The sequence below is a fragment of the Ascaphus truei genome, chromosome 15, assembly GCF_040206685.1.
Source record: "Ascaphus truei isolate aAscTru1 chromosome 15, aAscTru1.hap1, whole genome shotgun sequence".
NCBI classification, from domain to species: Eukaryota; Metazoa; Chordata; class Amphibia; order Anura; family Ascaphidae; genus Ascaphus; species Ascaphus truei.
In genome coordinates, this window is record NC_134497.1 from 50,614,812 (window position 1) to 50,681,140 (window position 66,329).

At 42.7% G+C, this 66,329-nt stretch overlaps 1 long non-coding RNA gene across 1 annotated transcript; it reads right to left on the minus strand.

Annotated features, from left to right (window-relative positions):
• Positions 1-48,796: 48,796 nt before the first annotated feature.
• Positions 48,797-53,738, minus strand: LOC142466999 (uncharacterized). The gene is made up of 3 exons (XR_012788302.1): positions 53,517-53,738; positions 51,562-51,662; positions 48,797-49,231 (listed from the first exon to the last, which is right to left on the minus strand). It is a non-coding gene; the product is annotated as an uncharacterized LOC142466999 (long non-coding RNA).
• Positions 53,739-66,329: the final 12,591 nt, after the last annotated feature.

Below are 66,329 nucleotides of genomic sequence, written 5' to 3' on the forward strand. Positions count from 1 at the left end.
AGGTGCATTGCCCTAAAACCAACTGGATCATGCGCAATGGGATGCGCAGGGACTCTCAGCGTCATAGACAAAACAAACAAATGAAAAAATAAATAAATAAATAAATAAATAAAAGATACAGTAAATACATATTATACAAACATATATATAAAAGTGATGTATATACACTGTCTAGAGCCTTAAATGCCAATAATGATGAATAACAAATATTCCTCAATTCAAAGGACCTCATTATTGATGATAGGCAACAAATGTGGGAAGTATGTTGAGCAAAATGCAAAAGTATGCATAGCAGTTGTGATGGAAATATGTGACTGAGTGATGTAAAGTGAATAGGGATATCCAGTGAGGGAGTGGTGAGGTGATGTGCAAGAGAATATTACATATGTGATTATGTGCTAATGTATGTAAAAATTATTTTAGAGAAAGTGTAACTACCATTTACATGAATCCTATAAAATTATGTTAATGTGTAAAGTGCATGGTGATGTGTAATATAAATATGTGTGACTAGATAACGTGTATTGCGATGTAAAAAATACATCATAGTGTCACAAAGATGACGTGAACCAATAATAAGGAAAAGGATATACATATGTATATGGGATCAAGATTTCAATATCGTGCAGTTAGTACACTGTTGCTCGCTGGTTATCGATGGTCTGGAATTTAAATAGTCTACTTGTGGATGGTTCATCTATCCAGAAGGAATGGTTTCAGGTCGAATTCAATGTTAAGCCCTAAAGGGGTGAGTGTTTTTAATTCGTAAATCCAAAAGGATTCTCTCTTACCTAATGCCCCTCCTGTGCTCCCACCGCGCCAATTGGTCGTGACAGCCTCTATCGCTACACATTTTAAACCTCTAGGGTTTTTGTCGTGCACTTGGAGGAAATGGCTCGACACGCCATGCGAGTCCAGACCTCTTTTAATGTTGTAAATATGTTCGTAAAGCCGACGCTTAATCGGTCTTGTGGTCATACCCACATACTGCAGACCACAAGGACATTCAAGGAGGTAAATAATATTAGTGCTATTACATGTGATGTGTTGTTGGATGGTGTATTGTTTGGAAGTTTGAGTGGATGTGAACGTTAACTGTTTGGAACTGAATTTACATGCTGTGCATGTGTTGCATGTGTAGTACCCTTTATTAACATTTTTATTTGTATTTGTTTGGGATCGATATTTGGATCTAAGTGGACAACTGGGGGTTAACTTTTGACCTATGTTTGGTGCTTTAGTGAATATTATTTTAGGTTTTGATGGGAGAATTTTAGATAAATCAGGATCCTTTCTCAGGATGGGCCAGTACTTATGGATGGTTTTTCTTATCCCTGGTGCCATCTGGTTGAATTGTGTAATGAATGGTACCTGAGTATGTGTATCGGATGTTTTGGGTTTGTACTCAAGAAGGGTGGACCTGTCTATTGCTTTGACCTCAGAGATGACTCTGTCGAGATGATTAGATGGATAATTTCTATTGATAAATCTATCCCTAAGGTCCTGTGCTTGTGTTTGAAATGCTTCTATTGTGGAACTGTTTCTTTTGAGTCTGATGAATTGACCCTTGGGAATGTTATCGATCCACGCAGGGTTGTGATGGCTGTTGGCATGTAGATAATTGTTCGCCTGAACCTTTTTAAAATGAGTTTTTGTATGTATGGTGTTGTTGCTGATATATATAACTAAATCTAAAAATTCCAAAGAAATATTACTCGAGACAAATGAAAATTTTAAATTAAATGGATTATTATTCATATAAATTTGGAATCTGTCCAGTTCTTCTAATGAGCCAGACCAGATAAAGAAAATGTCGTCGATGTAGCGCCGCCATAGTACCAGGTCTGCTCCAAAAGGGCAGCCTGACCAGATGTATTTATTTTCCCAGCTGCCCATAAATAAGTTAGCATAACTAGGAGCAAACCTGGGACCCATGGCGGTGCCACATATCTGCAAATAATATAAATCATTGAAGTTGAAGTAATTATGAGAAAGTATAAATTGAATGCCTGTAGTAAGAAATGATTTAACGGATGTTGTGATGGAGGGATCATTATCTAAAAATTGGCCAACAGCCTCACAACCCTGAACGTGGTCGATAACTGTATAAAGTGATGTGACGTCGGCAGTAACTAAATAAAAATGTGATTGCCATTGAATGTCCTTGATTGTCTGCAGCATGTGGGTAGTGTCCCTAAGATATGAAGGCAGTTTGATAACATGTGGTTGTAGATGATGATCGATGAATTGTGACAGATTGGATGTGAGGGACCGGATGCCTGATACAATGGGGCGTCCCGGCGGTTGTTCAAGATTTTTATGGATTTTAGGTATGATGTAAAAATTGGAATCATAGGGAATTGATTAAACAAAAATTCAAATTCATGTTTAGTGATGGCATTTGTATCCAAACCTGTATTAAGAAATATTAGTAATTGTTGTAAATAAGTATCAGTGGGATTAGAGGGGAGGGGTTGGTAAGTAGAGACATCTCCAAGAATACGCATTGATTCCTGAAGATAATATGTTTTATCCATAATTACCAACCCCCCTCCTTTGTCAGCTGGCTTCATAACGATCGAGCCATTCTCTCCAAGTGCACGTAGCAGTAATTTTTCCTCCATACTGAGGTTGTGTGTTTTAACTTTATAATCTCGACTCTGCCTCTCCAGGTCATCAGTGACCATCTGTGCAAAAGTTTTGACAAACGGTCCACCCGCAAACCTGGGAAAGAAGGTGGAGGGTTTTTTGAATACAGATTGAATAGTAGGTGTAGGGTTAATAGGGAGGTTAAGATTGCTGTCCTGGCGTGATACTGCATCTTGGACAAAGTATTTTTTTAGGCATAGCTTTCTAACATATTTCTGTACGTCCACGTACAGTTGAAAGCTGTTTGGGCCTATAACAGGGGCAAAGGATAATCCTTTAGAAAGAACCTCTTTCTCTTTATTGGATATTGGTTGTTGACTGATATTAAATATATTGGTGTAGGTGGAGGTTACCGTCTGAGTTGTTTGCCTAGTCTTTCTGCCTCCTCTCTTTCCTCTATAGTGTTTTTCCTTTTTCTGTCTCTTGATGTCCCTTCTTTCCCTAGCAGATCTTTTATGGCTTCTCTGGCATTCTGCTGCTCTCGTGTCCTTCTCCAATCTAAAAAAGAAAAGGTGGGTTTATCCTCTTTGGTTTTATTGGAGATATTGATTTCTTGTTCGAAATCTACCAGTGGTTGGTATTTGTTACTATGCTGGTACTGCTCAAAGATGCTGTCCATTTCTCTTTCTAGATGTACAATTGGTGTTTCAGGGTTATTTGTCTGATTGGGTTTAGCACGTCTATCGCCTCTCTTAGGTTTGGGGGACAGAAATTGTACAGGTTTAGGTGTAATCTCCTTGCTGCTGATAATCACTTTTTTGTAATTGTTTGGTATCTTATGGGAATAATCCTTAGGAGTATTAGCTTTAGGGTGTCTATATTTAACATTTTATTTTGCTGTTTTCCTCCAACTTCTATAACACCCCGTCTTATAGTCTATTCTGTCCCTTTGAAATTTGGACTGTTTACGACCTATAATTTCCTTCTGGAAAGTTTCCATCTTTAATTTAATTTTATTTTCCAGAGCTGGCAATTCACTATGATCTTTAAAAACCTCGAACTGCTCCTTTAAATGATTGATCTCACTATCCAACGTCTGTAACAGATTTTTACGTTTGGATATGAGTAATCGAATAAGTTCAAAGGAACAGTTATCGAGGATTCTATTCCACTCTAGGAGGAATTCCTCATTTTGAAAATCTGTAGTGGATGGTTTAAATATTCTTAATCCACGTGGTATTCTTTTTTGCTCAACATACTTCTCAAGAGTGATTACATCCCACATTTGCTTGATTTCACTCATGAGTGATTTTTCAAGTTTTTCAACAAGATCATACATGTTGTCTGGGACCTCCTCCATAGTAACTGGGGGGTCATCATCTGAGAAAATTTTATCTATATCAATATGACGATTGGCTCGTAGAGCAAATAACTGAAACATGTGGATATATAAGGATTAAGCTGCTGACCTAGGGGAGAAATACAGTATGGAAAGACGAATGGGTAGCGCTATATCCTAATAAGCAGGCAGCCTGTGATATAACCCTGAATCCCAATCAGGTGATGAACAGATCAAAAAATATATATCAATGGCGCTCTGCTTAGTGTGTGTGGTGTATATAAAAAAATAAATAATAATACAACCAGTAGCGTAGATAGTCTCCTTGGGGTAGGTGCTCCACATGTGATAGGTGACCATGTAAGAAAAAAAATCAAAACATAGTGTAATACTGTTAAACATACATACAGACATATAACATGAGACAGACGCTGAGAACAACAGGTGACCAATTACAAACACATTTAATAAAATATATCATTAAAAATACATGAATACATATAAAAACAAGAAATAGAATCTGGTAGGACACTCCAACTCAAGTGGGGGTACCTGCTTACCAAATGCAAGAAGGTATCAAGCTTGATACCTTCTTGCATTTGGTAAGCAGGTACCCCACTTGAGTTGGAGTGTCCTACCAGATTCTATTTCTTGTTTTTATATGTATTCATGTATTTTTAATGATATATTTTATTAAATGTGTTTGTAATTGGTCACCTGTTGTTCTCAGCGTCTGTCTCATGTTATATGTCTGTATGTATGTTTAACAGTATTACACTATGTTTTGATTTTTTTTCTTACATGGTCACCTATCACATGTGGAGCACCTACCCCAAGGAGACTATCTACGCTACTGGTTGTATTATTATTTATTTTTTTATATACACCACACACACTAAGCAGAGCGCCATTGATATATATTTTTTGATCTGTTCATCACCTGATTGGGATTCAGGGTTATATCACAGGCTGCCTGCTTATTAGGATATAGCGCTACCCATTCGTCTTTCCATACTGTATTTCTCCCCTAGGTCAGCAGCTTAATCCTTATATATCCACATGTCTCAGTTATTTGCTCTACGAGCCAATCGTCATATTGATATAGATAACATTTTCTCAGATGATGACCCCCCAGTTACTATGGAGGAGGTCCCAGAAAACATGTATGATCTTGTTGAAAAACTTGAAAAATCACTCATGAGTGAAATCAAGCAAATGTGGGATGTAATCACTCTTGAGAAGTATGTTGAGCAAAAAAGAATACCACGTGGATTAAGAATATTTAAACCATCCACTACAGATTTTCAAAATGAGGAATTCCTCCTAGAGTGGAATAGAATCCTCGATAACTGTTCCTTTGAACTTATTCGATTACTCATATCCAAACGTAAAAATCTGTTACAGACGTTGGATAGTGAGATCAATCATTTAAAGGAGCAGTTCGAGGTTTTTAAAGATCATAGTGAATTGCCAGCTCTGGAAAATAAAATTAAATTAAAGATGGAAATTTTCCAGAAGGAAATTATAGGTCGTAAACAGTCCAAATTTCAAAGGGACAGAATAGACTATAAGACGGGGTGTTATAGAAGTTGGAGGAAAACAGCAAAATAAAATGTTAAATATAGACACCCTAAAGCTAATACTCCTAAGGATTATTCCCATAAGATACCAAACAATTACAAAAAAGTGATTATCAGCAGCAAGGAGATTACACCTAAACCTGTACAATTTCTGTCCCCCAAACCTAAGAGAGGCGATAGACGTGCTAAACCCAATCAGACAAATAACCCTGAAACACCAATTGTACATCTAGAAAGAGAAATGGACAGCATCTTTGAGCAGTACCAGCATAGTAACAAATACCAACCACTGGTAGATTTCGAACAAGAAATCAATATCTCCAATAAAACCAAAGAGGATAAACCCACCTTTTCTTTTTTAGATTGGAGAAGGACACGAGAGCAGCAGAATGCCAGAGAAGCCATAAAAGATCTGCTAGGGAAAGAAGGGACATCAAGAGACAGAAAAAGGAAAAACACTATAGAGGAAAGAGAGGAGGCAGAAAGACTAGGCAAACAACTCAGACGGTAACCTCCACCTACACCAATATATTTAATATCAGTCAACAACCAATATCCAATAAAGAGAAAGAGGTTCTTTCTAAAGGATTATCCTTTGCCCCTGTTATAGGCCCAAACAGCTTTCAACTGTACGTGGACGTACAGAAATATGTTAGAAAGCTATGCCTAAAAAAATACTTTGTCCAAGATGCAGTATCACGCCAGGACAGCAATCTTAACCTCCCTATTAACCCTACACCTACTATTCAATCTGTATTCAAAAAACCCTCCACCTTCTTTCCCAGGTTTGCGGGTGGACCGTTTGTCAAAACTTTTGCACAGATGGTCACTGATGACCTGGAGAGGCAGAGTCGAGATTATAAAGTTAAAACACACAACCTCAGTATGGAGGAAAAATTACTGCTACGTGCACTTGGAGAGAATGGCTCGATCGTTATGAAGCCAGCTGACAAAGGAGGGGGGTTGGTAATTATGGATAAAACATATTATCTTCAGGAATCAATGCGTATTCTTGGAGATGTCTCTACTTACCAACCCCTCCCCTCTAATCCCACTGATACTTATTTACAACAATTACTAATATTTCTTAATACAGGTTTGGATACAAATGCCATCACTAAACATGAATTTGAATTTTTGTTTAATCAATTCCCTATGATTCCAATTTTTACATCATACCTAAAATCCATAAAAATCTTGAACAACCGCCGGGACGCCCCATTGTATCAGGCATCCGGTCCCTCACATCCAATCTGTCACAATTCATCGATCTAGAGACATACAAGCAATGGGGGAGCGTGGGATTAAAAAAACATTTGACAATAAAAAACAATAAAATACAATAAAATTAATGTGGTTACAACAATATTGCTGGGGGTTGGTGAAAATATTAAATACACTTACACGGCCATGTGCAAGCGGACACGGTAATGTGGTTTCTTTAAGCAATTCCAGTCACTCCCAACAACAGGTAATGGTGGTTTAGAGGGTTTTGAAATAAATATATAAATATATCTGTACTCACACGGCCATGTGTGAGTCCTTGCAGGAAATTGGTAACTTTGGGGTTAAATTAACCCATCTGCATCTCCCCCCAGTGTAGACTCTTCTTTGTTTGCAACCAACGTGGGATTCTAACTCCAGTCTTGGGCATCAGATGGGGACTCTCCCCAGTGGTGGTAGTAGGGGGGGGAGTAGGTAGAGAAAGTGAGGCACGTTGTCAGTGGGGTTTAAAACACATTTATTAGTTTTAAAAGCAATTGGTACAACAAGACTCACATACATACATAGTGGTTGGACCCCTGGCCTCCTCGTGCAGTCCAGGATACAGTTTAAGCAGCCGTTATTGCCAATCACGCGTCCGTGATGCAGGAGGAAAAAAAACAAAACTTTTTCTCCTTATCTGCAATGGCTGCCTGGTTGATCCGGCTACGGGAGCCACGTTGGGCCAAATTCAGCAGGAACTTTAGAGCTACGCGTTTCGTCGAATCATCGACTTCCTCAGGCTCATAATAAATGTGTTTTAAACCCCACTGACAACGTGCCTCACTTTCTCTACCTACTCCCCCCCCTACTACCACCACTGGGGAGAGTCCCCATCTGATGCCCAAGACTGGAGTTAGAATCCCACGTTGGTTGCAAACAAAGAAGAGTCTACACTGGGGGGAGATGCAGATGGGTTAATTTAACCCCAAAGTTACCAATTTCCTGCAAGGACTCACACATGGCCGTGTGAGTACAGATATATTTATATATTTATTTCAAAACCCTCTAAACCACCATTACCTGTTGTTGGGAGTGACTGGAATTGCTTAAAGAAACCACATTACCGTGTCCGCTTGCACATGGCCGTGTAAGTGTATTTAATATTTTCACCAACCCCCAGCAATATTGTTGTAACCACATTAATTTTATTGTATTTTATTGTTTTTTATTGTCAAATGTTTTTTTAATCCCACGCTCCCCCATTGCTTGTATGTCTCTATATCTTTAAAAGGGTTCCGGATTAACCCTTCCCTGGGGTTGCAGCAGAGGGGAACTCCATGCTGGCTCAAAGCATCTGTCATAGAGCCGTGGTCTAACTTACTGCCACATTGTAAGCACACCTCATATATTAAGCTTAAGGTAAGCGCCAGGTTTTTTCCTATTGACAATTCATCGATCATCATCTACAACCACATGTTATCAAACTGCCTTCATATCTTAGGGACACTACCCACATGCTGCAGACAATCAAGGACATTCAATGGCAATCACATTTTTATTTAGTTACTGCCGACGTCACATCACTTTATACAGTTATCGACCACGTTCAGGGTTGTGAGGCTGTTGGCCAATTTTTAGATAATGATCCCTCCATCACAACATCCGTTAAATCATTTCTTACTACAGGCATTCAATTTATACTTTCTCATAATTACTTCAACTTCAATGATTTATATTATTTGCAGATATGTGGCACCGCCATGGGTCCCAGGTTTGCTCCTAGTTATGCTAACTTATTTATGGGCAGCTGGGAAAATAAATACATCTGGTCAGGCTGCCCTTTTGGAGCAGACCTGGTACTATGGCGGCGCTACATCGACGACATTTTCTTTATCTGGTCTGGCTCATTAGAAGAACTGGACAGATTCCAAATTTATATGAATAATAATCCATTTAATTTAAAATTTTCATTTGTCTCGAGTAATATTTCTTTGGAATTTTTAGATTTAGTTATATATATCAGCAACAACACCATACATACAAAAACTCATTTTAAAAAGGTTCAGGCGAACAATTATCTACATGCCAACAGCCATCACAACCCTGCGTGGATCGATAACATTCCCAAGGGTCAATTCATCAGACTCAAAAGAAACAGTTCCACAATAGAAGCATTTCAAACACAAGCACAGGACCTTAGGGATAGATTTATCAATAGAAATTATCCATCTAATCATCTCGACAGAGTCATCTCTGAGGTCAAAGCAATAGACAGGTCCACCCTTCTTGAGTACAAACCCAAAACATCCGATACACATACTCAGGTACCATTCATTACACAATTCAACCAGATGGCACCAGGGATAAGAAAAACCATCCATAAGTACTGGCCCATCCTGAGAAAGGATCCTGATTTATCTAAAATTCTCCCATCAAAACCTAAAATAATATTCACTAAAGCACCAAACATAGGTCAAAAGTTAGCCCCCAGTTGTCCACTTAGATCCAAATATCGATCCCAAACAAATACAAATAAAAATGTTAATAAAGGGTACTCAACATGCAACACATGCACAGCATGTAAATTCAGTTCCAAACAGTTAACGTTCACATCCACTCAAACTTCCAAACAATACACCATCCAACAACACATCACATGTAATAGCACTAATATTATTTACCTCCTTGAATGTCCTTGTGGTCTGCAGTATGTGGGTATGACCACAAGACCGATTAAGCGTCGGCTTTACGAACATATTTACAACATTAAAAGAGGTCTGGACTCGCATGGCGTGTCGAGCCATTTCCTCCAAGTGCACGACAAAAACCCTAGAGGTTTAAAATGTGTAGCGATAGAGGCTGTCACGACCAATTGGCACGGTGGGAGCACAGGAGGGGCATTAGGTAAGAGAGAATCCTTTTGGATTTACGAATTAAAAACACTCACCCCTTTAGGGCTTAACATTGAATTCGACCTGAAACCATTCCTTCTGGATAGATGAACCATCCACAAGTAGACTATTTAAATTCCAGACCATCGATAACCAGCGAGCAACAGTGTACTAACTGCACGATATTGAAATCTTGATCCCATATACATATGTATATCCTTTTCCTTATTATTGGTTCACGTCATCTTTGTGACACTATGATGTATTTTTTACATCGCAATACACGTTATCTAGTCACACATATTTATATTACACATCACCATGCACTTTACACATTAACATAATAATTTATAGGATTCATTTAAATGGTAGATTCACTTTCTCTAAAATAATTTTTACATACATTAGCACATAATCACATATGTAATATTCTCTTGCACATCACCTCACCACTCCCTCACTGGATATCCCTATTCACTTTACATCACTCAGTCACATATTTCCATCACAACTGCTATGCATACTTTTGCATTTTGCTCAACATACTTCCCACATTTGTTGCCTATCATCAATAATGAGGTCCTTTGAATTGAGGAATATTTGTTATTCATCATTATTGGCATTTAAGGCTCTAGACAGTGTATATACATCACTTTTATATATATGTTTGTATAATATGTATTTACTGTAACTTTTATTTATTTTTTTTTTCATTTGTTTGTTTTGTCTATGACGCTGAGAGTCCCTGCGCATCCCATTGCGCATGATCCAGTTGGTTTTAGGGCAATGCACCTTTAAAACGGGACTATATATATCGGGACTTACAGGGACTACTTTTTTACAAAACGTCTACCCCTGAGGAAGAAAGCTTGTCTTTCGAAACGCGTAGGGTGTTTCTGACAGGACCTCCAGACTCGGTGCCGAATCCTATCCCCCTTGGACTTTGAAAACTGCTGCCTGTGGGTTGGTGATCCCGGCCGTGTATCCATCCGCGCATACACCGCATTTGAACCTGCCTGGTTTGGCGCGCTGTGAGCGGTCGTGCAGGAAGGGACTGCAGCCATCTGCACACACGCTTGCACCGCGTGTCTACCGCAAACGGAGGCAGATTCCACGAGCAGAGTGAGTGATTACCAGCCACGTAGGAAGCCACACGTGTGAGCCCAGGACATCATTGCAGCAGCAGCAGCCATCCATAGAGGGGATACTCTTACAATATCCACCGCTTGATACCTTCTTGCATTTGGTAAGCAGGTACCCCCACTTGAGTTGGAGTGTCCTACCAGATTCTATTTCTTGTTTTTATATGTATTCATGTATTTTTAATGATATATTTTATTAAATGTGTTTGTAATTGGTCACCTGTTGTTCTCAGCGTCTGTCTCATGTTATATGTCTGTATGTATGTTTAACAGTATTACACTATGTTTTGATTTTTTTTCTTACATGGTCACCTATCACATGTGGAGCACCTACCCCAAGGAGACTATCTACGCTACTGGTTGTATTATTATTTATTTTTTTATATACACCACACACACTAAGCAGAGCGCCATTGATATATATTTTTTGATCTATATATACTGTATAACAACAACCCCTATAAGCCCTAACATACAGTACTGTACACATGCAGTACAGTACTGTATATGCACATACATAAATGATACTACTGTATGGGCGGCGGGGGCGAGATGTGTTTGCAGCAGAGAGAGATCCGCTGCTCTCTCTCTGCGCAAACATCGGCACAATAAAAATTATTTTAAATACATTTTTATTGATACTGTACATGTGCAGGGGGTCTCTGGAGCTGAATCGCGTTGGTTTCAGGTCTGGGGCCCCCCGGCCCCCCCCGAGATACAGGCCCCTTTATGAGGTGCCGGTATCCCTCTGCTTGGTTTAAAGGGCCCGATCACGTGATCGCGGCCTGTAAACCAAGCAGAGCAGAGGGATACGGCATCCCCTAAAGAGGCCTGTATCTCGGGGGGCAGAGGGTCCCCAGACCTGAAACCTGTGCGCTTCTGCTCTGGAGACCCTCTGCACATGTACAGTATCAATAAAACACATACAATATACAGTATAAATAAACACTCGTTCTTTACCTTAGCGGCTATGCGCTATGGTAAAGAAGCATCATTTCTGTATTTTAATAATATTGTACAGTGAGCAGGGGGTTCCCTGAGCCAGAAATTAATGCTCAGGGACCCCCCCTGCTCCTACTCAATATTATTAAAAATACAGAAATGCTGCGTCATTACCATAGCGGATAGCCGCTAAGGCAATGAAGGGGTTAACCCACCGTGCCCGCTTTATTGTGTGTAGTGGGGATGGGTGAGGGGGGGTATTGGCCCTTGGTGTGAGTTTTGGACTTGCGGGGGGGTTGCGGGTGCACTTAACCCCTTCACGACCGTAGCAGTTAATACCGCTACGGTCATGAAGGGGTTAAGCCCTCCCGCTACCCCCCGCAAGCCCTAAACAAGCACCGTTGGGGCTAATACCCCATTCACCCACCCCCGCTACCCACAATAAAAAAAATACACACACACAGCAGCCGCCAAAAAATAAATAAATCTAAATAAATAAATAAATAAATGACAATAAATACATTTGAAATGAATTTTTATTGATAGTGTAGATGTGCAGGGGCTCTCCGGAGCTGAATCGCGTTGGTTTCAGGTCTGGGGACCCCCTGCCCCCCGAGATACAGGCCCCTTTAGGGGGTGCCGTTATCCCTCTGCTTGGTTTAAAGGGCCCGATCACGTGATCGCGGCCTGTAAACCAAGCAGAGCAGAGGGATACCGGCACCCCCTAAAGGGGCCTGTATCTCGGGAGGCAGGGGGTCCCCAGACCTGAAACCTGTGCGCTTCTGCTCTGGAGACCATCTGCACATGTACAGTATCAATAAAACACATACAATATACAGTATAAATAAACACTCGTTCTTTACCTTAGCGGCTATGCGCTATGGTAAAGAAGCATCATTTCTGTATTTTAATAATATTGTACAGTGAGCAGGGGGTTCCCTGAGCCAGAAATTAATGCTCAGGGACCCCCCCTGCTCCTGCTCAATATTATTAAAAATACAGAAATTCTGCGTCATTACCATAGCGGATAGCCGCTAAGGCAATGAAGGGGTTAACCCACCGTGCCCGCTTTATTGTGTGTAGTGGGGATGGGTGAGGGGGGTATTTGGCCCTTGGTGTGAGTTTAGGACTTGCGGGGGGGTTGCGGGTGCACTTAACCCCTTCACGACCGTAGCAGTTAATACCGCTACGGTCATGAAGGGGTTAAGCCCTCCCGCTACCCCCCGCAAGCCCTAAACAAGCACCGTTGGGGCTAATACCCCATTCACCCACCCCCGCTACCCACAATAAAAAAAATACACACACACAGCAGCCGCCAAAAAATAAATAAATAAATCTAAATAAATAAATAAATAAATGACAATAAATACATTTGAAATGAATTTTTATTGATAGTGTAGATGTGCAGGGGGTCTCCGGAGCTGAATTGCGTTGGTTTCAGGTCTGAGGACCCCCTGCCCCCCGAGATACAGGCCCCTTTAGGGGGTGCCGGTATCCCTCTGCTTGGTTTAAAGGGCCCGATCACGTGATCGCGGCCTGTAAACCAAGCAGAGCAGAGGGATACCGGCACCCCCTAAAGGGGCCTGTATCTCGGGGGCAGGGGGTGCCCAGACCTGAATCCTGTGTGCTTCTGCTCTGGAGATCCTCTGCACATGTACAGTATCAATAAAACACATACAATATACAGTATAAATAAACACTCGTTCTTTACCTTAGCGGCTATGCGCTATGGTAAAGAAGCATCATTTCTGTATTTTAATAATATTGTACAGTGAGCAGGGGGTTCCCTGAGCCAGAAATTAATGCTCAGGGACCCCCCCTGCTCCTGCTCAATATTATTAAAAATACAGAAATGCTGCATCATTACCATAGCGGATAGCCGCTAAGGCAATGAAGGGGTTAACCCACCGTGCCCGCTTTATTGTGTGTAGTGGGGATGGGTGAGGGGGGGTATTTGGCTCTTGGTGTGAGTTTAGGACTTGCGGGGGGGGTTGCGGGTGCACTTAACCCCTTCACGGCCGTAGCAGTTAATACCGCTACGGTCATGAAGGGGTTAAGCCCTCCCGCTACCCCCCCGCAAGCCCTAAACAAGCACCATTGGGGCTAATACCCCATTCACCCACCCCCGCTACCCACAATAAAAAAAAATACACACACACAGCAGCCCCACAATTAATAAATAAATCTAAATAAATAAATAAATACATGAAGAGAAATAAATATATACTGTATATATATACTGGATATATATACAGTATATATATATAATAACAATCCCTATACATATACAGTATATACTTTGTATATATATACACTGTATACATATATATATATATATAGATAGATATTTACAGTATACAGTATATATACACACAGATGATGAACCAATATACAAATACATGTAGAATGGTTATCAAAATCATACTGTCCTACAAATAACGCTTCTCTATACAGACAATAATAATAATCCATTTAATAATCCTAACTGATTTTACAATATAAAACATAACATTCCAATCCACACAGTACATTGCATTTACATTGTATAAATGATGCATAAAATCTATGCACCATATACATTCTGCAAATGAATGTTAACAATATAATTGCAAGCTACTCTACCAGTAAATACAAACACTTCCAAACAATTCAACTATTTTAACCAATCAAGTATACAAAAATCAATATATACTGTAAGTACCAACCAGAAAACACAATTTAAAACCAAAGCTAACTCTTACAATACCAAGGATTACATCTATCTAATTGTAAAAAACCTTATACATTATACACAGCATTGTTTAAAGCCCCCTCCCCCTAATGTTTCTGTTAAACAGATTACACTGAAGGGAGAGAGATATAAAGGCCTAAAGCCCCTTCCGCCCTAATGTTTCTGTTAAACAGATTACACTGAAGGGAGAGAGATGTAAAGGCCTAAAGCCCCCTCCCCCCTAATGTTTCTGTTAAACAGATTACACTGAAGGGAGAGAGATGTAAAGGCCTAAAGCCCCCTCCCCCCTAATGTTTCTGTTAAACAGATTACACTGAAGGGAGAGAGATTTTACAGAAACACACATTAGGGGGGAGGGGGCTTTAAACAGATTACACTGAAGGGAGAGAGATGTTTCTGTAACCAGTAAATCTCCCTCCCTGCATTGCTAACCACCCTCACCCCCTACCCACATACCGTTACCCCCCCCCATTCTAGCCATGGCCTCTCCGCTTCTGCAAAACAGACACAAAAATTAAAACATACAAAGTAATGTCCCCTAACCCCTTAATCACCATAGCGGTTATTAACCGCTACAGTCATGAAGGGGTTAACCCACCCTCACCCACCACTCGGGATGCCTACATACCCTCCCACACTAACCCCCCCCACCCGTGAGGCCTAACCACCCAGTCAGTACCCACAAGGGAGGCCTACCCACATACTGTTGGGGAAACACCCCACCCCCACCCCAGTACCCACAATAAAAACAGTACAATGACCCACAATAAACAGCATTATATTTATTAAATACATTACCCACCCCCTGTGCCCCCCCATAAATACAAGATTTATTCTTTTACATTCAGGGTCCATAACTCAGCCCCACGCTAGTCCCCGGTGGGCTGGCAGGGCACCTGGACAGACCTACAGTTTACCAGCAGCATTCCACAGGTTCTGGAGGCCTGCTGGTGGATCCTGCCAGCACCATAGCCCTCAGGTGGTCTCCTTGGGTCACCGTGGGCCACAATTGGGTCCCCACGGTAGGCCCAAGGATGTCTGGGAGCCCCGGGTCAAACCCACAGGTGTCTGCGGGGCCTCGGGTGGTTCCCATGGGGTCTGGGGAACTCACGGATGCTCACTATGGGTCCGCGGTGCCCCCACAGAAGTGGGACCACACATCATCATCCCCGCACCTACGGGTTGGCGGTGCCCCAACAGAAGTGGGACCACACATCGTCATGCCCGCAGACTACGGGTCGGAGGTGCCCCCACAGAAGTGGGACCACACATCGTCATCCCCGCATGTGTCACCCGTGGAACCACCAGCCTGCTACCCTTTAGGATACCCGAGGATACCCACAGGTGGTCTCTAGAGGCCTCACGCAAAACCACGGAATCAAACCCTGAATGTAAAAAAAATAAACCTGGCCTATACATTCAATACATACACCCTCCCCCCCAACACCTACAGTACAATAATGTGCAAAATAACTATTATCCAGATATGGATAATAGATTAATTGCCCATTATTAAAAACATTAACTAGCATATACAAATAAATAAAGTACTACTGACCTCATCAATACGAAGTGTCCGACGCCAGCACCTTCCTTCTCTTGCCCACACAATACATAGCCAAAACCAAGGCAATACATTTCAAGTACATTCAGATATCAATTAACCCCTTAAACACCTTATCGGATAATAACCGCAAAGGTAATTAAGGGGTTAAGCCACACAGGCACGACACCCACCCTTCACCCATGAATTTGTACTGTGGCTTCATCATGCAACTATATATATATACTGTATATATATATACAGAGAGACAGAGAGAAAGAGAGAGAGAGAGAGATATATATACAGTTTATATATATATATATATATACACACACGTTATATACACACCCATGATAAACCAATATACAGTACAAATAAATGTAGAAGGGTTATCAAAAGTACTGTCCTACAACCAAACACTTCTCCATACATACACACTAAATTAAAATCAATTTCCTTTAATATTCATAACTGATCTCTCAATCTACTGTAAATCATCACTAAACCTCTGAAAAGCCATTTAAACAACTTACATTCCAATATAAATGATGCCTAAATATCTATGCACCATATACATTCTGCAAATTAATCAACCAAGTAAACAAAACTCAATTAGCAATCATTATTTACATCCCTAAACAATTCACACTAGATCCCGAACAATAAAACCATTAACAAATTCACGCCTAGAGCAGAACAATTAAGCCTTTGAAAAAATATAAGTACCGACAAAAATACAACCTTTACAAACCAAGCCTATCCCTGACCTTCCTCAAACACACAATACAATAACAAGGAATACATCTATCTAATTTTAAAATACTTTAAACTCACAATAAAGCATACAGTAGCAGCATACACAAAATAATTTAAAACACATCTAATCCAGCTTTTAAAACAACATCATTTCTTACCCTGTACTGTACTGTATGTATATATCTCTCTAGACATATATACATACATACATACAGTGGCAAGAAATGATATACCACAAAAAAAAATACACATGTTAAAAAACCTTTTGAAAAAATTAACAAGTTAAATAAAATACATTTCTTTACTGTAGTTCACTTACCATTACTTGCCCCCACCGACTCCCGTTGCGCAGCTTACTCACGAACCAATCCACGATCAGGAACCCATAAAATAAAAAACCATAAAATAATAAACATTAAACTAAAAATCCAAACCAATCCACGGGTCTTCTAGTTGTAATCCATCTTTATCTTCATCTGTATTCTTCTTTCTTCTATCTCCTTCCAGCGGGGCGGGGCGGGGTCTTCTCCCCGTCTGCGGCCACGCCCTGGTCTTCTTTCTTCTCCGGAGGTCCTTCCTCCGCGGCGTCTGGCTTCAAAATGAGACGACATAGGCTTTTAAAGGCCTATGACTTCACATTTTGCGTCATGGTTCCCACGGTCCTGATTGGACCGTGAAAACCATGTGTTTTGGCCGACAAAAAAAAAATGATGACGTCACTTAAAGGGAATGAAAGCACAGCCAATCAGAATGGCTTTGCTTCAATTGCCTTTAAGATGATGTCATGAAAAGGCACATGGCCGTGCACACATGGTATGGTAGCCAATCAGAGCGTGGGAACTCCATCCCTACTCTGATTGGCTCCCGTACCACGTGACAGGTTTTCATTGACGTCACATCCTTTCTCCCCCAAGCCCCTGACACATGGTATACCAGAGTAGGGATAAAGGACCTCCGGAGAAGAAAGAAGACCAGGGCGTGGCCGCAGACGGGGAGAAGACCCCGCCCCGCCCCGCTGGAAGGAGATAGAAGAAAGAAGAATACAGATGAAGATAAAGTTGGATTACAACTAGAAGACCCGTGGATTGGTTTGGATTTTTAGTTTAATGTTTATTATTTTATGGTTTTTTATTTTATGGGTTCCTGATCGTGGATTGGTTCGTGAGTAAGCTGCGCAACGGGAGTCGGTGGGGGCAAGTAATGGTAAGTGAACTACAGTAAAGAAATGTATTTTATTTAACTTGTTAATTTTTTCAAAAGGTTTTTTAACATGTGTATTTTTTTTTTTGTGGTATATCATTTCTTTCCACTGTATGTATGTATGTATATATGTCTAGAGAGATATATACATACAGTACAGTACAGGGTAAGAAATGATGTTGTTTTAAAAGCTGGATTAGATGTGTTTTAAATTATTTTGTGTATGCTGCTACTGTATGCTTTATTGTGAGTTTAAAGTATTTTAAAATTAGATAGATGTATTCCTTGGTATTGTATTGTGTGTTTGAGGAAGGTCAGGGATAGGCTTGGTTTGTAAAGGTTGTATTTTTGTCGGTACTTATATTTTTTCAAAGGCTTAATTGTTCTGCTCTAGGCGTGAATTTGTTAATGGTTTTATTGTTCGGGATCTAGTGTGAATTGTTTAGGGATGTAAATAATGATTGCTAATTGAGTTTTGTTTACTTGGTTGATTAATTTGCAGAATGTATATGGTGCATAGATATTTAGGCATCATTTATATTGGAATGTAAGTTGTTTAAATGGCTTTTCAGAGGTTTAGTGATGATTTACAGTAGATTGAGAGATCAGTTATGAATATTAAAGGAAATTGATTTTAATTTAGTGTGTATGTATGGAGAAGTGTTTGGTTGTAGGACAGTGCTTTTGATAACCATTCTACATTTATTTGTACTGTATATTGGGTTATCATGGGTGTGTATATAACGTGTATATATATATATATATATATATATATATATATATATATATATATATATATATATATATATATACTGTATATATATATCTCTCTCTCTCTTTCTCTCTGTCTCTCTGTATATATATATACAGTATATATATATAGTTGCATGATGAAGCCACAGTACAAATTCATGGGTGAAGGGTGGGTATCGTGCCTGTGTGGCTTAACCCCTTAATTACCTTTGCGGTTATTATCCGATAAGGTGTTTAAGGGGTTAATTGATATCTGAATGTACTTGAAATGTATTGCCTTGGTTTTGGCTATGTATTGTGTGGGCAAGAGAAGGAAGGCGCTGGCGTCGGACACTTCGTATTGATGAGGTCAGTAGTACTTTATTTATTTGTATATGCTAGTTAATGTTTTTAATAATGGGCAATTAATCTATTATCCATATCTGGATAATAGTTATTTTGCACATTATTGTACTGTAGGTGTTGGGGGGGAGGGTGTATGTATTGAATGTATAGGCCAGGCTTATTTTTTTTACATTCAGGGTTTGATTCCGTGGTTTTGCGTGGGGCCTATGGAGACCACCTGTGGGTATCCTCGGGTATCCTAAAGGGTAGCAGGCTGGTGGTTCCACGGGTGACACATGCGGGGATGACGATGTGTGGTCCCACTTCTGTGGGGGCACCTCCGACCCGTAGTCTGTGGGCATGACGATGTGTGGTCCCACTTCTGTGGGGGCACCTCCGACCCATAGGTGCGGGGATGATGATGTGTGGTCCCACTTCTGTGGGGGCACCGCGGACCCGTAGTGAGCACCCGTGAGTTCCCCAGACCCCCATGGGAACCACCCGAGGCCCCGCAGACACCTGTGAGTTTGACCCGGGGCTCCCAGACATCCTTGGGCCTACCGTGGGGACCCAATTGTGGCCCACGGTGACCCAAGGAGACCACCTGAGGGCTATGGTGCTGGCAGGATCCACCAGCAGGCCTCCAGAACCTGTGGAATGCTGCTGGTAAACTGTAGGTCTGTCCAGGTGCCCTGCCAGCCCACCGGGGACTAGCGTGGGGCTGCGTTATGGACCCTGAATGTAAAAGAATAAATCTTGTATTTATGGGAGGGCACAGGGGGTGGGTAATGTATTTAATAAATATAATGCTGTTTATTGTGGGTCATTGTACTGTTTTTATTGTGGGTACTGGGGTGGGGGTGGGGTGTTTCCCCAACAGTATGTGGGTAGGCCTCCCTTGTGGGTACTGACTGGGTGGTTAGGCCTCACGGGTGGGGGGGGTTAGTGTGGGAGGGTATGTAGGCATCCCGAGTGGTGGGTGAGGGTGGGTTAACCCCTTCATGACTGTAGCGGTTAATAACCTCTATGGTGATTAAGGGGTTAGGGGACATTACTTTGTATGTTTTAATTTTTGTGTCTGTTTTGCAGAAGCGGAGGGGCCATGGCTAGAATGGGGGGGGGGTAACGGTATGTGGGTAGGGTGTGAGGGTGGTTAGCAATGCAGGGAGGGAGATTTACTGGTAACAGAAACATCTCTCTCCCTTCAGTGTAATCTGTTTAAAGCCCCCTCCCCCCTAATGTGTGTTTCTGTAAAATCTCTCTCCCTTCAGTGTAATCTGTTTAACAGAAACATTAGGGGGGAGGGGGCTTTAGGCCTTTACATCTCTCACCCTTCAGTGTAATCTGTTTAACAGAAACATTAGGGGGGAGGGGACTTTAGGCCTTTACATCTCTCTCCCTTCAGTGTAATCTGTTTAACAGAAACATTAGGGCGGAAGGGGCTTTAGGCCTTTATATCTCTCTCCCTTCAGTGTAATCTGTTTAACAGAAACATTAGGGGGGAGGGGGCTTTAAACAATGCTGTGTATAATGTATAAGGTTTTTTACAATTAGATAGATGTAATACTTGGTATTGTAAGGGTTAGCTTTGGTTTTAAATTGTGTTTTCTGGTTGGTACTTACAGTATATATTGATTTTTGTATACTTGATTGGTTAAAATAGTTGAATTGTTTGGAAGTGTTTGTATTTACTGGTAGAGTAGCTTGCAATTATATTGTTAACATTCACTTGCAGATTGTATATGGTGCATATATTTTATGCATCATTTATACAATGTAAATGCAATGTACTGTGTGGATTGGAATGTTATGTTTTATATTGTAAAATCAGTTAGGATTATTAAATGGATTATTATTATTGTCTGTATAGAGAAGCGTTATTTGTAGGACAGTATGATTTTGATAACCATTCTACATGTATTTGTATATTGGTTCATCATCTGTGTGTATATATACTGTATACTGTATATATCTATATATATATATATATATATATATATATATATATATATATATATATATATATCTAAATATATATATATATATATATATATATATATATATATATATATATATATATATATATATATATATATATACAGTATATGTATACAGTGTATATATATACAAAGTATATACTGTATATATATAGGGATTGTTATTATATATATACTGTATATATATCCAGTATATATATACAGTATATATTTATTTCTCTTCATGTATTTATTTATTTATTTAGATTTATTTATTAATTGTGGGGCTGCTGTGTGTGTGTATTTTTTTTATTGTGGGTAGCGGGGGTGGGTGAATGGGGTATTAGCCCCAACGGTGCTTGTTTAGGGCTTGCGGGGGGGTAGCGGGAGGGCTTAACCCCTTCATGACCGTAGCGGTATTAACTGCTACGGTCGTGAAGGGGTTAAGTGCACCCGCAACCCCCCCGCAAGTCCTAAACTCCCACCAAGGGCCAAATACCCCCCCTCACCCATCCCCACCCACTACACACAATAAAGCGGGCACGGTGGGTTAACCCCTTCATTGCCTTAGCGGCTATCCGCTATGGTAATGACGCAGCATTTCTGTATTTTTAATAATATTGAGCAGGAGCAGGGGGGGTCCCTGAGCATTAATTTCTGGCTCAGGGAACCCCCTGCTCACTGTACAATATTATTAAAATACAGAAATGATGCTTCTTTACCATAGCACATAGCCGCTAAGGTAAAGAACGAGTGTTTATTTATACTGTATATTGTATGTGTTTTATTGATACTGTACATGTGCAGAGGGTCTCCAGAGCAGAAGCGCACAGGTTTCAGGTCTGGGGACCCCCTGCCCCCCGAGATACAGGCCCCTTTAGGGGGTGCCGGTATCCCTCTGCTCTGCTTGGTTTACAGGCCGCGATCACGTGATCGGGCCCTTTAAACCAAGCAGAGGGATACCGGCACCCCCTAAAGGGGCCTGTATCTCGGGGGGCAGGGGGTCCCCAGACCTGAAACCAACGCGATTCAGCTCCAGAGACCCCCTGCACATCTACACTATCAATAAAAATTCATTTCAAATGTATTTATTGTCATTTATTTATTTATTTATTTAGATTTTTTTTTTTTTTTTTTGGCGGCTGCTGTGTGTGTGTATTTTTTTTATTGTGGGTAGCGGGGGTGGGTGAATGGGGTATTAGCCCCAACGGTGCTTGTTTAGGGCTTGCGGGGGGTAGCGGGAGGGCTTAACCCCTTCATGACCGTAGCGGTATTAACTGCTACGGTTGTGAAGGGGTTAAGTGCACCCGCAACCCCCCCGCAAGTCCTAAACTCACACCAAGGGCCAAATACCCCCCCTCACCCATCCCCACTACACACAATAAAGCGGGCACGGTGGGTTAACCCCTTCATTGCCTTAGCGGCTATCCGCTATGGTAATGACGCAGCATTTCTGTATTTTTAATAATATTGAGTAGGAGCAGGGGGGGTCCCTGAGCATTAATTTCTGGCTCAGGGAACCCCCTGCTCACTGTACAATATTATTAAAATACAAAAATGATGCTTCTTTACCATAGCGCATAGCCGCTAAGGTAAAGAACGAGTGTTTATTTATACTGTATATTGTATGTGTTTTATTGATACTGTACATGTGCAGAGGGTCTCCAGAGCAGAAGCGCACAGGTTTCAGGTCTGGGGACCCCCTGCCCCCCGAGATACAGGCCCCTTTCGGGGGTGCCGGTATCCCTCTGCTCTGCTTGGTTTACAGGCCGCGATCACGTGATCGGGCCCTTTAAACCAAGCAGAGGGATACCGGCACCCCCTAAAGGGGCCTGTATCTCGGGGGGGGGCGGGGGTCCCCAGACCTGAAACCAACGAGATTCAGCTCCGGAGACCCCCTGCACATCTACACTATCAATAAAAATGTATTTCAAATGTATTTATTGTCATTTATTTATTTAGATTTATTTATTTATTTTTTGGCGGCTGCTGTGCTGTGTGTGTGTATTTTTTTATTGTGGGTAGCGGGAGGGTGGGTGAATGGGGTATTAGCCCCAACGGTGGTTGTTTAGGGCTTGCGGGGGGGGGGGTAGCGGGAGGGCTTAACCCCTTCATGACCATAGCGGTATTAACTGCTACGGTCGTGAAGGGGTTAAGTGCACCCACAAACCCCCCCCCGCAAGTCCTAAACTCACACCAAGGGCCAAATACCCCCCCTCACCCATCCCCACTACACACAATAAAGCGGGCAACTGCAACTGCAAGCCCACACATTACTGATTCGGCGCTTTGCAAGTCATGAGTTTATGCTATCTGGTGGACACGCGAAGCATTGCAGCCTAGTAAATCCTTCTCATTATCATTTAACAGATCAGGCCCCCGTCAGCCAGGCATGAACCGTGGCTGGGAAGGCAAACGCAACGAAGCATGCAAGAGGTGAGCAGCGGCGGTTTCCAGGTATCTGCCAGGTACAAACTGGGCATTTGCTCGAATAAAGTGTGTCGGTGCAGTATGGTGGAATAATAAAAGAGAGGAGTACTTGATAGATGATCCAATTGGTTGGTGCTGACTCATAGGAGGCAGCCATCTTTGATAGTATTCCAAATTGTTCTGGTTTGATTTCCTGCCTCATCCTGATTTAGGACCATATTGAATTCATAGGGCACTTTCTGCCACCAAAAACAAATCCATTTTATACAGATGCAGCAGCCGTTATTCGAACATTTACCTGGGTAAATGTTGCGTTATGCTGCGTGTAGGTTGAGATATATTCACTAGTTTTGCCGTGGCAGACATAATGGCCATCGGATTAAAACACCAGGGGTCCCTGATGTGTGAGTCCTACTGGGGTCTGCCTGTCTGTAATAGACGAATAGTGAAAGATAGGCAGAATCAGTCAGTCTACCTATGCGCCTCTCACAGGCGATTGCGGGGGTTTTATTTAATTAAAAAAATTACAGTAATGTAGCAGGGGGTCTCCGGAGCTGAACCGCATTGATTTCAGATCCGGGGACACCCTACTTCCCGAGATAGAGGCCTGTATCTCGGGAAGCAGGGGGTCCTCGAACCTTAAATCAACAAGGTTCATCTCCGGAGATCCCCTGCTACAACACACTAGTAATACAATTTTAATTAAAATATGTAATAACCACCAAACCACAACCCACCCCCTGTACCCCTACATAAAACCATATTTTATTTTTTTACACACAGGATTAAAACCACTGGTCGGTGGCGGTCCCCGGGTGGTCCCAACGGGTGCCTGCAGACCCCACAGTGCACCCCGGGGGGTACCCATGGGTGTTTGGGGGCCCTCGGATGGTCCCTGCTTGGCTCCGTGTGCCTCCAGGTGGTCTGATCTGGGGGCCACGGGTCATCCCCATGGGTGTCTGGGGGCCCATGGGTGGTTCCCACGGGTGTCTGGGGACCCTCGGATGGTTCCCACAGGGTCATGGGGCCCTCGAGTGGTCCCTGTGGGGCCCCATATGGGTCCTCGGTTCCTCCACGCAGTTGTCCATGTGTCCTCAGGTGGTCCCCGTGGGCATCCGAGGGTCCTCGGGTGGTCCCTGTTGGTGTCCGGGGTCCTCGGGTGGTGTCCGGGGGTCACTGTGGCCAGCGGTACCATTCCTGTATTTAAAAAAAACTAAAACATGGCCTACATTTCAATAAACACAACCCACCCCCTGTGCCCCCCCATAAAACCATATTTAATTTTTTTACACACAGGATTAATACCACAGGCCGGAGGTGGTCCCCGCAGGGGGTCCGGGGGCCCTCGGATGGTTATGAAAAATAAACACAGAAGCGCACCAAGGGTCAAGAAATATGTAATAAACAAGTAAAATAATAACAAGTAAAAACTTACATATAAAATTATATAAGTCCAGTAGAGGCCAGTGCACAGGTAATCAGTCCAAACGAATTGGTAGGCGCAGGAGGTATAAGCTGAGACTCATAGATCAGTCCCGCGTGCTGGGGCTGACTTGCTCGGCAAAACTCAATTGTTACTTCCGGGTTGCAGCTTCTCGCAGGACCCGTGTTGAGTAGTCCACCACAATCGCCGGTATTCTGTACCTCCAACACACATCCCACTCGAGCAAACGGATGGAAATGGCTCAAACCTCTGTGGGAGGGCTGGAACTGGTACAGCCAAGAGTCTGGAAACAAGTATGCGCTGTGTGAACTCCAAAACACGTTTCACACAATTCAGTGCTTCAACAGGCGGTGTTTAGGACACCTACAGGAGGGCCTTTTATGCAGTCAATCCAATGTGATTAAATAAATAATTAATTAAATAAATAAATATGTATAGTATGCACTATAAGTGCAATGTAACTATTAAACTGTGAGAGTATGTGAACACTCACCTATGGATATTAAAATGTATTATACAGATATGTGTCTAAATTCATAAATACATAATGGGATATAGACATAAATATAAATTGGATAATAAATATATATTTGCAAATAGAGTGTTGAATTAATACACTGCTGAAAGCCACCCATGTAGGTGATATAAACATACTTGGTCATGCAAGAATGAATTAATTTTACCATACCATAATTAATCTCAATAAAATAAATATAAACACTACATAAGAGAGTAGATAAAATAGAAAAAGAGAAAATATAAAGGAGAAAAAAAGGGGAGAAGAAAAGAGGAGGGAGGAGAAAAAAGATGTATTAATAAAACAACTTTCTCTTTCTTATTTTTCATTTACTAATTTATTTTCCATCTATCTTTTTCTTTCTTCTTTTATCTCCTTTTTTCTTTTTTCTTCTTTTTCCCTTTTATTTTTCGTTTCTTTTCTTATTCTTGTTTTATTAATAAATCTTTTTTCTCCTCCCTCCTCTTTTCTTCTCCCCTTTTTTCTCCTTTATATTTTCTCTTTTTCTATTTTATCTACTCTCTTATGTAGTGTTTGTATTTATTATTATTGAGATTAATTGTGGTCTTGTAAAATTAATTAATTCTTGCATGACCAAGTATGTTTATATCACCTACATGGGTGGCTTTCAGCAGTGTATTAATTCAACACTCTATTTGCAAATTTATATTTATTATCCAATTTATATTTATGTCTATATCCCATTATGTATTTATGAATTTATACACATATCTGTATAATACATTTTAATATCCATAGGTGAGTGTTCACTTACTCTCACAGTTTAATAGTTACATTGCACTTATAGTGCATACTATACATATTTATTTAATTAATTATTTATTTATTTATTTAATCACATTGGAGTGACTGCATAAAAGGCCCCCTATAGGTGTCCTAAACACCGTCCGATGAAGCACTGAATTGTGTGAAACGCGTTGCGGAGTTCACACAGTGCATACTGGTATCCAGACTGTTGGCTGTACCAGTTCCAGCCCTCCACAGAGGTTTGAGCCCTTTCCATTCGCTCGCTCGAGTGGGATGTGTGTTGGAGGTACAGAATACCGGCGATTGTGGTGGACTACTCAACACGGGTCCTGCGAGAAGCCGCAACCCGGAAGTAACAACTGAGTTTTGCCGAGCAAGTCAGCCCCAGCACGCGGGACTGATCTATGAGTCTCAGCTTATACCTCCTGCGCCTACCAATTTGCTTGGACTGATTACCTGTGCACTGGCCTCTACTGGACTTATATAATTTTATATGTAAGTTTTTACTTGTTATTATTTTACTTGTTTATTACATATTTCTTGACCCTTGGTGCACTTCTGTGTTTATTTTTCATTACTATCTGGCGTCGGAGTCTTCCTACGACGGTTATTGGTGGAGGAGGGGTGCCTTCACGTCACAGCAGCAGCAAGAGGGGAGATCTACTTCAAGATCCACTTTAGGAAGCATGAGCGCGGTTTGACTCTTTCATCTATGGTTCCCACGGGAGTCTGGGGTCCTCAAGTGTTCCACACTTTTATCAATTGTATTTGTTGGCAAGTGTTTTTATTTCTTAAATTGGGGTATTTAGGTGTTTATGTATGTTTTATTATTGTGTATTTTGGACATTCAGGCTTTTGTATTAGGGTGAGCATTGACTTCTATAGGAGAAACAGTAGGAAAAAGCAGGCACCAATAACACAGGAAAAAATGAATAAAGGATATCCAAGGGAGCGTGTGCCCATTAAAAGGTGTATTTAATGGAATCTACAAAAAAAACAGCAGCATTACGGGGTACAGGGCCCCCCACCAACGCGTTTCGAGCACAAGCTCTTTTTCAAGGTGACTAAATAGTACTCACCTAGCCGTTTTATAACCCCTAGAAGCTCACCATTAGCCACCAGCCGTCCACTTCCTGAAACTCTCAGAAGCGACATCGGCGTGATGACATCAGCGCGCGACATGGGGAATACAAAAAATACAAACTTTATTGACAAAAATAACAAAAATGACAAAACAACAAATCTAATGCTAAAGAATCAGATAGGAGTACCTGGTATGTCCTCTAAGAACGAAAAAACGTTAAAATGAAGAACAGAATACAATTTAAAAAGAAATATCATAAAGGAAACCATGAATATGCCTACTAAAAGAAAGAGAGAACATACCAAACAAACGGATAGACTTGATGATAATAATGATATAAGTGCATACTGTATTCATACACAAGGTACAAATTAGAGCTGTTAAGTAAATGCCCATAAAAAAAGTCCTAATCCATTTGAAAACTGAAAAAGTAGTATAATGTGCTGTAATATAGTAGGAAGTGACTAAACTATGGTCAACATTTAAACAATTGAACATTAAATCCTAAACAATTATAATGTTTAACCCATTTAGGTAATACTAAAATTATAATATGATATACTATCAAAATAATAGACCATAATGAGGGATAACCACCTATGCTAAAGCTATAATAATGCTAATGGCCTTAATAAATCCATAAAACAAGATAGCTGTAACATCATTGTTTTGAATGAAAATGCAGGCAATGTGCAAGAAATGAGAAAGCTTCCTATAGATTTTAAGGAAATACCTTAATAATCAATATACAATATACAACATTCTCAATTAATGATCATCAAACATCAATCAATGTAGAAAAGGTGCCAAGTCCCAATCAGAGTTTAGGCCAGAGGGGATTCTTGTTTTCAACGTAAATATCCAATAAAGCTCACGCTTATCTAAGAGTTCAGCCCTATTACCACCTCTGACTGGACTTGGCACCTGCTCTATCCCCATATACAGTAGGTAAATGCATAAATATTGCCCATTCTACAATTGGCAAAATGTTGTGACACCGGGTGGATGAGATCTCCTTTTCAAATGAGTCTCATATGTTCCCTGATACGTACTTTCAGGGCACGGGTAGTACGGCCCACTGTTTACCACATCCGCAATTCAAGACATAAATTACGAATGTGGTATCGCAGTTGATGAAAGATGTAACAGGGAACTCACATCAGTGACAAAAGATTTAAATGATGAATTGGGAAGCATATATCTACATGAGATGCATTTGAGACATTTGAAGCTTCCTTTGGGTAACCGTCCAGCATTATTTTGTTTACTAGAAAAAAGACTGAGGGAGACTGAGTTAGCAATAGTTCTGGCCTTCTTAAAAACATAACTGGGGACCTTTCACATGTACATGTTTCAAAAGAGAATCTCCTGAAAGTATGTCCCAGTGTTTTTTAATAATATGCTTGATCTGGCCTGTTTGAGTATTGTATTGTGTAATAAATAAGGGTTGATTATTAGCCCTCATATCATGGATTGGAGGCTTATTCCTTTGTTTTAGTAATAGCTCTTCCCTGGTAATTTTATTTACTTCTTCTAAAGATTTTATTAAATCTGTGGGTGAGTAACCTCTATCCTGAAACCTTAAAAGGAGTTCATTTGATTGTTTAATAAAATCTTCATTGTTGGAACTGATTCTCTTTAACCTTATTAGTTGTCCCTTTGGTATATTTTTCAAAAGGGATTTGGGATGGCAGCTGTCAGCTCTAAGAAAAGTATTGCGTGAATTTGGTTTTCTATAAACATCTGAACTAATAAACATATTAATAACAATAAATAATAATACGTCCAGATAATGTATATGATGAAAATTATATCTATAAGTGAAGTGTAAATTAAATTTGTTATTGTTAAGGTAATCTATAAATGATAAAAGTGAATCTACATCCCTGTGCCAAATAAAAATAAGGTCATCTATGTAACGTTTATAAAAAGTGATAAATTGTCGAAAGGGGTTTCTATCGCCAAACACGTGGTCCGACTCCCACAAACCTAAAAATAGGTTTGCGTAAGAGGGTGCAAAATTTGTGCCATAGCGGTACCACGTGTTTGGAGATAGAAAACCCCATCAAACATAAAATAATTATGTGTGAGAAGAAAGTGAATACAATCCAAAATAAAAGTGCTCTGAACAAGTGATAAAGTGGAGTACTCAAGAAAATGTCTGACAGCTGCCATCCCCTGTTGATGGTCTATAACCGTATAAAGCAGGCCTGCACAACATACGGCCCGCGGGCCGCATGCGGCCCGTCTGGCCTCTCTGTGCGGCCCGCGATGACTCTGGCCAAGCGCCAGTTAATTAAATAAATTTAAAAAAAAAAGTTTTAAAAAAATGGCGGCGATTCATCCCTCAACCCTCCTCCCTCCCTCTCCCTCCCTCTCCCTCCCAGCCCCCTCCCTCTCCCTCCCAGCCCCCTCCCTCTCCCTCCCAGCCCCCTCCCTCTCCCTCCCAGCCCCCAGGTTTTGCGGTACGCGGGGGAAGCAGCAGCATGAGGAGGATGCGGCAGCCGTGTGTTTTTTTTTCTTCAATAGCAGGATGCTGGGGAGGTCAGAGCATGACGGGGGCGGGGCTTAGTACCGGGGACAGAGGATGTGCTGAGCTGATCTAAGAGGTGTGTGTGTGTGTGTGTGTGTGTGTGTGTGTGTGTGTGTGTATAAAACTGGCTGGTGGGGTGTGGGTGTGAAAAACGGGCTGGTGGGGGGGTGGGCTGCTGACATGTGAGGAGGGGTGGGCTGCTGACATGTGAGGGGGGGCTGCTGACATGTGAGGGGGGGGCTGCTGACATGTGAGGGGGGGTGGGCTGCTGACATGTGAGGGGGGGTTGCTGACATGTGAGAAGGGGGGCTGCTGACATGTGAGGGGGGCTGGGCTGCTGACATGTGAGGGGCATGGGGGGGGGAAGTGATGTGAGGTGCAGGGGGGGAGAGAGTGATGTGAGGTGCAGGGGGGGAGAGTTATGTGAGGTGCAGGGGGGGAGAGAGTGATGTGAGGTGCAGGTCGGGGGAGATACTGATGTGAGGTGCAGGTGGGGGGAGATACTGATGTGAGGTGCAGGTGGGGGGAGATACTGATGTGAGTTGCAAGGGGGGGGGGAGAGAGTGATGTGAGGTGCAGGTGGGGGGAGAGAGTGATGTGAGGTGCCGGTGGGGGGAGATACTGATGTGAGGTGCAGGTTGGGGAGATACTGATGTGAGTTGCAGGGGGGGGAGAGAGTGATGTGAGTTGCAGGGGGAGGGTGTGATTTGAGTTGCAGGGGGGGGAGAGAGTGTCATATTGAGGGGAGGGGGAAAGAGTGTCATATTGAGGGGAGGGGGAGAGTGTCATATTGAGGGGAGGGGGAGCATGTCATATTGAGGGGAGGGGGAGAGTCATATTGAGGGGAGGGGGAGAGTGTCATATTGAGGGGAGGGGGAGAGAGTGTCATTAAGGGGAGGGGGAGAGTGTGTCATATTGAGGGAAGAGAGACATGGGGGGATGCTGACTTGTGGGGGGGGATGCTGACATGGAATGGGCTGGGGGGATGTGGAGGGGGATGTTTGATGTGTTTGATGTGGAGGGTGGTATTGTGTGTTTGATGTGGAGGGGGGTATTGTGAGGGTGAGGGGGAGAGATGGGGGTATAAGAGATAGATGAGGAGTATCGTAAAGATTGATAGTGAGGGGTTCTGGGGGAGATATGAGGATGATGATGATGTTGATGATGATGAGAGGTGCTGGAGGAGAGATGATGATGATGATGATGATGATGATGATGATGATGATGATGATGATGATGATGATGATGATGATGATGATGATGATGATGATGATTTAACCCGTGCGGCCCAAATTTTTTTTCCTTGGAGCAGTTCGGCCCTTCTCACTTTACGAGTTGGGCAGGCCTGGTATAAAGGGATGTAATGTCCAACGTAACCCATATAAAACCTTTTTGCCAACTAACGGTATCCAACTGTTCCAAAAGGTCACTGCTATCTCTGATGTAAGAGGGGAGTTCTCTTACAAAGCTCTGTAAGTAATGATTCACATATCTAGAAACACCATCTCCCAAAGATCCAATACTCAAGACTATTGGCCTCCCAGGTGGGGAGACCAATGTCTTATGGATCTTTGGGAGATGGTGAAAGATAGGGACTGTAGGGTATGGTTTAAATAAAAATTCTAATTCCTTATGGTCAACAACCCCTAGATGAGAACCATCATCTAAGAGTGATCTAAGTTGTTTAAGAAATTGTGATGTGGGATTGTTTTTGAGTACAGAGTATAAAACTTTATCATTCAATTGGCGCAAAGCCTCATCTTTATATTGGGTCTTACTCTGGACTACCACAGCCCCCCGTTTATCAGCCCCTTTAATAACCTGGGAATCATTTGTTTTGAGGGATAACAAAGCCTCCCTCTCTGATGGGGAGAGATTACGGAATATACTCAGCAGGGGCGACACCTCAAAGTCGTATCCCCTGGAGAGCAGAGCCAAATCCCTCTCCACCAGTTTCTCAAATGTGGTCAAGAATTGTCCCTTCATGTGTAAGGGAAAACATGAAGATTTGTTTTTAAAGCCAGAACCAATGCTTCCTAGAATGTTATTAGGATCTATCTCATTTATAAATAAATAAATAAATAAATCCCTCATCTCATTTTCTTCCAACAATGAATTTAAATCATATGCACAACAATATTCACTAAATGTGAGTTTGGTGTTAGAATTGTCCCCCATAATATCTGTTTGATCATCTGAAAAAGAATCAATATTGTTACTTTCATCAAAGGGGACAGATACATCAGAATTCTTACTCTCAAAAAAACGTTTGAGGGTAAGTTTCCTCACATATTTATGTAAATCTATTGTAGTGTCAAAAAGTTTAAACTTTGAGTCCGGTGCAAATTTAAGTCCCTTATTGAAAACTGATATTTCTGTTTGAGAGAGTGGGGTGCCCAATATGTTAATCACTCCTGTGTCCTCTAATGAGAGTTATTTTTCCTCTTTTGTGGGTTTTTGGGATCTTTTCTTTTTGCTCCGTCTTGTCCGTCTGAACCCCTCCGGTTTTTTGACGCTCCAAAGAAGGTTTTATTTTCATATACTCGATCTTTGTTGGGATCTGAAAGGAATTGACCAGTACCTCTGGGTTCACCTCTGCTGTCCTGCCGATGATCTCGCTCACCACCTTCCTCATATTTGGATGTTGTGGCCTGGGAAAGAGCCTTAAAATCCGAAAGATCAGATTCCCCACTTGCTGAATGGAAAGATATATTTTTCTTCAAGATTGATTTATGTTGTTGTTGTTGTTTATGAGAAGTTGTTTTCTGTGGAGTAGAAGCATTAAATATCTTGACAGGAATAGGTCTTTGCCAGATGTATACCTGGTTACGGATATAGTCCTGCTTGTCTCTTTCAAACTTGAGTTGTTTTTTTAGCCATAACATCTTTTTCCATAGATTCTATATTGCTGGATAGAGTTTGATCCAAATCATTAAATCCATCCATGCTAGTATATTGGCGTAACTCTGTTTGTAGCACTTGTATCTCTTTATCCAAATTAATCTTCTCTTTAGTTTTTACTTCCACAATTAAATCCATTAATTTAAAGGAACAACAATTTAAAGTCTTTTTCCAATTCTGTTCAAAGTCCGCATTGACAAAACCAAAGGTAGGAGATTTCTTTATACGTAACCCTCTGGGTATTCTCTTTGTTTGTATGTAATTTTGTATAGCAATAATGTCCCACCAAGTGCGTATATTATTAGTAAGTAATTTTTCCAATTTGGTGAATTTAATTTTTAAGTCAGATACATCATCACAGTTTGGTTCCAATGTGTTATCAAAAACTTGTTCTGCTTTACGTGCTCGTTTAGAGTTATCAGAGCAACAAAAAGCATATTGCATAGGGTTTCCACCCTCAGTGTCACTTCCAGTATTGTTGGAATCCATTACTAGAACAATTGTATAATATAAAAAATATATACAGTATAAAAAATTGAATAATGGGAACAACACGCTTTCTTATAAATCCGTATAAAGTTTGAACAAGGCTCCAATGAGCAACCTCACAAAAGATGATGCACAAAAGAAAAACAAATGTGTGGTGCTCAAAAAAAGCCTATAATATAGTACCCGAAGGAAACCACAATAACAGTTCAAAATACTTGATTGAAGAATCCTGCAATATAAACTCCCTGATTGAAGGATAAGGGATATCAACCCATGACATGTAGAACAATCACAACTCCATTATAATCCGACTAGTGGACTAGGGTCCCCACATGCACTGTAGTAAGAGACCTCACAATAAAGTGACCCAACATAATATATCGGAATGGAGAATAAGTAGGTGATAAAAATGACTCACTCTGAGTAGAATTTGTCCTCAAGATTGTTCAGTCTTCATCCACAACAGGGGGTGTGCTTCCATTTTTCTGGGAGGCTGTTAGGAGAAACAGTAGGAAAAAGCAGGCACCAATAACACAGGAAAAAATGAATAAAGGATATCCAAGGGAGCGTGTGCCCATTAAAAGGTGTATTTAATGGAATCTACAAAAATAACAGCAGCATTACGGGGTACAGGGGTACATTTGTGGAGCTGCTGATTTGTTGCCTTATATTTACAATCGATGCTGGATTTATTGTAACATGCAATGTGGTGATTTTAAGATTCAAAATTCATGTTTTGATTTATGCATGTTTTATGTGTTTCATAATGGGCAAATAATATATTATCCATATCTGGATAATAGTTATTTGGCACATTATTGTACTGTATGTGTTGGGGGTGGGGAGAGGGTGTATTGGCCCCAATGGTATGTGGGTAGGCCTCCCTTGTGGGTAGTGGGTGAGGGTGGTTAAGCCTCACGGGGTGGGGGGTTACTGTGGGAGGGTATGTAGGCCTCCCGAGTGGTGGGTGAAGGTGTGTGAAACCCATAAATGACTGTAGCGGTTAATAACCGCTATGGTGATTAAGGGGTTAGGGGACATTACATTGGCTATTGTGATTGTTGTGCATGTTTTGCAGCACCGGAGGGGCATGGGCAGGATGAAGATGAGGATGAAGACGGCCTTCATCGTGGGTGCCTGTAAAAGGTAAGTGTAATATGTTTTGGCTGTATTTATTGAATGTTATATGTATTTAAAATGGCCAAATGCATTATTATCCATATGTGGATAATACTGTAGTAATTTTGCCCATTACTGTATAGTATGTGTTGGGGTTGTATTTAGTTATAATTCTTGTTTATTATTTTTGGAGGTGCAACATTGGTACCGCAGGCCCGCGGGGACCCCCGCACTCCCGTGGGGCCCCCGCTTGGTGAGCCAGGGACCCCAGGACCCCTGCAGGGTCAGCCGGGGACACCCGGGCTCCCTCGGGAACCCCCGCGGGGTCAGCCGGGGACACCCGCCGGCCTGTGTATGGGTTTTGCGCATGCAAAAATGAAAAGCAAGAATTTTTTCTAAGTCCAGATTTCTTTGCGTCTACTCTGACCTGACGTGTTCTGATCAACGCAACTTTCGCGTTTGCTAAGGTTGCGTTGCTTTGTGCATCCCGCTTAAGGGCAGAATTTAACGCAAACAGGGTTGCGAACAAGCAAAGTTGGACTTAGAAAAAATTCCATGAAAAAGTCATTTTTAGAGCGCAAAGTGCCTGTTTGTGTTGCTTAGTGCATCGGGTTGAGCAAAAAATCACGTTCGAAGAGCATTTTGCGGTCTAAAAGTGACTTAACGGAGCTTAGTGCATAGCCCCCTAAGTCTTTTATGACACTGCAGAATGAGTTTGATTTAATGTCCTGCCTAGGTGGATTTAAAAAGGTCATTGTTGACCAATCTTTGAGACAGTTGGTGACTACAGTATACTCACTATACCAGTCTGTCTCTGCTCTCTACATGCCCTACTGTCATATTTTTTCATGTCTGAACTGTTGTATCTGTTTTATTTACCGTGCAGCAGTCTTATTTATGGGGCATTATACTGTATACAAGAATATTAATTGTAACAGATTCCAACTAATGCAAAATCTTATAGAAAAAAATCAGCTGTTTAAAATAAATTTGATATAAAAATGTTTAAAAAAGCATTTTATATACCTTTATTTCATTTAAACCACAATACAAAGCTTAAATATACTGTACACTACAGTATATAATTCCCAGTTTAGAGCATGCATTCTGTACTCTAGCCACAAAGTGCCAGTATTGCTACAAAAATGTTATGTAACTACTGACAGTACAAGTTTTATCTTTTCGTTGTTGTTCTATACAAGCTTATTTGGAGATACGTACACTCCAAACCCAAGGACATTATTTGGACATTAATTTGTGTTATGTATTTTACAGATATAGAGCTATTTGTATGTAGCCGGGTTCCCCTTTACCTCTGGCCAAAGACGGGGGCGGCAACAGAGATGCCTGGTTGCTGCAGAGACTGCGGGCGGACCGGGCTGGGTGCGGGCTGGCGAGCACATCGCTGGAGCTCCGCGGCGACGCCGATGTGCAGGATGCTGCCATCTTGGTGTGCCGCGCATGTGCGGCAGACAGGTTGTGCATTGGAGTACAGCGTAAGTGGCGGCCATTATAGAAACAGGCTCCGCAAGGGGACTACATGTTTCAGCAGCCCCACAGGCTGCTGCCACATGCTGTGGGACAGCCAATAGGGCTATGAGGATCCCCGGCAAGGCAAAAGATACATTTGGAGTGCTGCAGGGACCACGCCAGTCGTGAGCAGGACAGCAAGGGGTGAGGTAAGGTCCAGGGAGAAGTGCTCTGCTGGACTATGCAAGATACCCCTTTAGGTCCCAGCTAGATCTCCATCACTATTAGCTTGTGTGCTGTAGGGAAGGCCCTAAGACAGGGGCGCTCCCCTTAACACATTAGTGGTAGTCAGCACATCTGTGACGGATGCACGCGGTGTGCGTGGCCTGCGGTGTGGGACCATACCCAGGCCCTACTAAGAGACTCTTAAAGGTGAGACCCTCCAGCGGGAGTTCCCCTCACGCAGAGGTGGACGCCTTCGCTGAACAGACCGGACCGACTGACATCAGGGATGAGATGGATTAATGGGTTATTCGGCGGTACCCGGGTACTGGAGTGCCCAGGAAGGTATAACATCAAGTGCATCAACAGTTCTCAGGGGTAGCACTACTCCTTACATTTTGGGTGGGGACTGACGTTGTGGAACGGACACTGGGACACTGGTGCCACCGCATCCTAAATACTGTGGGAATACTCCACGTGGTTAATATTGTATTGTGTAGTTACTGTGTTGATTATATGTTGTAAGGGTTCCGGTCCTGGCTTTGGCTGGAACTCACCCTTACAGGGCTTTATAGCTTCCAGGCAAAGCCCTCCCTTGGACAATTGGAATAACCTGGTTCTGGACTTACACTGCAGTCTACTTCATGCTACCTGCTATGCAGCTCTGTCCCTATTGGCGGCCCGTGCTATTTAGGTTCAGCCCTTCCATCAGGAAGTGGCTGAGCATAATTCTGGAATCGCTGTATTCCTAGTAACCTGTGCTTGCTACAAGCATCTCTGTTTGGCCTACCTTGGGTCTTCCTGTTCCTGTGCTGAAGCACTGGATCCCCAGCACTATAGCTTCTTGGTTCCTGTGGCCTGTCTGCATAACCTGCTTCCAGAGGCTTTCATCACTTCCTTCCCCTGTGCTTTTCAGAAGCAAACCTTCTTGATTCTACGCTGAAACCTTCCTTGTTCCTGTGGACCTCCCATGTTGGAGCATCTATGCTGGATCCCCTGCGCTGTAACCGCTCTGTTTCGGAGACCTTCCCTTGAGCTGAAGCGCCTACGCTAAAGCTCTTCGCTGAAGCTTTCCTGGTACTGAGCCCAGCCTGTGACCTCTTCCATCCTCCTGTGCCTCCTGCCTTGACCCCAGCCTGTGACCAAGACCATCGCTCCTGTGCCACCTGCCTTGACCCCAGCCTGGATAACGTTTACCCTGCCTTCTCCAACCCCGACCCGGCTACCCACGACGACAGAATATGCAATCCAGATGCGGCTTCGCAGTCTAAGATCAGTGTTTTCATATCCCCACCACAGCCTTGCGGTCCGGTCCTGGTTTGTGACGAGCACATCCGTTATATATGTTCAGTGTTCACTAAATATTCTTTTATAGTGCCATGCATGTATATTTACTGCTGTATTTTCTTGGCAGGGGCTATCCTACTGTGTGAGGATCCTTCTCAGGTGGAGGTGCTGTGTGTAAGTGAACAAGGTCACCACAGGCTCCCTTCAGAGGAGGATCAGGCCTCCTGCAAACCACTCAGATAAAGCACCACGGGTAGTTCCCTTGACACGAGGGGGAAAGGGGGCTATATGTACATTTAGCTAAACTCATTTTCAATAACACAAAAATCCAACCTGCAATTAACATTTCCTTTTTTCCCTACAAAATTGAAATATGTGTCTATCATTTTTCAATGGATAAAAGACCTTAAGTATCAGCAAAAATAGGGTAAAATGTATTCGAAGACAAATACATTTGGGAAATTTGTATTTTTTCTAAAATGTTCTTGTTAGCATCGACTTTCTAGAGATGGCCGAAACCGCCAAAATCCGTCTCCCGGATTTTCTCACATTTCACCCACAAAATCCGTTTTGCGGTGTAGAATCCGCGGACGGATTTGGTCGGTTTTTAAACCACGCGGATTCTTCAAAAGCCGCCATTGGATACAATCCGCTGACGGATTTGTAGATTCCAATCCGTGGATTCAGCAATCAGTTGGCGGTTTCTTAAGAATCCGTGGATTCTACAAATCCATCCCCGGGTTGCGGAATCCGCGGAGCGTATTGGTAATAATAAGATAAATAAAAAATCTGCAAAATGCGAATCGCCTTTTTTCACACTTATCCGCTGAAATCTGCAGACCAAAGGAACCGGCCGGTCCCGCCGGGTTCAAAGCCGCCAAAAAAATGTGCTCATCTCTACTGGTTTCCCCTATAACATGACTGCAGGTTTTCTTGTGAAATTAGTCAATTAAAGCCACAAAAGTATAGTTGCATCTTATAAGTGGCACTAAGAGAATGTATCACTGACACCTCTTCCCTATCATGTTACATTTTGTTTACTCCATGTAGATTTTTCTGTCTCTATACGTAACCCGTATATACATGTTATATTGTAAACTCTTTGGGGGGTGGATATGTTAGTGTTACGTACAATGTACTTATTGTATTATACTCAGTGCCGGATTTACGCATAAGCTACCTAAGTTACAACTTAGGGCCTTAAAAATAGAAAAATAATTAACACAGCTTCTTTTCCGGGTCACGCACTGCATGTACTGACATCACCCAACGCTTTTTGCCACAGAGTACGACTTCCTCGTTAATGCGCACTGCAATTACGTTTACTACTGTATATTATTAGCGAAATTAGCTAAGCTCCCGTAATGCTGAGATGATAGGATGCACACACCATGTTTCGCTCACTGGGTGGCGATATTTCACTCGTTTGGCAAAACTGTTAACCTTTTGGGACTTAAGGAAACATTTTTGAAGGGAATTACATTTGGGGAAAAATGTTGTTAAAGGCTTTTTGGATAGTTTTGCTCACCTCAGAATATCACAGCATATCCCAATATAGTGCACGGGGGGACAGCGAAACCTGCTACACGTGTACAAAAAGAATCCTAAAAATCAAAGCTCTTCCCCAATCTGTTTTTGTCATTCAACATTAACTCTCTTGGCCTACGTGGCTCTGCCCTGGTTCTCCATCTATCTCTCACCACTCAATTTCTCTTTTGACAACTCCTCCACTAGCTCTATTGAACTCTCTGTAGATGTACTTCAAGGCTCAGTTTTATTATGTTTACTATATTTATCTGTACCTGACCTTTACACCCACAGTCCAGTCAAAAAATGACAGAGTGCCTATCATCTATCTCTGTCTGGATGGCCCTTCGTCACCTCAAACTTAACATGGCGACGTCGGTTCTCTGTATTATCCCTCCCGAACCCGGTAACAGAGATCTCTTCTCCATTTCAGCCAATAACACTACCATCCACCCAGCCTCGCACACACACTGCCAATGGGATGCATGTGACTCCTCCATTTCCTTATCCCCCACATATAAACACTGTAACTAAATCTTTCCATTTCTTCCTTCTTTACATTGCTAAGATACACCCCTTCCTATTTTCCACAGCCACTTATATACTAATGCATGCCCTTGTTCTCTCCAGTATTGATTACAGCAACATTCTTTCGTCTGGCCTCCCAGCCTCACACCTCTCTTCCTTACAATACATCAAAAATGCTGCTGCTCGATTCCTCTCCTCCTATTATAGACTTGTATCTGCTTCTGACCTCCTGACATCTCTCTACTGGCTTCATATTAATCTTTGTATAAACTAAGCAATTATCCTGCTTACCGTTAATGTTCTACGCTCCTCTGCACCTCCATATATCCCAACTCTGATCTCCCTTTACATCCCTACTCGCCTCTTACGCTCAACCCATGGTTGTATCATCTTTGCACATTTTATCTCTACAGCGTCTCCCGTCATAAACCTTTCTCACTAATCTCTCAAATTTAACACCTTTGCTTTCCGCACTCAAAGACCATCTGAAAATTCACCTTAAAAGGAGCATATCATTACATTATCTGCCACTACAACTGCCCTTCACCTCCCTGACTGCCCTTCACTGTTAGTCCTACTGTGTCTGTAAACCTCCCAACATACCACTTTGATGGGAAGCTCTTCTGGGCAGGGCAAATTGCTGGTATTCTTTTTTTCTGTGTTCAGCCTCTTCTTTTAAGTCTTAAGAATAGATATCTTGAAGAATTGGATTTTAATTAATTACTGTGACCTTTTTTCAGAGAGCTGACTTCCTTTATTGAATGCACTGTATATACATGTGTAAGAGAAGGTTTTTAGCCCCATTCAGATAAATAGAGATGGACCCTTCTCCAGCAAAGAGAAGATAGATCGGGCCTAGGTGTCACCTCACCACACTAGCCTGCTCCTAACCCTATGGGTGACCCAGGACATAGTCACTGCATCAAGGAGACTCTCCGGAGGCCCCATGACGTAATAAGAACTATGTCATGCCAAGCAGAGGATTTTTTTCCAGCCTATATCATGTCCTGCCTTCCTATGGAGCACAGGACGTGATTTGCCCAGTGAGGAAACCGAGGCTGTGGCCCACACCGTGATCCTACCAAAGCATGAATGACGGTCATGGTGTAACAGGAGAGTTCATCTTGACCTATTTCTTTACTTTCCATTTTTTCAAAAATCTTAATTTTTTGCTGAGTTTGCATTTGTCTATTATTATTATTTCCCTGGCATCCGCCGTTACCGTGGCAACCTTTGTTGATTGCTAAAAATAGCAGCAAGAACACTTTCTAATGGTAAAAAGAAAGAAGATATTTATCTTTTATAGTGAGCTTTTAAGTGCAGTCAACCAAAATCAAGTGACCTGTCCCCAAATTCAGGACATATTTCTATAACTGACAACACTCACTGATTTGAAGTCAATCTTACAAATATTTGGCGTTTACAGTGTCATATAAACATTGAAATTAACATTTTTGAGGTCCAAAATCTCCACATCTTATTGATTGCGGTCCTTGGAGGTTGATGTATTGTCCAGACCATCTTAAATTGGAGCATAGAATATTCTATTCTATATATTATGGACAGTCCATTGGCATCCCTGTTGTGGGAGGTTTTGGTGCCAAAATACAGTATTTAATTGTGCTTTGTGTGTTACTATGTACCTGAGGAAAGGTCCATATGGGACCTGAAATGTTGTGTCTCCTCTGTTCTTGGCTGTCACAATAAATGAAGAATTGCATTGTGAACTTGTGAGTAGAGCTCTACTTTGTACCTCTGTCCTAGAAGAGACCTGCAATTTGAGTAATTTGTTTGTCTGTGTTGAGTTGGCTGCACAAGCAGGATTCTCCTCGCCTGAAACTGTTTCCCCACACTTTGGAACAGTCCTGTCATAATCCACACATTAAGCCTCTCTATTCACATACCATACAGATGTACATATGTAGCCAGCCTTACCATTCTTGTGGGGTAAAAACCGAGGTGCGGGGGAGGTGGTTGCCTCGATGGCTCTGTGGGGGGTCCATTATTTTCAATGGGACCTCCTGCGTTAATCCTTCCTGGCTGCATTTGGCACGGTCATGGGACTGCGCACGCGAATATTTGTACCACAAATTCGCAAATATTCAAAAATCTTAAAAATTCCACAGAGGACTTAATGCCGATATGGGATTTCTTACACACTCATCATATTTTGTAATGTTTCTTCTTTCCTCTCTGTTAATTGTATAATTCAACCCCTTCACCCCACTGCCGGATGTATGATCCTACATGCTCTCCTCATTTCTCACTATACCTTTCACCCATTTATTTCCCTGTCTGTTTCTTTGCGATGCCCTCTGCAATTCCTTCTCTACATGTGTGTTTCAACCACATGTTATTTAAGTTATGATAGGTTAAAAAGTGGCAAAACTCCTCCACCATACAGTACAGTGTACAGGAAATACAAATATCACTTGTGAGCACCCTCTCATGTCTCAGACAGGGCCACAAAACTGCTGTTCCCCATTATCTCTTGTATTGTATTGTATGTCTTTATTTGTGTAGCGCCATTTATGTACATAGCGCTTCACAGTAGTAATATACGTGGTAATCATATAAATAACAAATAATATAAATAACAGGTCATGGGAATAAGTGCTTCAGATATAAACGTAACATTTAGGAAGAGGAGTCCCTGCTCCGAGGAGCTTACAATCTAATTGGTATGTAGGAGGAATGTACAGAGACTGTAGGAGGGCATTTTGGTAAGTGCTTCTGCAGGGGGACAAGGTTTATTTATCATGTCTCTAGTAATCTACGGTGCTACTCATATGCTTCTTTAAGCAAGTGTGTCTTAAGGTGGGTCTTATAGGTGGATAGAGAGGGTGTTAGTCGGGTATCGGGGGGAAGGGCATTCCAGAGGTGTGGGGCACTCAGTGAGAAGGTTTTAAGGCGGGAAAGGGCTTTAGATACAAAGGGGCTAAAGAGAAGACATCCTTGAGCAGAACGCAAGAGTCGGGATGGTGCATAGCGAGAAATTATGGATGAGCTTTAAGGAGGAGCAGAAGAATGTAAAGCTTTAAAAGTGAGGAGGAGAATTGAGTGTGTGCTACGGGATTTGATAGGAAGCCAGGAGAGCGATTTCAGCAATGGAGACGCTGAGACAGATTTAGGAAAGAGTAGAGTGATTCTGGCAGTAGCGTTTAGGAAAGATTGTAGGGAAGACAGGTGAGAGGCAGGAAGGCTGGATAGCAGGAGGTTACAGTAGTCGAGACGGGAAAGAATGAGGACCTGAGTCAGAATTTTAGCAGTCGAGCAACAGAGGAAAGGGCATATCTTTGTAATATTGCGGAGGAAAAAGCGACAGGTTTTAGAGACGTTTTGAATGTGAGAAGAGAATGTGAGAGAGAAGTCAAGTGTGACCCCTAGGCAGTATGCTTGGGCTACTGGGTGAATGATGGTACTTCCAACAGTAATGTGGAAGTAGGTAGTAGGGCCAGGTTTGGGAGGAAGAATAAGGAGCTCTGTTTTTGTCATGTTAAGTTTAAGTCGGTGGAGGGCCATCCAGGATGATATCGCAAAGAGGCATTCCGAAACTTTGGTCTGTACAGCAGGTGTAAGGTCAGGGGTTGAAAAGTAAATTTGTGTGTCGTCAGCATAGAGGTAATATTTAAACCCAAGGGATGTGATTAGGTCAACTAGAGAAAGTGTGAACAGAGAAAAGATAAGAGGTCGCAGGACAGAACCCTGCGGCACCCCCACAGAGAGATCTATGGAGAAGGAGAAGGTGTTAGCAGAACATACACTGAAAGTACAATGGGAGAGGAAAGAGGAGATCCAGGATAGAGCTTTGTTACAAATACCAAGAGTATGGAGAATGTGAAGGAGAAGAGGGTGGTCCACGGTGTCAAATGTTGCAGAGAGGTCGAGTAATATGAGCAGAGTGTAATGACCTCTGTCTTTGGCAGCATGGAGGTCATTAGTTATTTTAGTGAGGGCTGTTTCAGTGGAGTGAGCAGTGCGGAAGCCAGATTGTAGAGGGTCTAGGAGAGAATGGGTGTTGAGAAAGTGGAGCAATCGAGAGAATACAAGGCGTTCAAGGAGTTTAGAGGCAAAAGGCAGGAGGAAGACAAGTCGAAAGTTAGAAAGACAGGTAGGGTCAAGCTTGCTGTTTTTGAGTAATGGTATAACGGTTGCATGTTTGAAGGAGGAGGGAAAGGTACCAGAATAGAGCGAGGTGTTAAATATGTGTGTGAGCGTAGAGGTTATAGTAGGAACAAGATGTTTTAGGAGATGGGAGGGAATGGGGTCAAGAGGGCAAGTGGTAGAGGGAGAAGAGGAGATCAGTAGAGATACATCCTCCTTTGTGACAGCGGAAAAAGAGTCAAGGAAGGCAGGAGGAGAGTTAGGGAGCAGTGTAGGATGGGAGGAGGAAACAGAGCGGGTGCTCTGACAAATGGATTCCACCTTCTCCTTGAAATAGTCAGCAAAGTCCTGAGGTGAGATGGAGGAAGAAGAGGCAGCTGGGGGTGGTTTGAGTAGAGAGTCAAAGACAGAGAAGAGTCGTTGTGGGTTAGATTTGTGTGTTGATTAGTGAAGAAAAGTAGGCTCTTAGAATACAATGCTTCCATTGCAGCCAGGGATTCTGGGTAACTCTATGTAAATGAGCACAGAGTATCACCTTTTAATGTCCATTTTTACATGCAACCCTATAAGCGTATGCCTGCCGTATTACACAGCTTTTCAGCACAGCCTGGGTTAAAGAAGTGCAGAGCCAGTAACCCTACTCACAGACATCTCTTTGACCTTGAAATACTGAAGTACTAATGTACTCTGTATTGTCACATCAGGACTAACAGGGTTACTTCTATTCAATTCAAACATTCCACACAAATGTTCAGGAACGAAACTTGGAGACACGTGAAAGTCTCCAAGGCAGGAATCCTAGATCCTGTTGATTTGTGGACTAAGCCTGCAGACACGTAAATGGCCACTGATTGTGAGTCTCATCCATTTGGAGTCAGTCTCACTGGGTTGTAGTATTAGCATTACATTTTATGGTCCACAACACAGATATGTCAATGACTTCAGTCCTGGAATGTAGACCTCTCCATTACTGTGTGGGATACTGTTATTGCTGTAAAATAAAGGTCCTCTTAATATTATAAGATTGTGCAACAAATCTGCCCAATTCTCATAAATCTCACTTGTTTCAATCCTTCTCTGAAAGCTCATTGTGTGAATCTCAGACAAACCAATGTTTTATTAAAGAATGACAAATATTAAATTCACACAATATTCAGCTTCGTGCAAAAGAGGCCTATCCCAAAAAGGGCCTATCTTAAATGTTAACTCAATGTGAGGAACTATACAGCAGTTTCTTTTACTAGCGTTCTTTTATTTTAATTTTAGAAGGCATAGGGCCGCAGAATGTTCACATGCCCTACTCTACCCCACCACGTAGCACAGAGTTGCTCTCCATGCACACTTCAAAGAGACTTATTAGAGAAACTGTCTGATAAGGTTCTTTGAAGTCCAGTGATGGGATGGATTTAGCAGCCATGTCAACTTTGGTTTTAGGTTAAGTTTTTCAGGAATAAAGGATACCGTTTAAAAATCAATAAATAGGGAGGAAACTGGAGAAAACAGATAGCATACAAAGCTCACACTGCAGCCTGGGATTATGGGTGATGATATGCAAATGAGCACACACAATGTGTCCCCTTTTGCTCATGTCCATATTCTTGTGTCTGGTTATAAATGTATTACAAAAAAAAAATGTTTCCTAACTAACGATAACAGTTATGTTTTGCCCTATTGGCGTTATTAGGTTGGATATAGGTGTTAAAAAGAGATAAAGGGATGTAAATGTGAGACATAAGATAGTGAAAGTGATGTACTGTATATAGGGAGTGGTGGAGAGAATTTGTGACACAGGGAAACATTGTATATAGGCCACATAGTTAGGGCCAGGCAAAAGGGAACACATTTAAAGATATAGCTAAATCTGGGGTAGCCAACTCCAGCCCTCAAGAGCCACCAATAGGTTAGGGTTTAAGGATATCCATGCTTCAGCACAGGTGGCTCACTCAAAGAGCATACAATTCTTCCACAGTAGCCAGGGATTCTGGGTAATGGCATGCAAATGATAACTCTGCGCAACACTATTTGCTTCAAATCCATTTTAACATGGACCCTTATAAGCTTATATCTACCATATTACACAGGTCTTCAGCACAGCCTGGGTTTCAGAAGTATGCAGCCAATATACCTACCCCAGACATATTTTCCCACCATTTAGATCTCATCAGTGTGAGGATCGCTATACTGGCTTTGCAATGTAAAGCTGGGAAAGGTTTCAACCACACATGATATCATTTATGGTGGGTAAAAAAGGGACAAAAACCTTCCACGGTACAGTACAACAAATACAAATATCACTTGTGCGCACTATCTCATGTCTCAGACAGGTTCACAACCCTGCATTTCCCCATTATCTCTTAGCAGGGCAGCCAGGAATTCTCTTCCAGGGCAGCCAGGGATTCTGGGTAATCACATGCACATTTTACTACTTTTGAAACGTCTTGTGGAACCAAATCTTGCAAATGTCCTGTAATTCTTAAAACCTTTTATTGCTTCTTTTTAATTAGTAGTACTGTTTTTAAGACGAGTTTTATTTTTCCTTTGGGTTTCCACTTTGAGCTGTGTTGGTGTGTCAATGACTGAAATCCCTGCCTGTGCCCTCAGAAGGCATACTACCAGTGACTATAATGTGTGTGTGTTAACAATTCAAACACTGGAATTCTTGTATAACCCAAATTGACAGAGAAATTTTAGCAAGTAACAAATCCATTCTTTCAATATGCATGACATTGGTTACACAACCTTTGCTCTTGTGAAAACCTGTCTGACACTTTATAGAGAGTTTGCCTTCTTTTGTAAAGAACAACATAACCTATAGAAAATATTTTCCTGGCCAGAATACTGAAATACCCAATTTAGTCTTTGACTTTAAACAGGGGCTTCTTTGTAGTTCATTTATTTCAGCTTCTAGTTCATGTGTGACTCTCTTCAACACAACTCCAGGAATTCCAAAAAAACATGAATAGATAAAGACGTAATTGTTAAAGACCTAAAATAAATACCTAGATTTCTCCAATGCCAAACTGATTCTTTATAAGCGCAGAAAGATATTAATTTACAACCAAAATTGTTACAAGACTTTTTAAGAAATGTAGTTAAACCACAGAGGAAAAATACAGTAGCAGGCAATATTAAAGAAGGTATTTTGCTGGCAATTATGTTGCAGTTTAACTGGGACTATTCACAGTGTGTTTGTGTTACATATATTACCTACATAGTGGCTAATTTATATTTTTGTTCAATATTTCAATGGAGCTGTTCTCTTCTTTTGCCTAAAGGAACAATCCAAACCGCTATTGGTTTTTGCAAAATGTAATTTAAAAAAAATAGGTTTGAAGTAGGGGGTATCAGGAGCTGAACCCCATTCATTTCAGCCCCCTGCTTCCCGAGATAAATATCTCCGAATAGGGCGCCGGAATCCCAGTAAAATTTTAAAGTCCCCAGTCATCTGGGCCAATAGGAAGCCGCAAATTTCCTTTATGTAAAATAAAACTATTTTGTATTGAAAATACAGCTTTGAGTGTCTGGCTATCTTGCTATTTATAGACATAAATGGGCTAAACTGATTTTTCTGTCTCTCTCTAGTTGGAAAAATCTCCAGGCTGTATTTTGAAAACAACATAGTTTTTAATTAAAAAAAAAAAAAACAACGTTTTGACCATAACGGCCTGCACCAGGCCTAAACATTGTTTTATCTTTATGGCAAATAAACATTGTTTTGTATTGACAATGCAGCTTGGAGTTCCTGGAGGTCCTTCCACCTATATCAATTCAAAAATGAAATGAATTGACTTATTATTGTGAGATGCATTTTGTTTCCCCCTGTATTTTTTTCTTTCCCTAATTTTGATTGAAGTAAGTTTATCTTATGTTAAGGCTCATATATACACCTATTAGTGTGTGTGTGTGTGTGTGTGTGTGTGTGTGTGTGTGTGTGTGTGTGTGTGTGTGTGTGTGTGTGTGTGTGTGTGTGTGTGTGTGCGTGTGTGTGTGTGTGTGTACAGTATATGTATCATGTATGTGTTTGTGGCAGTGTAATCATATATTTAAACTGTGTTGCGGCTCTCAAAATATTTTGGTCAAAGACAATTTTTTTTAATGGCTCTTGTCTTCCTCCTTGACAGGTTGCAGACCCCTGTTCTAGCATTTCTCTTTCTGTGAAATATGATTCTTTCCTGCACTGTGATTTGTTGATACCCATTATGTATTTATCTATGACTAAATACCCCCGATCCCAATTGACCACCGATAACCACAATGCCACACAAAGTGTTTGGGGTAAATAATTACTGCATGCATTGAAACATTTATTAACAATAGATCCAGCACAGACCACTGCCAGGTTCCATAGAATATTACACAATATCAAGCACGGCAGAAGCCTAATGCCATCTCCCTCAACTCAGCCATGCCACTTGGAATAATTTCCCCAGCACCTTTTAGACATAACTCTACAACGATTTGATCCATACTGTGTCAAGAGTAGGAAAAGTTAGGAAGGCTGATGACTGCTCCTCCGAGGTTACATAGTTACATAGTAGATGAGATTGAAAAAAAACATATGTCCATCAAGTTCAACCTACTGTATGATAAATTTAGATGACAGATCCTTTATCCTATATCCGTTATTACAGTATATTGATCCAGTGGAAGGCAAACAAAACCCCAGTGAAATATCATCCAATGATATCTCATAAAGGGAAAAATAAATTCCTTCCAGACTCCAAATATTGGTGTTCAGATTACTCCCTGGATCAACATCCTTAGTTTCAGTTTGGAGTGCTTTTCTGTTACAAATATAAATGTTTTAGAGATGGTTTTGAATAGAAGTTTCTCACTGGGATAGTGCTCCACAGGTGACTTGAAACTTGAGAGGACAAGGTTCAGTAAAAAGTTATAATCTATTAGAACATCAACAACACGTGTAACATAGACCTCCTACGCGTTTCTCACCCTTCGGTGTGTTGTCAATGCGTAGGACGTCTCTATGTTAGACGTTGTTGTTGGTCTAATAAATTGTAACTTTTTACTGAACCGGGTTGTCTCGAGTTTCAAGTCTCCTTTGAAGCAGTATCCTGTGGGAAACTTCTATTTGCCTGATTACTCAACACTGGCTGGGTATGCTGAGTCACGGAAACACAAAGCACAGAAACTGCGGTCTGGGCGAGCAACTTCAGTCTTGGTGAGCGGTCAGAGTAAGGTAATATATTTCACTTAAAATGACATATTATGGATCCCAATAGAGACTGATGCACTTTTGCTGACAATTGCGGATAAGAATATAGATGCTCAGCACACAGCATCTAGACTGGATGTCTAAATATCTAAGTTGGTGTTTGTAATGACCCGGTAGCCCTGCTTTTTTTTATTTTTATTAAGGGGTTTGAATTACACATTGCACATTAGAGTTGGGTTATAGCAAAACATATTGCTTCATTGGCCAGACACCATGCAATTTATTTCCCCTTTAAATTAACGTAGGTAGGAATTGTCCATTTATGGCACAATGTATAGCAAAACTAAAGACAGAAAAAATAACAACAGAAAAACCAAATTAAGTGAATAGGCAAAATAGTGTGTTCTACAGTAACTTCAGAAGGAATCTACTGAAATAGCAAAACTTAATAAATATGGCCCATATTCAGATGTAGACCGACTAACAGTTTGAGCTACTGGGGTAAGCTTGGGAATCCTGATGGTGGCATCACACGGCAGCAGAAAATCTCTCTGTAGAGTGTCTCCCATTCGAAAGAAGGGCACCCACGGCTTTTAGTTTCCCCAGATCCATGGTGTTTTGCTTTTCTTCAAGTGGCTCCGGAGACAGTGAGTCTGGATACGTCTGTATGTAAATGAAGTGTATTTACCTGTTCACTGGTTATTCCTAAAACATGGTTGTACCTGTCACGGGAGACCAGGTACTTTTTACACCATTTATAGATTACCGGGATCATTCATTAGGCAAAACGAGATAGTAAAAACAAATTGCGTTTATATACATACAACAAGAAGAAACACACATGAAACAGTTAAAATAAACTTATTGGGGGTATGGGGTAAAAAATTGATTTTCCTAGGTGCAGGGCGCCGGCTTGGATGAGCTTACCCTGACCGGGATATACCCCCAGTTCTCCCGGTCCTCTTTTCGGCTTCAATTCCTAGCCGCGACCACTCCATTTGATTTCTAGAACTTGGGCGCAAAAGACGGGACTTAGTCTCTGTGATGCAAACTTTTCAGGCTTCCAAACAAAGCCGGTCGCTCTGCTAATTCAAACAGAGCAACATTGAAAAGCCTGCCTTAGCTTCATCGACTCACTGATTGGTTCTCTGCCTCTCTTCCTTGGTCAGCACCTTACATATACTCCGCTGGGCTATGCCCAGAACGGAGGGGGAAGGAGCAGCCAATCAGAGAAGGGGAATCACTCCCCACCAGCCAATAGAGAGAGGGGCTCGACCCTCGTCTGATGTCAGGAGACAAGGCGTGCCACAGAGACTCTGAAAGCCGAGTGAGCGGGAAATATGATTTTGTATATAAAATAATTTGGGTCATATAATTGTCTTTAAGCACCCCCAAAAACCTGTTTCCTTTTGTTGTAACGCTAATCTCATTGCCCCAGTCTATGTCTGGATAATTAAAATCCCCCATTATGCAAACATGACCAAGTTTTGATGCCTTTTCCATTTGCAAAAGTATTTTAGCTTCCTCAATCTCACAGATATTTGGTGGTTTATAGCATATCCCTACAAACATTTTCTTTATACTTTTACCTGCACTGCTAATTTCTATCCACAAGGTCTCTACATTTTCATCATTCCCTTCATAAACATCATCCCTTATAATAGGTTTTAGATCCGGTTTAACATATAAACATACTCCACCTCCCCTTCTATTTGCTCGATCCTTACGAAAAAGGGAATAACCCTCTAAATTAACTGTCCAGTCATGAGTTTCATCCCACCATGTTTCAGTAATGCCTATGATATCATTCAAGCTCCCCTTTCTATCTGTCAGGCTTCTTGCATTAGCAAGCATGCATTTAAGTTTGTTTTCAGCCTGTACTATTATCTTATCTGCTCCTTCCTTTCTGCTCCCACTTGGTTTAGTCTTTAGAAGTTTTCTAGTATTATCCGTATTTACTATGAGTGCTTGTCAAACTCGCACTTGCCCCCATTCTACCGCCATAACCTCTTGTTTCCTCTTCTATACTATTTAGTTTATCTGTTTCATTCCTCCCTCTCCATCCTAGTTTAAAATGTTCTCCAACCTTGTTAACATTCTCCCCCCTTCTTGTGTAGCATGCTTTCATTTCTGATGACCATCTGAATATTCAATGAAAGCACATTAATGATTCATGTTAGTTAAGAATAAAGCCACCGGGCTTGTTTAATCCACTTGTTTTAGTTAAACACTTTACACGCATCCATCTTCCTTTGAAGGACTGCTCTGTTTACCAAAACAATGAATCCCATATGTATTTACTGTTGCAATTAGGAAAGTCATTGATGTAGTGGCTGTACAAAGTTGCTTAAATGTAGCTATTGCATAGAGCAGGAGTAGCCAACTCCAGTCATCGAGGGCCACCAACAGGTAGAGATGGGCGAATTCTTTGGGTGAATTTGGATCCGCAGCGGATCGGCCGATTCCTTTGGTCTGCAGATTTCAACGAATCAATCTCAAAAAGGGCGGTTGTAGCACATATTCAGACCTGTAAAAATACACCCCATGGATTCTGCAACCCGTGGACGGATTGCTGAATCCACTGATTGGATTCTACAAATCCACCCGTGGGTTGCATCCAATGGAGGATCTTGATGAATCCGTGCGGATTAAAATTGACCAAATCCGTTTGCGGATATTACACCACAAAACGGTTTTTGGGTTTAAAAACGGGGAAACAGGTTTGGGTGGATTCGCCCATCTCTACCAACAGGTCAGGTTTTAAGGATATCCCTAATTCAGCACAGGTGGCTCAATCAAAATGACTGAGTCACTGATTGAGCCACCTGTGCTGAAGCAGGAATATCCTTAAAACCTGGCCTGTTGGTGGCCCTTGAGGACTGGAGTTGGCCACTCCTGATATAAAGGCTTTAAAAATACAGTATGTTCACTGATTAGTTTACATTGTATTAATACCCGTCATTACTATGTTTTCAAATATTGTCTTTACTCACATCACATTGTATTCTTTTGTTTCCTTAATTCGGCAATATTTGAAAAGATTAATGATTTTTGTGACGTTTCGTTGACTTCTTATCTGGTAATCAAAAATGATCTGTAAAATTCCATTCATTAAATCAATTTTAGTTACATAAAAGTTCCATATAATTAATAATGAATGATTCAATATTTGAAGCTACGGATTGAAAATAAATTTGTGCCTGACCTATCTCAAAAGGGTTTGATTGTTTTAATAAAGGGACACGTCTTACATTGGCAACCCTCTCTAGGGAGTTTAGATCGGATAGTCTATTCCAAGGGCATAGCTATAGCCTGGGCAGCCCAGGCAAAGCCAGGGGTCCCGCGCTCTTGGGGGGACCGCTCTCTCCCCCTCTTCCCCTGTAGAGACAGGCGGGCTGAGATGGCATGCAGCAGCGGGCCCCGACGATAAACAGAAGCTGGTAGAGGAATCAGAAAAGCAGAGCAAGACGGCAAGGGAGGAGCGCCCTCTGGCAGTTTGACGCATAAGTATTTCTTACTTCCGGTATCTGCTGCCATAGCGCAACTCCTAAGGCCGCAACCCCAATACCTTCTACAGCGCACACCTTGGCGTGCGCTTTGCGTTCAAGCTCCACCCCCCAGTCAGTCCGGTCCCAGTTACTACCCTGTCGCGCACATTTCCCCAGCGGTGCGTGACAGGTTTTAAGCAAGACAGGGGAATTTGAGCTCAGAGTTTGCGACGGAGGCGTGGCCACGCCCCCGCTGGCGGTTCAGCCAATCAGGATGAACCAGCCACATGAGGTCATGGCCACACCCCTGCAAACACACCGAAACGCTCCCTCCCATCGCAAACGCTCCCTCTCTCCCAGGATCGCAAATCGCAGTGCAGCGCACGTGCTGCCCCCCGCCCCCCTCCTCCCCCGGGCATGCGTGCTACAATGCCGCAGTCTAACTCCTCTACTAGCTGTTCCTCTGATCATCTCCTACCCAAAGGTAGGCATGGGAGAGAGAGCTGAGGGGAAGAGAGAGAGAGAGCTAAGGGGGGAGAGAGAGAGAGCTGGTGGGGCGAGCTGATGAGGAGGAGGGAGAGCTGGTGAGGGGGAGCTGATGATGAGGGGGAGCTGATGAGGAGGAGGGGGAGAGCTGGTGAGGGGGAGCTGATGATGAGGAGGAGGGAGAGCTGGTGAGGGGGAGCTGATGATGAGGGGGATCTGGTGAGGAGGGGGGAGAGCTGGTGAGGGGGAGCTGATGAGGAGGAGGGGGAGAGCTGGTTAGAGGGAGCTGATGAGGAGGAGGGGAAGAGCTGGTGAGGGGGAACTGATGAGGAGAAGGGGGAGAGCTGGGGGAGAGCTGGTAAAGGGTAGCTGATGAGGAGGAGAGGGTGCTGATGAGGAGTAGGGGGGTGCTGGTTAGGGGGAGCTGATGAAGATGAAGGGGGAGATCTGGTGGGGGGAGCTGATGAAGATGAGGGGGGTTGATCTTGTGAGGGGGAGCTGATGATGAGAGGGAGAGCTGGTGAGGGGCAGCTGATGATGATGTGAGGGGGAGCTGATGATGATGAGAGGGGAGAGCTTGTGAGGGGGAGCTAATGATGAGGAGGGGAGGAGCTAGTGAGGGGGAGCTGATGAAGATGAGGGGGGAGATGAGGGGGAGATCTGGTGGGGGGAGCTGATGAAGATGAGGGTGGAGATGAGGGGGGAGCTGATGAAGATGAGGGGGGAAAGCTGGTAAGGGGGAGATGATGATGGTTAGGGAGGGAGCTGGTGAGGGGGATCTGACGATGATGAGGGGGAGAGCTGGTAAGGGGAGCTGATGATTAGAGAGAGGCTCAGGGAGAGGATGGTGGAGGGAGAAGAAAATGACAGTCAGTTTTAATATTAATGGGACCCTGAATTCTTGTTTGCCCGGGGGCCTGCCCATGTCTAGCTACGCCACTGGTCTATACATTTATCTTCCTTCGTGTAATTACCTTATCAGGGTGCTGGGTCTGTGCAGGAGGGGGGGAGGGGATAGGGTGATGGAGAAAGGATTGGCGCTAGGAACTTTATAGTTATGAACAGGTTGGTCTTTATATACATCTCATAGTAATATAGCTTCTTCTTTAGGTGCATTCAGGGCCGCCAAGAAGGGGGGGGGGCAAAGGATACTGGCACCCCAGGCGCCGTGAGTCAGGGGGGCTCGGCTGCCCGGGCCCCATGCCCTCCAGCAGCCAGTTAAACTAAACTTAAAAAAAATAAAAAAATGCCGGGTCTTCTTATTGGCAGCGCCGGAAGTCAGCTGCTGGGTAAGCTTCCGGCACGCCAGTGTGAGAGGGAGGCCCGGCGGGTGCAGGAGCAGCCTTGTGGGACAGGTGCCTGCCACTGGGCCCCCCACTGCACATCGCCCCCCCTGCAGCATCGCCCCCACCACCGGGACACCCCCTGCGCATTGCCCCCCCCCTGCAGCACTGGGCCACACCCAGCAGGCTGCAGCATCGCCCCCCCCCCCTACCTGCAGGACTGTGCCACCCCCTGAAACATGGCCCTCCCCTGCAGCACCAGGCCACTCCCTGCAGCACCAGGCCACTCCCTGCAGCAGCGGCCCTCCCCAGCCTCATGCAGCCGGCTCCTCACTCCCCCCACCGCTACCGGCATCTACTGGACCCGGCATGATCATCCACAAGGTAAGTCTTTTTTTTAATATGTATTGGGGGGCTTGGGGGAATTTTTATATGTATTGGGGGGCTTGTGGGAATTTTTATATGTATTGGGGGGCTTGGGGGAATTTCTATATGTATTGGGGGGCTTGGGGAAACTTTTATATATATTGGGGGGGCTTGGGGGATTTTTTATTTGTATTGTTTTTTTTATACCGTATGTATTGGGTAGGTGGGTTTATTGTACGCATATGGGGGCGGGGAGCTTGTATATATTTGAGGGGGTGGGGATTTTTATTTATGTATTTGAGGGTGGGAAGTTTTTTGGTATACATCTTGTGGGGGGGAGGGAATGAGAGAGTGTGGGGTAAATGACAGAGGGAGAGGAGAGAGGGGGCGAGTGAGGAAAAGAGGGAGTAAGGCTGCGTCCTCGCTAGCGGTGAGTGGGCGGCGCTTACCCCGGTTACTTACATATATAGATATATGTAAGTCCCCGCTCACGCGGTGCTCATGCGCGGGCTCACCCGCACTCGGCCCTTATGTAAACAAAAAAGACTAACTTTCTAGCGCGCAACTACTCGCAATGCCCCCCGCGCACGCTTGCGTAAATGCCAGGACACCCGGCCTCATGCATGGAGCGCTTTCCAAGCATGAGCGCACTCAGCGCCAGCGGGGCCGCAGCCAAGACCTCGGACATGGTAATCTTAACAGCTCTGAGCAGCGCTGACGCTCATGCTCTCCTGCTCAATCAGGAGATTTTTAGTGTCCCTGCATGAGCGTCAGCGTGCGCGCTTGTAAATGCCGTGTGGGAGGCGAGGCGGGGCTAGTGCGCCACATCACGGCACCGACGTCACGGACTGCCATTGGCTTTTGGCAGTCACGTGACGTGCCCTCGGCTTCCCTCAGCGGCAAAATTTAAACTTGCCTGTCTCCTGCGTTTCCACACACCTCCGCACGCATGTGGAAGCGGCTCCTAAAGCCGCGCTGATTACAGATGCAGGGGTTAAGTGCATCTGCTCAGCACGGTCTTTTTGACCATGGCCCTGGCCTTAGTGAGAAGCAGAGGAGAGAAATACATGCGAGGCGGGTGAGACAGAAGGGAAAGAAATACATGGGAATGGGGGAGAAAGAGAGGGGGCTCGTGAGGTGTGAAATGGGGGGGGGGGGAGGCGGTGGGCAATACTGCCGACACGGGGGTGGGTGGGGGGATGGGGCCCTGCTTAAAATGTTTGTCCCAGGCCCCACGATTTCTGTTGGCGGCCCTGGGTGCATTACTGCATTCCTGGAGAGGCACATTCCTTAAACAGTTGAAGTATTGACTTAGACATACCTAATAGAAGCTATCTCTTGTTACTTATTATCATGATACTTTCTGGGCTATCACTTACTTTGACAATCCATGTACAGTAGTAATGCTTTAGTGATAAGATGGTAGAGGGGGTCACTTTCTCATGGGTCCCACCTTATACTCCCCTGGAATGACCACAGCAGGAGGGTGTCCATGGACACAAGTCACTATTCTTTTCCTCTCTTTGCTAAGGAGATATGGATCTCTGCTGCTCTGCCTTGCCCATTCCATATGCATACTTCAGTGCTGGGGTGGCATTGGTAAATCCATTTAAGAGTGCCCACCCATTATCCCTGGGGGCTGCTCACCATGGGAATGAGACAAGGGAGTTTCATATTACTGCTTCCTCATGCCAGTCCCAGGGCTACTATTTTGGTTACCACTATGGGACACGGGTCTCCCCTCTGGGAGCCTGTACTGCTCTGCTTCGTTATTATAAGGAGCCTAACTTCAGAAGGCACTTCCCTATCTGTAAAACAAGATGTGGATGTCTACCCTATGCTACTTATTTACATTTCTATGCTAGCTTTTGTACCCGGCTTCGCCCGGGGACTGTAATATTGATTGAATAGATTGTTTTAAAAAAAAACATTGTACCTGTAATGTGACATAGTTATTTATTTTAATCCTTCAACACCTGTGAGTAGACTGAAGTGACCTTTACCTCGCTTCACCTGACAACTCGCGCAGACCAATCACAGCCCGCCTTTCCCGCCCTACCTAGTGGCTGTGAGGGGGGGGTTTGTCGGGGGGTCTATCTGGGGTGGGGGTGTGTCTGGGGTCTATCTGGGACGGGGAGATGTCCGGGGATCTCTCTGGGCCCGGGGGGGGGTGTCGGGGTGTCTCTCTTGTGCCAGGGAGGTGTCCGGGTGTCTCTCTGGGGTGGGGGGGGGGATCCAGTGGCCTCTCTGGGGCCGGTGGTGACAGCCGGCGCAGCTTCACCTGCCAACTCGCGCAGACCAATTACAGGCCGCCTTTCCTGCCGTCACCCTGTGGCTGTGAATTGTAAGCAATCATCAGATGTGTGTTTCTGGCAAAACACACCCCCTCCCTTAATAGCCACGCCCCCTCCCTTAGTAGCCATGCCCCTCCGCTTCTGCGGACATTAGATTTGCCGGACATTAGAATGTCCATAATTTGAGAGGTGAGTGACATTGGAAGCTCAAAATAGTTGCGTTGACCTACAAATCCACAGCAGAATGTCCAGTGAAAGTTTTGTTGTGCTACATGGTGCGGTTTGTGAGATTTCGATGTTTCTGACATACAAACAAACGGAATCCAACTTAGAATTATAGTATACACTGGCGACACACTTTATTCGAGCTCGGCTAGTCCCACGAATTCGGGTATACCCGGGTGTATTGAGGTTTGTGACTGTTTTCTGCCCGAGTATATTGGGTTATTTTCCAGGCAGGGATTGAAGCATTTTATTCCCGCTGGCTGAAATACTGCACAGTATATATATATATACTGCATTACAATTCATGAATTTATGCCATCTGGTAGACACGCGAAGCATTGCAGCCTATTAAATCCTAATCATTATCATTTAACAGATCAGCCGCCCGTCAGCCAGGCATGAACCCAGGCTGGGAAGGCAAACACAACGGGGCTTGTCAGAGGTGAGGAGCGGCGCATTCCAGGTATCTGCCAGATACATACTGGGTATTTGCTCGAATAAAGTGTGTCGGTGCAGTAGATACAGATGAGACCCCTCCACTGTCTCTCCTCCTGGGGTCTGAGGGTGAAGTTCTTCTCCCCTCCTATCTATAACCTCTCTCCCTGTCTCTAGGCAGAAAAAGGGCAGAGCTAGGCCTCTGCTGAGTCACAATAGACCAGGTGACCCATCCAGCATATTCCAGAAGCAGTGTGTAGCCATGCCCCATGCATGGTCACTTTGCAACATAGTATGTGAAGGGGCAGATGTTTAATATCTAACGCATTCAAACCCTTAAACCCCTGATATCCATATGGTAATCCCAAAGGGGGATTACTCATTAATCACAACAAAACAAACCAAGTACTCTATTGGTTTTAGATTTGGTCTTCTCAATGAGATCAACGTAAACTCATACATGTAAGTCTCTAAGGTTTACAGGATCTTTTAGTTATGCTGACCCAGGGACTCATCCAGGGTCTCAAGCGCCACCAACAGGCCAGGTTTTAAGGATATCCTTGCTCAATCAAAACTACTAAGTTCCTGATTGAGCCACTGATTGAGCCACTGATTGAGTCACTGATTTAACCACTGATTGAGCCACCTGTGCTCAAGCAAGGATATCCTTACCTGCTGATTGAGCCACCTATGCTGAAGCATGGATATTCTTTAAACCAGGCCTGTTGGTGGCCCTTGAGGACTGGAGTTGGCCACAACTGGCATAAATGCTTTAAAAATACAGTATTTTCACTGATTGGTTTGCATTTTATTAATATCCCTTATTGATGCGACGGGTACTATCATCTTTTTCTTTAAAAAATCTTTACTCCAGTAATTTGCTCTCATCTTAAATGTATTAATTAATTGTTACTTTTTTTACATACTCCGTGTGTGCCCTTGATTAGGAAGGTTTTTAAGCCTACTCTTGGGGTGTGTTTTTGGTGGATAATGTAGGTTTCGCCTGATTGTGTTTAACTTTTGAATGGTGACAGGCTGTTCATTTCTTGGCCAAAAGATCTATCCCAAAAATAAATCCTCTTTTTAATAATTATCTAAGAAACAGCTCTGGGTTAATTGTTGTAATGAATTAGAACGTTGCACTATTGATGTTTAAGTTGTCCATTGGTATTGTGTTTCTGTTTTATTGTGTACCCAGCAAAATTTCTGCTGCTGAAGTATGTAATTTGGTGAGTGTGTTATAAAGGATGGTTTGTACCCCTTGCATTCATTACTGCAGTGCTGGATGAATGTGAAAGGGTTTATATAACCTTTGTATCAATGAGAAATGATACCCTGTAAAACCTCACTCCATGTCATCATGGGATTCTAGTGCAGCCCCAGTTCTCAAAGTCTCTTATTCCATAGAAACACACAGGAACCAGAATGCTCTTGGATTACAATTACAGCTCAAGCAGTTGATTGATGCCCATAAGACACCAGCGCCAAAATCCACTTTATGGCCCATTCACTTCTGGCTGTCTACGGTGTCTTATGGGATAGCACTACTTAGTACTGTAGATGGGGTTGGGACTCTTGCAATGAAGACGCTCATATTGTAGCACATACTCTACTATTAAAGTACTTGTTTTACATTATAACTAATAGATTCCCCAAATGTGGGGGAAAATTTGAGCAAAAAATGTATCACAGCAAAAAAACCTTATTGTTTCCTATGGAACCTTTTTTCATTGATGATCTTTTTTTGTCTCACCATAATATATGACCCCCTTAGTGTTACTAAGTTTTCACATATTTGTCCAAAAACCTAATAAAAAACGGGCAAGAAATCCAAGTTTGTAGGGATCGGACAAAATGTGGTATGCTACCATTCCATTGAGAAATATGAAACTAGGGAGGTGGCGCAGTAAGTGCAGTTGTACTTGTCTCTTATCTGAATAGGAGCACTATAATATTTATGTATGCATACTTTTCACATGGTAACTGTACTGGGAACTTGCCCACTATGGATATTTGGAAGGTTAAGGACGATAGAATTCAAATGAAACATATCCTAGTAGTGGTGGTAACCAGAGAAGCAACAGACCAATGCTTGTCCTTAGAGTCATAGAACATAACACATCTGGTGACACAAGTTCTAAAGAGACAGAGTACAAAGACAACAGTGTATGCATTCTGTTCCACGAACAAGATTCCATTTCATTGAGTTCCTCCCATGGACTCATCCTTTCTGTTAACTCCCCCCCCCCCTCCATCACCCCCTGCTTATAGTTTTTTTGATTTCCCATAGAATTGATGGATCCTATCCCAGTATTATGAAGTTTAAAAGTATTATATGCAGCGGTGGAACCATTTTTAAAGTATGGATTCGGGTCTATGCATTCAGCACTGCCCCAGCTTTTGGTGTATTCAAAGGGGTACATGTAACCAATGAAGGTATAGTAAGAATACTTTTTTTCTTGTATGGAGCTAACAGTGTATGCAGCGCTGTATGTAGAATTTTTGCACGAGTCCCTACCACATAGAGCTTACAATCTGTTTTTTGGTGCCTGAGACATAGGGAGATATTGTTAACAACCCTGCAATAAAGGCAGTATTACCCACCTAACTAATATAGAGTACATTTATTCAGCTGAATTGTACTAAATATTTTGCGTCCTACGGATAAGAATGATTAAACTCTTAAGACTCTCTGGACTTATTTCTACCTGTGTATATGCAGCTATTCTGTCTGAAGATTATGAGAGCTGTTATGTCTTCGGAATTGGACATTTGGCCACAGATGTCTCTCCACAAGCAAGTCCCCGCTGGCTTTAGGCCGTAGGGGAACCTTCCAAAGCAGCCGCCGGATACTTCTACTGTAATGCCAGTTTTAGGGTAGGGGGTTAACTTTAGGGTTTAGGGTAGGAGATAGCGTTAATATTACGGAATGGAACATTTGGAAGCGGTTGTTTCGCCTCGAGCAAATGGCACGACACCGCTGTCGAACTCTTCGCTGAGTTGATCCACTGGAATGCCCACTGTCAGCCACTTCTAAGGTAAGTTTGACTTACCCTACTGGTTAGGGTAGGGGGTTAATTTAAGTTTTTTTTTTAGAGATAGGGTAGGGAATTAATTTAAGGGGTTTTAGAGTTAGTGTAGGGGTTTTTAGGGTAAGCAGTTTTAGTGTAAGGGCTTAGGGTAGGGGGTCTTAGGGCAGGGGGTCTTAGTATAAGGGCTTAGAGTACAAGGTTTTAGGGTAAGGACATGGGATAGGGGGTTTTAGGGTAGGTTTTTTTTTAGGGCAAGGGTTCAGGGTATGGGGTTTAGACAGTTACCCTTAGTAGTGGTGGCTTGCGGCAGCAGGTTATGCGGCGGAGGAATCGCGGCGAAGCAGCAGCGGCCAAATGACACAGACCATTAATATTAGGTGGTTTTAGGTTATGGATAATGACTTACATTAGCGGCAAAGCAGGCGACGGGGAAGGATCCCTGCAGCGAAATCACTGGCGGCGAAATAACAGCGGAGATTTGGTCGTGACGAAACGGCCACAACTAAATGTCCTAAACGTTTCTTATGCCTTGGGCTCAACATTTCCGTTAACAAATCCTGCTTTTAGTCCTGAAAATTTCCCATAGAACGCGCCTCCTGCATTAATAGCTTAGTCCTGTGAGTGCCGATGTGTATTATTCTAAATCGGAATATTTTCTAATCCAGCACGCTGCTCTAAAGCCATTAGTCTCAAGTGTTTTATGTAACTTATATAAGTTCCTGTAATGTTTGCTTCCTGGAAATGGGACCTTAATGTGTTTGTTGTTAATTTGTCAACTTAATTTTTCCGATCAAGTTCTTTGTTCTTGGCTTGTGATACATTTTGAGTCCAAACCAATTCAATTGTTTGGTATAATTGCTGCAATAACTAGTTGGAGGTTATTCTGTGCATGGGGGGGGGGGGGTTATTTGGAAGCTGGAACATCTTTATTGCTTCTACAAATGAGCTGTGTCTGGCTCTTTCCAAAAGCTGGGATGTGTCTTTCTTCTTTTTATTTCATAGGGGAGGAATGTGTGTTTGTTTCCTGTAACAACATGTGGGACAGTTTTTCAACGGTTTATTTCATTCTGCTGGCTTCCTAAATGACATTAAATAGAGATACAATTTACTTAGCCATTTTAGCTTGCTACGTATTTCTTGGTATTTATATTAAAAAGTGTAACATTCCTGAGAATAAATGACTAATCCTCTCCTAATGTAGGTTTTCACCCTAACCTGTGATAGTCACTTTGTTGCCGCTGCTACAGTAGATGGTCTTACATGAAACTTTTGGTCTTGTCATTCCATGATACCACATTTTGCCTTCTTATGATTTTTTTGGGGAAAAAATGCCCACTTTTTTTATGGGGCATTCCATAATAACGTGTGTTTGGGACACACACTAAAAATAGATTCTATTTTTGGAGCACTATGTAACCCTACTGTTGGCCACTCATAGCGCAGATCCTATCAGAAGTTCCTGACCCATGTTAACCAGGCTACCCCCTAGGCATCCTACGACTATCTTCCTCAAGGTTACTAGGACAGCTATAGCCTTGTATCCAGATATACTTCACCCTCTAAGGGCCCCTAGGGTGTGCTTTGCAAGTGGACTTTCCTCTCCTGACTACCCCTAGACTCTATATTACTTTCCTTCCTCAGCACTTGTTCTGGAAATGCACTCCTTAATCTTCCAGTTCTGCTTAACTGAAAATCTGTCCTGATTATGTCAGCAGCGCCTCCAAATGTAACCCTTATTTCCCCCCTCCACCTCCCCATTCTCACATAGGGTCTCCTATGGAATATACTGCTCCGGCTACATGTCTTAGGGTGGTGCGTACCTGCTGGTAACAGGGGGCCCCTGAGTCTACCGCATGATGGTATAGGAGATGAACAGGACAGGCTTCTGGGGTTGTGCCTCAATCTCACTTACTGGTGCAGCACCTCTATCTCATGCAGCCCCCAGCTGTATGATGTGAAGTATCTGCAAAAGAATGATGCTCTCCTCCTCCCAATATATATCAGACAGGAGGTATAGGTAAAAATGCAGTGTCTCTTTATTTGGTCTCTTCTTCTATTCAGCAGCAGCCGAGATCATACAGCAGGCTGTCTCCCTTAGGATGTCCCTGAACCCAACTCCCAGCCAAGGGCACCGAGGGGGGTTCCAGCTCTTCCCCTATCCTCTGGTAGGATAGGAGGTATGGTTATACCATCACTCTCCGTATGGAGGCCTCAAGCCCATGATTGCTCCTGATTGCTCATGGCAAACCTGCCCTTACACAGGTATTACTGCCAGGAGGAGGGCAGATCTATAGCCCAAACCACACAGGGCTACAACTATTAAAAACTCAATATATTTTTCATATGATATATGTGGAGCCCAGATCAATATCAATGATGGCCCCTTGCAGACGCACTTACCAGAATGCCCCCTCCTGTCTCTAAGTTTTTCCCACTTAACACTTAGATTGTAAGCTCTTCGGGGCAGGGACTCTTCTTCCTATTGTTTTATGTCTGAAGCGCTTATTCCCATTATGTGTTATAATATTATGTCAAGTGTATTGCAAAGCGCTATGTACCAGGATGACGCAATATAAATAATGATGTACATATATACACGATAACCATTATATCGTGCCATATATATAAGGGCAGTTAAAATGTGGAATTCATTACCCATGGAGACTGTGATGGCAGATACAATAGAGTTGTTCAAAAAAAGGTTGGACATCTTTTTAGATAGGAAAAGTATACAGGGATATACCAAATAAGTATACAAGGGAAGGATGTTGATCCAGGGATTAATACGATTGCCAATTCTTGAAGTCTAGAAGGAATTTATTTTTCCTCTTATGAGATATCATTTGATGATGTGACTCTGGGGTTTGTTTGCCTTCCTCTGCATCAATAAGTATAGATATATGATAAAATATCTGTTGTCTAAATTAAGCATAGGTTGAACTTGATGGACGGAAGTCTTTTTTCAACCCCATCTATTAAGTAACTATGTAATTATAGCTCTATCTTCCCCTGTAGATCAGTAGTGGTACCTGATGATGAATAATAAAAAGTGTAAGAGTCAAAAACAATAAGAGTAGATGGTATCTGAGAGAGTGAAGGGGATTTTAACTTGGCAGCCTGCGCAAAAATGCTGCAGTCCAAACAGAAATGTAATCTAGTCACTAATCAACATTAGTCAAATGTATGTAGCTAAAAAGAACAAGTTGACAAGGGCTATCAAATAATAACACATTCATCAACAGAATTAATAAATATTAAATTAATTCAGCGTGTGTATATATTTTCCTTTCAGTAACCGGCTATTGATATAGGGATTTACTGACAGCCAGAAAATGTTCTAGTAAAGTTGTTATTTGAGGTTACGCCCATCATGCTTACGTTGATAAAGGCCCTTTCTATACCATTCACATGTTTTCTGATGGCTTCTCAATTCAGGGGTCATTTGTAGAAACCCAAAACAGGGAAGGTCACCATCCCCACATGTTCTTGAGATTTCCACATAGCCCAAACCCAACTGCCTACTATGTATATTTATATGATGATATTAGGAGGAACCATATTGCCGGCCTTGTTATTTTTCACATATGTGGTAACAGTAGTTTTTTTTCTTTGCAAATGTACAATTTCTCTTTCTTTTTAAAGAAATAGATTTAATTTAGAAACTCTCTATCCTTCGTTTTTAAAGCACAAATGTTGTTAACATATTTATAAAATACAGTCTAAAAGTGATTTCCCCCAATGTTTAATAAATGTAGATCTTTTTTATTTATTTTTTCAAAAGAACATTGTACCGCTACTTTTTTAACCACTTTGACCACTGGTTTTGTGTGTTCATTTTTTTAGTTTGATTCAGCATAGACTAATCTATGGAAAATGCAAGATATTTGATTAACTAATTGTGTTGCTGGTACATGTGGCTGCTAAGGAGTTAACAATCTTGATGTACTGTATGACCCTGTTATGAACTGACCCACTGCATACCCAAGGAAGTCCGTGGTACTGTAGATCCTAGGACCAGCATTCTTTGGGCGTTCAAGGTCCAACTCCAGACTGGTCACTTGACCACAATGACCAGAAAAGCGAAAATAGTGGGTAGACATGGGAGACTGGCTAAACTCTCATTGCAGTCTATGTGTGAGTGTGACTGTAGGGAGAGCCAGTCTTCTTTGTGTCTGAGTATATGCATATGTCTATCTGAGTCAGTTTGTTATTAATCTATACGTATATTTGTGTGGCTGGGATTCACTAAACTCTGAAAAGGAGTATCAAAGGGGCTCAATTCTACGTTGTACAGTATGTATGTATATCTTTATTTATATGGCACCATCAATTTACATAGCTCTTCACCGCAGTAATAAACGTGACAAAATAATATAATACATAATAATATAACACATAATAATATAAAACATAATGGGAATAAGTGCTTGAGGCACAAAAGTAACATTAGGAAAAAGAAGTCCATGCTCACAATCTAATTGGTAGGTAGGAAGAAGGGGCAGAGACAGTATGATGTTGTTCTGGTAAGTGCGTCTGCAAGCGGTCCAGGTCGATGTACTGTACTGTATGAGGTTATACAGTAGTATCATTTGATTGACTGATAATTGACTGCAGATAATACACATTTTCTTGACTGCAGACATTTTGGGATTGAGCTCTGATACCTCTTATGGGATTTTAGTTAAACTCACTCAAAGGGGCCTATTCACTAAACCTCGTTAAGTGCATTATTGAACTATAAATGCCCTTTTAGTGCAATATTGCATGTGTAGCTATTCACAAAGCTCCGATAACAGTACAATATTGCACTAAAACATCTTTTTTTACCAAGCTATAACAATCTGTCTGTAACAAATAGTGTGGTAGCTGGAAAAAATCCTAAACTCAAATTTTTCCCAGAAACTGCTATTCACTGAACTCCGATATGCATATTGTACTATAAAAACTCGCATTCTTTTATCACCAGCTAAAGGGCGGCGAGATCAGATTTGTGATATGCATAACAAGGAGTTTCTTTTATTTTTACTGCATAGGATTGATACCGTGGTTCTCCGGGGTTTCCTGCTGGTCTCCGGTGGCCTCCGGAGCTGACCCATATTTATTTCAGCTCCGGAGACCCCCGGATTCAATCCTAAACTGTAAAAATAAAACTATAGCCAGTTTCATTAGTTGTTAACAATGAAGCTGTTTTAAAGTCAATTTTTTATAACAGAGTATTGTGGCAGGGGGTCTCCTGAGCTGAACCACATTAATTTCAGCCTCACTTCCCAAGTTACAGGTCCCGGTATGGGGTGCCGGTATCCCCAGGGCCGTCTTAACGTATGGGCACGCTGTGCAGTTGCCCGGAGCCCCACAGCATAGGGGGGGCCCACAGCATAGGGGGGCCCCACAGCATAGGGGGACCCCACAGCATAGGGGGACCCCGCAGCATAGGGGGGCCCACAGCATAGGGGGACCCTGCAGCATAGGGGGACCCCACAGCATAGGGGGGCCCCACAGCATAAGGGGACCCCGCAGCATAGGGGGACCCTGCAGCATAGGGGTGCCCCACAGCATAGGGGAGCCCCACAGCATAGGGGAGCCCAACGCATGCGTGCCCACCATTGCTCTCCCCCCCACCCGGCACCCCGGCTCAGCTCGCTCTCCCCTTGCCCGGCACCACGGCTCTGCTTGCTCTCCCCCCGCCCGGAAGTGGAACTCCGGCTCCGCTCGCTCTCCGCCCACCCAGCACCCCGGCTCGTGTCACAACCGCTCGCAGCCTAGCAGTGCAACTATTCCGGTGCCTGCTGCTGGTAATGAGCGCGTGGGAGGCTGGGAGCGACAGTGTAGGCAGGGCCCCGTGCACTGCTTTGCCCAGGTGCCCCTAATGTTGTTAAGATGGCCCTGGGTATCCCCGCCATGTTTAAATCTCCCACGTCACGCGACCGGGAGATGTAAACGCGCAAGGAGATACCGGCACCCCTTGCCTGTAACTCGGGAAGCAAGGGGTCACAAGGCTGAAATTAATGCGGTTCAGTTCAGGAGACACCTGCTACAATACAGATGCAGCTCTCTCTGTGCAGCTCTTCCAGACTGCAGTTTAAGCAAACAGTTTAAGTGCGATACGTCTTTGAAAAATAAAAACAAAGATGTGTGATTTTTCTTAGTGAAAA